Source organism: Eschrichtius robustus, chromosome 2, assembly GCF_028021215.1.
Source record: "Eschrichtius robustus isolate mEscRob2 chromosome 2, mEscRob2.pri, whole genome shotgun sequence".
Taxonomy (NCBI): Eukaryota; Metazoa; Chordata; class Mammalia; order Artiodactyla; family Eschrichtiidae; genus Eschrichtius; species Eschrichtius robustus.
This window is the reverse complement of record NC_090825.1, coordinates 172,795,299-172,867,131: the sequence shown is the minus strand read 5'-3', so window position 1 is coordinate 172,867,131 and position 71,833 is coordinate 172,795,299. Positions and strand designations below refer to the sequence as shown.

General features: G+C 40.0%; 3 protein-coding genes and 1 long non-coding RNA gene across 7 annotated transcripts in view; 2 read left to right on the top strand and 2 right to left on the bottom strand.

The window, feature by feature from the left end:
- The window catches only part of ZNF699 (zinc finger protein 699), a 17,506-nt gene extending 13,994 nt beyond the window's left edge, over positions 1–3,512 (bottom strand). Inside the window, exons 1-2 of one of the 2 annotated variants that reach the window (XM_068537059.1) lie at positions 3,251–3,512; positions 3,108–3,169 (exon numbers count right to left, since the gene is read on the bottom strand). The gene's annotated coding sequence lies outside the window, so the exon portion shown is untranslated. The remainder of the gene's footprint in view (positions 1–3,107; positions 3,170–3,250) is intronic. The other variant, XM_068537060.1, reaches the window with a different exon arrangement.
- A 9,476-nt stretch (positions 3,513–12,988) lies between these two features.
- On the top strand, positions 12,989–45,546 carry ZNF177 (zinc finger protein 177). Of its 2 annotated transcripts, none has more exons than XM_068537055.1 (7): positions 12,989–13,445; positions 23,929–24,011; positions 41,714–41,799; positions 42,408–42,534; positions 42,971–43,063; positions 43,578–43,660; positions 44,194–45,546. In XM_068537055.1, exons 2-7 carry the CDS (start codon positions 23,954–23,956, stop codon positions 45,301–45,303), a joined length of 1,557 nt encoding a protein of 518 aa, XP_068393156.1. In that variant the 5' UTR covers positions 12,989–13,445; positions 23,929–23,953; the 3' UTR covers positions 45,304–45,546. The 2 variants fall into 2 exon arrangements, with proteins under 2 accessions (XP_068393156.1, XP_068393155.1); XM_068537054.1 differs by having other exon boundaries at positions 43,578–43,769; positions 44,198–45,546.
- Positions 44,274–65,748, top strand: LOC137760097 (zinc finger protein 426-like). 2 transcript variants are annotated; one of them, XM_068537056.1, is made up of 6 exons: positions 44,274–44,358; positions 60,594–60,677; positions 61,270–61,396; positions 62,000–62,083; positions 63,175–63,239; positions 63,718–65,748. In XM_068537056.1, exons 2-6 carry the CDS (start codon positions 60,648–60,650, stop codon positions 65,065–65,067), a joined length of 1,656 nt encoding a protein of 551 aa, XP_068393157.1. In that variant the 5' UTR covers positions 44,274–44,358; positions 60,594–60,647; the 3' UTR covers positions 65,068–65,748. The 2 variants fall into 2 exon arrangements, with proteins under 2 accessions (XP_068393157.1, XP_068393158.1); XM_068537057.1 differs by lacking the exon at positions 44,274–44,358 and adding an exon at positions 48,393–48,446.
- On the bottom strand, positions 45,764–47,994 carry LOC137760099 (uncharacterized). Its single transcript, XR_011073239.1, has 4 exons — positions 47,931–47,994; positions 47,174–47,284; positions 46,748–46,815; positions 45,764–46,109 (listed from the first exon to the last, which is right to left on the bottom strand). It is a non-coding gene; the product is annotated as an uncharacterized lncRNA (long non-coding RNA).
- Positions 65,749–71,833: the final 6,085 nt, after the last annotated feature.

Sequence of the window (71,833 nt, the reverse complement as noted above, 5' to 3'; positions counted from 1 at the left end):
ATCAACAGAGGAGTGGATAAAGAAAATGTGGTACCTACATACAGTGGAAGATTAGTCAGCCATAAAAAAGAATGAAATAATGCCATTTGCAGCAACATGGATGGACCTAGAGACTGTCATACTGAGTGAAGTAAGTCAGACAGAGAAAGACAAATATCATATGATATTGCTTATATGTGGAATCTAAAAAAAGGTACAAATGAACTTATTTACAAAACAGAAATAGAGTCACAGATGTATAAAACAAACTTATGGTTACCAAGGGGGCAAGGAGGGAGAGGGATAAAGTGGGAGATTGGGACTGACATATACACACTACTATATATAAAATAGATAACTAATAAGGGCCTACTGTATAGCACAGGAACTCTACTCAGTACCCTGCAATGACCTATATGGGAAAAGACTCTAAAAAAGAGTAGATATATGTATATGTATAACTGACTCACTTTGCTGTACACCTGAAACTAACACAAAATTATAAATCAGCTATACTCCCATTAAAATTTAAAAAAAAAAACACACCCTCTCACCATACACAAAAACAAACTGAAAATGCCTTAAAGACTTAAACATAAGATGTGACACCATAAAACTCCTAGAAGAGATCATAGGCAAAGCATTTTCCAACATAAATTGTACCAATGTTTCCTTAGGTCAGTCTCCCAAGGCAACAGAAATAAAAACAAAAATAAATGGGACCTAATCAAACTTATAAGCTTTTGCACAGCAAAGGAAACCATAAACAAAACGAAAAGACAACCTATGGAATGGAAGAAAATATTTACAAATAATGCAACCAGCAAGGCTTAATTTCAAAAATACACAAACAGCTCATACAACTCAACAACAAAAAAACAAACAACCCAATCAAAAAATGGGCAGAAGGACTTCCCTGGCAGTCCGGTGGTTAAGACTCCACGCTTCCAATGCAGGAGGCACGGGTTTGATCCCTGGTCGGAGAACTAAGATCCCACATGCCACACAGCCAAAAAAAAAAAAAAAAAAAAAACGGCAGAAGACCTAAATAGACATTTCTCCAAAGACATACAGATGGCAAATAGGCACGTGAAAAGATGCTCAACAATGCTAATTGTTAGAGAAATGCAAATCAAAACTATAATGAGGTACCCCACCTCACACTGGTCAGAATGGCCATCATTAAAAAGTCTACAGATAACAAGCACTGGAAAGGGTGTGGAGAAAAGGGAACCCTCCTACACTGTTAGTGGGAATGTAAGTTGGTGCAGTCACTATGGAAAACAGTATGGAGGTTCCTCAAAAAACTAAAAATAAAATTAACATATGACCCAGCAATCCCACTCCTGGGCATATACCCAGAGAAAACTATAACTCAAAAAGATACATGCACCCCTATGTTCAAAGCAGCACTATTCACAATAGCCAAGGCATGGATACAATCTAAATGTCCATGAACAGATGAATGGATAAAGAAGATGTGGTACATATATACAATGGAATACTACTCAGCCATAAAAAAGAGAAGGGAATAATGCTATCTGCAGCAACATGGATGCAACTAGAAATTATCATACTAAGCAAAGTAAGTCAGAAAGAGAAAGACAAATACCATATGATATCACTTATATGTGGATCTAAAATATGGCACAAATGAAACTATCTACAAAACAGAAACAGACTCACAGATATAGAGAACAGATTTGTGGTTACCAAGGGGGAGAGAGGGTGGGAGAGGGATAGACAAGGCGTTTGGGGTTAGCAGATGCAAACTATTACACACAGAATGGATAAACAACAAGATCCTATTGTATAGCACAGGGAACTATATTCAATATCCTGGGATAAACCATAATGGAAAAGAATATTAAAAAAGAATGTATATATGTGTATAACTGAGTCACTTTGCTGTACAGCAGAAATTAACACAACATTGTAAATCAACTATACTTCAATTAAAAAAATAATAAAGTGAAAAAAAATGTTTAAAAAATTAAAAAATGTAGGGACTTCCCTGGCGGTCCAGTGGTTAAGACTCTGCGCTTCCAACGCAGGGGGCGCGGGTTCGATCCCTGGTCAGGGAGCTAAGATCCCGCATGCTGCAGGACCAAAAAATAAAATAAAATAAAATAAATAAATGAATATAAACACAAAACCTGTTTACATCCAGTCATTAAAGAAAAAAATTAGCAGTTTAGAACATACCTACAAAGGAAACAGAAGTTGCAGATTGTTTTACAGACAGGTTCACCAAGTAAGTAAAGGATTCATAATTCCATTTTGGGGGGGGTGCTGTTTTCCTGTGTATTTCCAAGACCAGAAAAGTACTCAAAACTCAAATATATGCGTATACACACATACACACATATATATATGAAAGATCTCATTCATATACACAAGAGCAAAATATTAAAATATTAGTACAGTCCAGAAATGAATAATGAAGATAATAATCACAAACTAAGTTCATTTCCTCCTAGGAATGAAGTGTGGTTAAAATGATTAACATAATTAAAATGATTAATATAATTCACATTAATAGAAAAAGATCATATGACTCATCCCCTTCGATACAAAAGTGACTGATCTCTATCAATATGCATTGATGATAATAATTTAACCCACTAGGACTAGAGGGAAATAGGCTTTAATTAGAAAAAATATATATTATTTACAAACACCTACAGCAAACATCCTATTTAATGGTGAAATGGCAAAATAATTCCCTCTGGGATCAGGAACAAGACGAGGATGCACTTAAATGCTATTCTACATTGAACTGAATGTCCTGGCAAACGCACTAAATAAATAAAAAGAATATAAGGTACAAAGAATAAGAAAACGCTGAAACTGACATATGATCACACTTTCGGTGTGAAATTCAAAAAAAATCTACAGATAAATGACTAACATTTAGAGCTGCAACTGGCAAGGGGGGTTAAAAAGATACTAAGTAATCACTTCACTTTTATGCAGCTGAATATAATGTAGCAAACTGATGCCCACAGGAAGAGAAAAAAAAAAATCACAGGTTAAGAATAATATCTCTCGCACCAGGAAGGGAGAGGTGGGGACGGAGTGAGGCAAATGTCACCCCATTCTCACAGAACAAGCTGAAATCCACAGACCTGCGCAGAGACGAGGTTGAGACTCGTCCCCGTGACCCGAATGGCAGGGATGCTTTTCCTTTCTGGAAAGAGAGCAGAGGATGATTTTGGAGGCCGATTAAATACGAGGATGGCTCTCCAACTCTCGCCTGCAGCAGACTCACCCCGACTGCTGGACCCTCACAGAGTTCCTGATTCAGTGAGTTTGGTACCAGCCGCGGCTTCTGGAGGCCCCGGGCGCAGGTGTCCCAGCGTGGAGCGGTGGGCACAGCCCAAGCGGCCGCCTTTTGGCCTCAGACCCCAAGGCCAAGCTCTCCACCTCCCGCGCACCGGACTTGGGGCGGGCTGGGCTGAACCAGGTAGGACGCGGACCGAGGCAAAATTTACTTCAGATTTAGATGGTGCTGTAAGGGGACATGGCCGCCAGCTTGCGCACGAGCAGAAGTGCACGGCTGCTTCCGGTTTCTGCGCCACGCACAGCGTCAGGGGCGGGGCCTCAGGAGCTGGGAAATTTGGGTTGGGAGGGGCGGTGGCACCTTCCAGCCGCAAGTGGAGAAGTGCTAATTTCCTTCCGCGGAGAGACGCGACTGGGTCTTGGGGTCGGGTCAACCTAGGACTTGGGGTTGGAGAGGGCCTGGAGCGGGACCAGGCTATGGGCGGGGCTTGACTAGGCCTGTGGGGCGGAGATGGGGCGCGACCAGGCCTAGGGGCGTGGCTTAGTTGAATATTCCAAAGAGCTGAGTTTAGGGTGGGATCAGGTCGAGGGGTGGGACTGTAGCAAGAGGAGGTCCCACAGTCAGGCTGGTGATATGGGGCACTTTGAGACAAGACGATGTCCTCATCCCTGGGGACCACTGTAGCAGGTTAACTAGCCAATAAGGCAGAAATGGCAAGCCAAGGCCGGTCCCCGAAGCACAGTTAGGGGAGGCGTCTTTGTCCACAGCCAGCACGCCTCTGCTGTGACCCAGTCAGATCTGCTATGAAGGACAGCATCATCATTCTAGCTGCTCCCCAGAGGGATATTGAGACACCCCCCCCCCCCACCCAACCCTTGGGCTGGCCCAACTAAAACACTGCTTAAAGTAACTGAAGTCAAGGAAGTTTATATCCCTGCCTCCCTAGGAGCCCAAAGGAGGTGGCTTACCCTACTAAAAGAATGCTCCAAACCACGAGATGGGCGTTGGGCCCTGCTTAAGGGAGCTTCTCACCAGGAGGACACCTAGAGAGGAGGTAGGAGCCCAAACTCTTGGGGAGATGAGAAGTGATGGAGTGGAGGATCCTGGAAAAAAATGTCTGGTGCCCTCTACTGGAGAAAAAAAATTCAGCACGGTGTCCCACAATAGGAATACTGTGTAGAAAATGAGATACTTTATCCTCTGCTTTGCCAGTGACCATCCAAAAAGTAACAAAAGACAAAAAGAGCAAAAGGAGAAGGCCAGAAAAAGAGGGGCTGATTCTCTCTTGAAGGAGGAAATACACATCATATCTCTCCTTAAGGACCTCCCCCCAAGAAGCACTCCCCCTTCACCCCAGGAAGTGAATGAATTGGGAGGAGGATGAGTTAAAAGGGCAATTACCTGCTTAACTATTAAAATTGGCCCACTTTTGCTAAGAGATGCTTCTGTCCTGGTTGTTCCTCCCAGACTCTCCCTTTTCCCATTATTGGAATGGACCTCCTTGGTCAACCTCATGAAACAAGTCTAAAGCTTTTGCTATGGTGGGTGTCACCTGGTGGGAACCAGTTAACTTTCTCCTACCCATGTGGGTGACCAATATGCCACAGTACTGCTAAGGACAGGCGCTGAAGGATTACGGCCTGTCATAGCTGACTTACTGAAAGAAGGGGTACTGATTCCTACCATGTCACCTTTCAATTCCCTGGTGTGGCCTGAGCCAGTATGAATATATGGAGGCTGCCTACAGACTATAGAGGGTTAAACAAGACTACTCCCTTCATTATAACATCCCTACCAAATATCATCACCTTAATGGATGACATTCAAAATAACATGGGTAAATGGTTTGAAGTTATAGATTTAGCTAAATGCATTCTATTCAGTAAAAGTTTCACAGGAGAGAGAGACAGCCTCACCTACTGCCCATGTACTTTATCCTTTGCTCCACTAAAGGCAAAGTGGAACAAACTCGAACCTGCTCTGGAGACCCAGGAAGTGGAACTAAGAACCTTGGACTTGGGAATTTCCTGGCGGTCCAGTGGTTAGGACTCCACGCTCTCACTGCTGAGGGCCAGGATTCAATCCCTGGTCCGGGAACTAAAATCTCACAGGCCGTGTGGCACAACCAAAACAAACAAACAAAAAAACCAAAACCTTGTATTTTTTTTGCTGTTCAGTATCTGTATTTATTTATTTATTTTTTATATAAACTGATCTTTTTTTAACTTTTTATTTTATATTGGAGTATAGCCGATAACAATATTGTGGTAGTTTCAGGTGCACAGCAAAGCGACTCAACCATACATATACATGTATCCATTCTCCCCCAGACTCCCCTCCCATCCAGGCTGCCACATAACATTGAGCAGAGTTCCCTGTGCTATACAGTAGGTCCTTGTTGGTTAACCTTTTTAAATAGCAATGTGTACATGTCAATCCCAAACTCCCTAATTATCCCTTCCCTCCACCCTTCCCCCCCCCCGGAAAAAACCTTGTATTAGACCACACCATTTGAGCGATACCCTGGGGACAATCAGATCCTCTACTGCTGGCTCCAAATGACCGCCAACTTTAACCCCTAATCTGTGACTGGGCCTCTTCCCTGTAGTCGAAGAGCCAAATCTAGACACAGCTAAGCAGTTTTATATTCTGAAGGTGGCAGAGCAGAAAGCCTCTTACAGCATCAGAACCCAGGAGGCAATGAGAAACTCTCACGACAGGCCTCCCATCCTCTCATGTTCTGGGAGGATCACAGGGCCAACACCCAGTTTCACCACAGGTCAAGTCTTTGCCTGCATAGTCTATGTGGATAGAGGCAAAGTCTCAAGGGCACCATTTCTCCACACCTCTAGCCCCCAATCTTTCATGTATCTAGCTAAGAATTCTTTTTCGGTACTTTTTGTGGTAGGCAGAATAGTGCCCCTTGCCAAAATTACCCATGTCCTAATCCGCAGAACCTATGAATGTTACTTTATATGGCAAAAGGGACTTTGCAGGTATGCCTTAATTAAGGCTTTTGAGATGGGGAGATTATCATGGGTTACCCAGGTGGACCCAATATAATCACAGGGATCCTTGTAAGTGAAAGAGGGAGACAGGAGTCAGAGAAGGAGATGTGAGGATGGGAGCAGAAGTCAGAGTGATGTGGAGCCATGACCCAAGGAATGGAGACAATCTCTAGAAGCTGGAAAGACAAGGAAATGAATTCTTCCCTCCAGCCTCTGGAAGAAATACAGCCCTGTGGACCCCCTGATTTTAGCCCAGTGAGACCCAATTCAGATGCCTGACCTCTACAGCTGTAAGATAAAATATATGAGTTGTTTTAAGATACTAAGTTTCTGGTAACCTTTGATAAAAAGAAATGTTCACATATTGAGGTATGGGGAAGTCATTCTGGCCTATACCTGAGTTAACTTGCATTTTATGGTAACTAAAATAGCCTGTTTGTGGCCTATCAAACATACATTGTACATCTGCTTTAATTATTAAAGAAAAGTGTGCATTGACTAGAAGTAAAGAATGTCCATGCTAAAAATAAAGATTAAATGCCTCCCTTCCTGGGACACCAATGCTGGTACTCCTTCCATACTAAGACTCCCTTCCCAGGTGCCAAGGCCATACTGACTAGCTGTGCACGTGCTGATCTGTTTTTTTAAAACCTTAAAGGAATGTATCCCTGGCTTGCTTGATGTTCTTTGTTCTCACAAGACATAAAGCTGTCCTGAAAACCAGGCTTCTCTAGAGCAGTTTCTCAAAGTAACCTGGGAAGCTGGCTTCCAAGCTATAGTCCTCAGTTTGGCTCAAATAAAACTCTTTTCTATTCCTACTGTAGATTGCTTATTGATAACTTTTGTCGACACCTATCATAGCAGCAATAGGGGACTAACACACAGATACCCTAACAAACTGTATTGATAGAGCTTGGACCAAAATGGTTCTGTTCCTTTTAGGGAACATCTGACAAGAGTGGCTGGGACCATGACTCCCAGTAGGGTGACTGGAGGTAAATGGAGGATATACCACAGCCAGGCTCCCCATCCAGAGCCAAGCCAGTTAAATATTAAGCCAGGTACCGCAAGAGATGCTGGCAGCCAAACACACCCTGCTTTGACTGGCCAGCAAGAAGTCCAGGGTAATATGATTGTTCATTACCACTCACAGGGCATGCGGGATCCTAGTTCCCCGACCAGGGATCGAACCCGTACCCCCTGCAGTGGAAGCTCAGAGTCTGAACCACTGGACCACCAGGAAAGTCCCATATACCAGAGTGTTTAGAACAATGTCATCATCTGTGGAAAATGTACAAAATAGGCACCAAAAATAATAGGATAAGGCTAAAGGGAATAATAGTGTCCAGAAAGTGAATTTTGTCCTGTCATTTCAAGTTCAATCTCAAGGGAGGCTGCTCCTTCCGGGAGGCTCTTTGAAGTGTCTACATGTGGGCATCCACTTCAGAGGTCACTGTGGGGCGTAGAGAGAAAGTCTGTGGAATGAGACCTTGTTAGAGTTTTACTGTGTTGATTACAAATTCAACATCCTCATTTTACTGCAATTACTTTCTCATCTCCAGAGACCCTGGAGACCAAAATGTTGAACCAATCTCATAAAAATGTTTGTTACCCTACAGAGCTTCTGTTTGGGATGATGGAAAAGTTTTGGAGATGGATAGTGGGGGTAGCTGCACAATATTGCGAATGTACTTAATGCCACTGAGTCGTACACTTAAAAATGGTTAAAATGATTAAATTTTATGTTATGTATATTTTACCGCAATTTTTAAAAAAGTTTGTTGTCCTTTGCTGTCCTACGTCATTGTTTGCTTTTGTGCCTGAGCAGCATGTCAGCGATACACACTCTTTCTGATCTCCCAGGAGGAGCAAGGGAAGAAGCTGGAGAGAGTGGACGAAGGACTTACCCTGGGCCACTGTGCAGGGAAGCCCCAGATATTGGAAAACAGAGGCCCTATCCTTCCTGATGATTACATTTCAAAGGAAAGGCTCTCAAATCCTTAGAAACACTTCAGAGTTATAAGAGATATGTATTCACAATGGTAAACGTTTTCAGGAAATGCTCTAGGAACAAGAGGTCAGCGGCCTATCATCAGGTATTGGCTAAAACAGTAACTTTTCCTGGCAGTGTCGACCTTTTTCAGGCAGGCATTTTAATAGGGGTGGGGAGTGCTGGGGCCATTCTAGAGACACAACCTTATGCTGCTAGAAGCCATGCTAGACTTTGGTCAAGTTGCTTATTGCAGGAGTTTGGGTGGAATTGTTATGTGCCAAGGTAGTCCTCACTGCCTTCTACCTTCTTCCACTACCAATTCCATATTTCCTTTGACCTCAGTTGATCATGTTCTTTGCTTAAGAAGGTGACTGAAACCTTCATTCCTAAAGAGTCTGAGCCATTAGTAGTCCCACCTGCATTGGATTGTGGAGATTTCCATTGACTTTATTCATAGGACAAGGGAATACTAAGAGATGCCCTTGGATACCTCCTACATCCCAGACATATTCCCTCCTACTCCCACTGTGTAGTAGCTACCCAATTTCCCCTTGGTAATCAGGATCAGACACCTCAACTGGTGCAGTAACCACCCCTCCCATCTTCGTTGATTCTTTGATGATCCCAAAGTTGCCAGGTGGCAGTCTTAACCTCCAGTTCAATAGAATTATTTTTATGCCTCCTGGTGGAAGAATTCTTCCCTTTGGAGCTAAGACCTCTAGATCAGCACAACCTATCATGGAGATGGAAGCAAAATTTTGCTAGTGGATCATTAGGGGTAATAGTAAGTGGAACCATTCCCATTTCCAGCCCTTGATTCCTAGACCCATGAATCCTGGCTATGGGAAACACAGCACCATATACTGGAAGCTGATTTAAATTATACACCACATCCTGGAGGTCATTGCCGCAGCCCTGCAAGCCTTTGCTATCTAGCTGCCACAACTGAATCTTCAAAAGGCTGTTCTAGAACAGTAAAATGATTCTCTAAATGTGTTAAAATTTGAGCATGAGCATGCTATGAAATGAGTTTCTTGGTTAGAAGTGATACTGTGTGGGGTAACATGAGGGTGCATAGGTATTCCTCAGTTGGTGGGTTTTGTCAGAAACACTGAAGACACAGAAGGCAAATTCATATGCAGAGTTAAGTGTCTACTCCACTAAGAAACAATCACTTCCCTTTACATTACAGATGTGGTCCAATCAACCTGCCACCTGGTAAATGGCTGATTCTTCCAAGGAATGGTGCCATATCAGTGGCTCAGTATTGGTCTTGCTGTTGGCATACTGGGCACCCAGCCTGGGCTTTAGCAGATCAGACTTGGTGAGTAGTAGTGTTAGTGAACCAAACTTGGGTCCACTTGCCCTCGTGTAGTAAAGCCAATCTACTGACACCGGTTTATGGTGAAGGAAAGTGCAGCATTTATTGCAGCGTGCAAAGCAAGGAGTCCAGGGCAGCTAGTGCTTAAAAGACCTAAACTCCTGAAGGCTTTCAAGGAAAGGATTTTAAAGACAGGGTTAGGGAGGGGGATTGTTGGGTGTGTGATCAGCTGGTGGACATTCTTCTGATTGGTTGGTGGTGAGGTAATCGGGAGTCAACATCATCAACCTTCTGGCTCCAACCAGTCTGGGGTCTACATGCTTGTGGGCAGCATACAGCCTTCTTCCACCTGGTGGGGCCTTCAGTATCTGCAAAACAGCTCAAAGGACGTAGCTCAGAATATTATCTAGAGCCCTTGAGGAGGAACTAAATGTCCTTGAATCTGTTTAATGGCTAAACTATTATTATTTTGTCTTGCTTGACTGTTTTCCTTTCTTTCTGCATTTTCTCACTTCTCTCATTAAATTTATTGACTAAAGGTTTTCTACAGACAAAAGGGAGGCAGAGGACATTGGGGGGAGCGGTTCCTATTCTGGGAAGGTCCCATAGGGTCCTGCTCAGTTACGGTAGTCCATATTGCTAAGCCCACACATAACTTCCTTCCCTGCCATCATGGCTACTTTGTTCAGGAGCCCACTGAGGAGACAAGAACAGCTGGAGAAGGAGGCTAATAGCCACAGAACCAGTTGTCCTATTGTCATGGTCACTCTGCTGATACAGAACAGATTCCCCACCCAAATTTTGTTTGGATGTCAAGACTGACTCTGCCACACACAAACACACACAGAGGGTATGAAAATGTTCATAACTTACATTACAAATGACCCTTGGTATATAAAATAGATAACTATTAAGGACCTACTTATAGCACAGGGAACTCTACTCAATACTCTGTAATGACCTATATGGGAAAGAATCTAAAAAAGAGTCGATATATGTATATGTAAATGATTCACTTTGCTGTACACCTGAAAATAACACAACACTGTAAATCAACTATACTCCAATAAAATTTTTTTTAAATGACCCTTGGGTCAGCAAGGTGAAATAACTCCATTTGTAAATAATGGCCATCAAATGTCAGTTTTTGAAGACACTGGAGACATACTCTCCACCATTAATTTCTCTCAGTCTTCCATGAACGTTCCTTGGAGCAATAAAAAGGTCTCGATGGTGGGACTTACTAACCAAACATATTCACATTCTCTCCTTCTCCCTCTCTTTCTCCCAACATTGCCTGTCTCTTTGGGACCCTTAATTCTCAACACGTCTTTCTCAGTTCTTCACCCCCACTAACCTTTAGATGGGAACTTTTGGCTCAATGAAGAGCCAATACTAGGTGCACACCTGAAAGATGTTGTTGTTGTTTTTGTTGTTGTTTAATCTCTCAGGCTCTGATGTCCTAATATACTAAGTTATGGTGGCTTTCCTTGAGGACTCTCCACTCTTGTGTCTCCAACTCACTTCCCCCTTATAATTACTTCAGTTTTCTGATTTACTTTCCTCAGTACCTGATGTCTCATCTACAGAGGCAACCTCATCTACAGATGTGGGAAAAAGAAAGATTATAGAACCCTTATGAATCAAAATAACAATGCCTCTGCAAATTGTGCCAGTCTCAAATCTCAAAGCACTAGAGGCAGTATGACCTATTGTTGCAGATTTCATAGTCAAGAGCTTACTCATTTCTTGTACTAGTATAATAATAATAATATCCTATCCCCTTAAAAAAATAAATAATAATGAGAGTTGATATTGTTTTGTAAAAAACTTAAGGGCTATAAATTTTACTGTGTGCCCACATTTCCTGTGGCCCCCAAACCAAATGCCATTCTGGCTTCTTTACCTCTGAAATCAACATACTTCACAGTAGCAGGTCTCTCTTCAGCTTTCTCCAGTATTCCTTTACATCCTGACTCCTAATACTATTTCAGTTTCATGAGACAATACAATACACCTGGACTGTTATGCCACAAGTCTTCACTAAAAGCCCCTAATACTTCTTCCAGTTTCTCAGCCATAATCTCCAAGACTTTCGACCTCCCTATTCTTCTACTTTGATTCTAGGTGTAGTCACCTGATCTAACCTCCTCTCAAGAGGAATCTCTTCATCTCTGGAAAACGTTGCTATCTAAAGCCATAAAGTTTCTGGGAATTCCCTGGCGGTCCAATGGTTAGGGTTCCACGCTTTCACTGCCAGGGCCAGGGTTCTATCCCTGGTCGGGGAACTAAGATTCCCAAGCTGCAGCGGCCAAAAATAAATAATAAAGATGTAAACTTTCTAAGGATAAATTACAATTCAATCAGATTTAGTAGGTTCATTATATAGTTCATGACCATAACTCTGGGAAACAAGTCCCTCACACCAGAGTGAATAACAGCCAGTAAAAATTCCCTTTCCTTTTACTGAAAGACGACTTATAAGATTCCTAAAACTTACTGTAGACTGTGCATTGACACCTTAACTATTTGCCTCCTTCTATGACATGGTTATTAACACCCGTGAATCTCTACCGTGAGAGGTCACTGCACCGTTAGCCTTTGACTGACTCCAGGCTAATACTGAGAACTCCACATTTCTTGGTCTCCCAAATTACAATAAACTGTTTTCGTTATCTGTCGGTAGCTAAAATGGATCGTCAAGCTCAAAAGCATAATGGAAACCAGAGTCCAACTGGGTATTACAGTCACTCTCGCAACTCAGTGGCTAAAGAATCTCCCCATTGCTTCAGGACAACAGCCTCAGCCACATAGTTAGCAGAAGCCATCTTAGATTTAAACTTAGGGTCACCTCTTCACCTCCAGTGTCAGAGGCCCCAGACTGAGATGCAGAAGCGTTTGCTCCCTCTCGCCCTAACTGCGGTTTGCAGCTCCCTTCCCAGGTAAGGGGAATCACAGAGAGGAAGCTAAACTATACTGAAAAAATGAATGGTGCACAGTGAATTTATGTTGCCATGTGAAAAGGTCAAGTACAGCTAGGCGGTAACTGTATACATACCTCCGTGGGGAAAGTGCAGCAAGAGTTGTGCAATGACAGGTATGATGCATTCAACTATGCACCAAAATTTAAAAGCAATTGTTATTCATGTAAGACATGTAAGACGCATGGGCTATGGAGGAAAACAAACCACTACGCAGTTCCTGGGCCACAGCCCCGCCTTCCGGGGCCTAACCCAGCACACCAGCACCAAACCACGAGAGTAAAAGGGTAGCTCTCCTCTACTCCGAGACGAAAGAAAAGCGGCCTCCGGCGTCTGCCCAACCTCCGAGGCCCCGCCCCTTACGCTGTGCGAGGAGCCTTGAAGTGCGCGTGCGCGTTTGGATCTGCGCGTGCGCAAGGCGGCGGCTGTCTTTGCTTCGCGCTCCGGCGCGGTTTTGAGGTGAAATTTTCGCCTCTTGGTGTATCCCTCCTCTGTGCGGTCAAGCAGGAGGGGAAGACACCAAAGAAGAGACTTGAGGTCAGAGGACGCTGGCCTCGCGCGCTGACCTGGCCGCCCCGGCCTCCGGCCGGCGCTCCCGGGCGGCGGCCCTTCCCCCGAGAGCCCGGGCCCGCTCAGCCAGCCGAGGTCCGGGCGGCAGCTCTGGGAGGAGGCGGGTTGGCCAGGCCTTGTCTCCATCCGCGATGGTCCCGATTTCAAAAGGCTCCAGAGCAACCTTTGGGTTCTTTCTCCACAAGGAAAAGGAATAGCGTCTCCGTCGTTCTCGTCACGGTGACTCCGGCCCCAATGGCCCCCTGTTCCCGGGTCCCGGTGAGCACTCGGTGGCTTTGTTTCGGCCGTGGGTGTCGGTTATTGAAGTTTGGTAAGTTATATTACGTTGGAAAGAGAAACCTTTGCAGGTTATTAGGCAGCACGTGTGTGTGATCTAAATAAATGCAGGAGTGAAGGAATTCGTATAAATACTAAATTTACCGCATCAGAGCCCTGTAAAGCCCCAAAGCTTCAAAAATATAGGAGTCTCTGGGAAGGAAGACGACGCAGGCTGGTTTCTGTTAGTAGCAGAAGTTGGAATTGAATTTACCGTAAGTAAGATGAGTTTTGACGGGTGGATTTTTCTTTCAGGTATTCATCTTGAAATTATTATTATTATTTTTTGTCCGCGCTGCGCAGCTCAGTGGATCTTAGTTCCCCAACCAGGAATTGAACCCCAGGCTCCTGCAGTGAGAGCGTGGAGTGCTAACCACTGGACCACCAGGGAAGTCCCTCATCTTGAAATTCTTATCTAAAGAAAATCTGTGGCGTCAATAAAACGAACATCCATGAACCCTTCATCTAGATTCACTAATTAAGGTTTTGTCTCTCGTTATATATATTATGGTGAACCATTTAATGGGAAATTGCAGACATTCACTTCCGCCTTTAATCTTCAGCGTTCATCTCTTAAGAATGAGGACAGTCTCCTACTAAGAACAAAACTGCATTGTCCACCAAGAAAACCAAAATTGGGGCTTCCCTGGTGGCGCAGTGGTTGAGAGTCTGCCTGCCAATGCAGGGGACACGGGTTCGAGCCCTGGTCTGGGAAGATCCCACATGCCACGGAGCAACTGGGCCCGTGAGCCACAATTACTGAGCCTGCGCGTCTGGAGCCTGTGCTCCGCAACAAGAGAGGCCGCGATGGTGAGAGGCCCGCGCACCGCGATGAAGAGTGGTCCCCACTTGCCGCAACTAGAGAAAGCCCTTGCACAGAAACGAAAGACTCAACACAGTCATAAATAAAAGAACGTGAATTTCTTTAAAAAATAAAAAAAAAAATAAAAAAAAGAAAACCAAAATTTTTCCAGTTTTCCAAGAGTATCTTTTATAGTTGTCCGGTTTTTTGGAGAGCTAGGATCCAAATAAGATTTGCACGTTGCATTTTGGTTTTAGATTGCTTTTACCTAAAGCATTTGCCTGTATTTTTGGTTCCTGCCAATTCCAGGATTTTTGTATTGTAAAATGTTGGCATTCTGATATGATGTTTTCCTGTGATTTCATTTAATTAACTTGTCTATCTCATACAGTGGACATTGGGTCTAGAGCAGTAGTGTCTAATACAAGTATAATGTGAAGTACAGATGTAATTTTAAAAATTTTAGTAGCCAAGTTAGGAAAAAATGAAGTTATTTTTAATAATATATCTTATCTAACCCAATTTATCTAGTTATTAATATATAATTATTGGTGAAATTAATGACTAATGTAGTTAATATAAAATTATTAATGAAAATTTTACATTTCTTTTGTACTGACTGTTGGAATCTGGTATGTATTTTACATTAAGCACATCTCAGTGTGGATGCTAAATTTTTGTTGGAAATTCTTGATCTGTATTTAGTTTTCATGAAATTTACTGTTGAAAAAGTCGATTTGGAAACCCAGATTGCTCCAAACATGCTGAAAAGTTTTTTAGTAACTGAGCAGTTTTATTTCTAAGCTTAATTAAAAGTAAGTAAAATTAAGAATTCAGTTCCTCAGTCACACTAGCCACATTTCATGTTCACAGTAGCCACATAGAGCGAGCCAATGGCTACTAAGTTAGACTGCAGGTTTAGAGACGTGAAAATTTCCTAGGTGATGTTGTGTACTTCATATTGTATCCCATCAGGAGGCACATAAATGCAAGTTGTCCCACTGCGTATTAGGAATGGAAAGCATTTAGTCAAGGTGCCCATCTCTCTCTTGTGTAGTCACATTTTTCTTTTTGGTAATCTGTGGGTGATACTTGGCAATATGGGAATAATCTCTTCCCCAATCCTTTCAATCAGTGGTTTTAACATCACTTGTTGATCTTCGCTTCAACCTGTTTTTACGTTGGGGGCTTACGAAATGGTATTTTTTTTTTCTAATTCTGTCATTCCTTCTCCATTCTTTAGCTGTCAGTCTTCTATAAACAAGAGCTTTCCCTCCCCACTTCCCCTGCCCTCTATATTTTATTCCCTTTCGGAGTGTCACAACATATCCCTGGATTTTTCTTTCATTCATCATATTATAAACAGTTGCTGTCATTTGATGCTCAAGCTGTCCCAAACTTGGCCAGGAGTAGTCCTTTTTTTTTTTTTTTAAAGATTGTTTTTGTTTTTTTTTTAAATTTATTTATTTATTTTTGGCTGCGTTGGGTCTTCGTTTCTGTGCGAGGGCTTTCTCTAGTTGCGGCGAGCAGGTGCCACTCTTCATCGCGGTGCGCGGGCCTCTCACTGTCGCGGCCTCTCTTGTTGCGGAGCACAGGCTCCAGATGCGCAGGCTCAGCAGTTGTGGCTCACGGGCCCAGTTGCTCCGCGGCATGTGGGATCCTCCCAGACCAGGGCTCGAACCTGTGTCCCCTGCATTAGCAGGCGGATTCTCAACCACTGTGCCACCAGGGAAGCCCCAGGAGTAGTCCTTTTAATTTGATTCATGTGTCCGTTCAACACATACCTATTAGTCTTTGAGTGTAAATCCCCAGTTCACTTTGTACTTTCCAGTTACAGACCTGTAATCAATGATTTCTCCAAGAAGCCTCTTTCCTTATAGACACCAAGGTCTCTGTGATAGGCTCAGTGCTACTGGGGTATAACTGTATCTAGGCCTTTCAGTGGTTATCTAAAATATATATATATATTTTTGAGACAAAATTGAAATCAGATTGTATTTATAATTTTATATCCTCCTTTTCATATAAATTATTATCATGAGCATACTCTCATATTGTTATTCTTCAAAAACCCAATTAAAATGTATATTTTCTTACATTGTAAGTTCATACTCATATTCCTAGTAAAAATTTAATATGTGCTTTTTTCTTTATTTTATACTTGTATCTCTTTTCTCTTATTATAAAAACCTTGGTTTGTAATACCATTAATATATTGTTTTATCCAACAGTATGGGTACAGTAGTTTCAAAAATTATAATACCAGTATTACTACCAACGGTAGACTTGCTCAAGAAAGTACTAAGTTTCTTTGCATTTTTTTGTCCTTAATGGTTTATATTAAGTATATGCAGTTCATAGTACTGTGCTCAAATATTTGTATGAACTCTAAGTCTTTTCTCTCATGGTTTTGTTATCAGTTTGATACACTATTATGTGCATTTCTGTTTACATTTAGTTTTAAGGTTTGCTTCCTTTCTGAATTAACTTATTTTTTTAATTTATAAAACTTTTTCATGGTTCAAAGGTAAAACTGTATAAAAAGGTATATTCAGAAGTCTCACATCACATTACCACCAGTAGCTAACCATTTCCATTTTATTAGTTTCTGATGTAAACTTTCTCAAAATTCATATATATATATATATATATATATATATATATTCCTTCCTTCCTTCCTTTCTTTTTACCTTCACATGAATGTACTTCTTTCCCCAATTAAACTATATACTGGAAATCCATCTATATCAGTTCATAGTGATTTTCCTTTTTTTGTGGCTGCTGAGCCCTTTATTAGTGCATGTATGGTAGTTTAGTCAACTAGTGTTCTATGGATAGAATTTGTGTTGCTTCCAATTATCCTAACCAAAGCAGCCTAATAACAGTAGGAGCAAACCTGTAGTGCAAAACAACCCAGATTTTTTGACTCATTGCAGTGAGGGAGACTGCATAGCAGAGGAACCGTGGATGTCTCAACCAAACAAAGCAAAATGTATACTTACTGGATTCTGAGAATTGTGACATTTAGGTGAAATCTAAAGGAAGCAGTAATTTGATAGTCTCAAAGCAAAGCAGGACTGTGTTAAGGGGTTAACATCAGGTCCGTACTACAAACAACCCAGGCTCTTGTTTCCTTGGAAACAATAAAATTAAGATAGATGTGGAATATTGTGTCCAGAAACCCTTTATTTGAAGCTCAGTTCCAGGTTTTTAAATCAAGACTCCTTCTTGATGTCAGATATCAAAATAATGATATATACCTTCCAGGCAAAATTGGGATGTTTAAGTCTTACTGATACAATTTCAGACAGTGAATCTCTGATAGTCTCCGATTTTACAGAACAAAGTTTCTCAGTGAATAAGAAAGCAATAGTAGCTCTGTTACATATTCTTTCATGAGATGGTCAGTCAGGTGCTGCCACAAGGGGAGACTGGAGGCCCAGGAAATAACAAAGTTTATTATACTCTTAGGTCCTAGAGGCGAGGCAAGATGTAACCATGCAGGGTGATGTGGGAAAACACCAGGATGGTCAAGAGGCAGAAGGCACAGGAGAGAGGGGAAGGTTTAGGCCACTGCCTTTATTGGGGTTTCCATGGGAAAGGCAGGGCAGAGGAAACAGCCAGGATTGACTGCTTTGAATAATTTTGGCAGGCTTTGGGTATAAGAGTGGTCTCTAGTTGCCGGCTACCTGGCCCTGGGATGTTTAAGGCAGAGAAATATTGCCTCCTACAGTGGATGGGTCTGCTGGAGATAGTATGGTTCTCTATTGGTTAGTTTGCATATCAAAGTCATGCTCCAGGTTGAGTCCTTTGTTATTTCTCAGAGTTGGCTAGCCCCAAGAAGCAGTCTCTCCCCAGCCAGAAAGGATTTTTTCAGATGTCAAAAGTCATAATATACAGAAAAGTGTGTGTGTGTGTGTGTGCGCGCGCGCGAGTGTCCAATACAGTCGGTACTCGTGTTTTGATGAGAGTAAGGAAACCGGGGCAATGATAGTAGAGACTTTTAGACAGTGTGGCGTAAGTTCCCCTAACCAACACAGAAAACATTTTACTGTGATAATGGAAAGGAGAAACACAGGTAAAGTACGAGGAGTCCTTGTAGGCCAGCCCATAATTTAAGTTTCCCATTTATATTGCATTAGTCAAGAAAATAAATCTGAAATTTTTTGCAGTCTCTACCAATATCTTAGTGGAGTTGTAGAGTAGATTAGAAGTACTCTCATATCAGGGTGACACATCTGGCAGTGGTGGTGTTGGAGGGGATGAGCTGATAAGTTAGTAAAGTATATGTAAAGGGTGGTGGTGTGTGGAACCAAGGGGAAGGAGTGCTGGTGGCTGCAACGCAGAAGGTCTTGGTGGAAAGTTGGAGGCGGTTAGTGGAAGAAAGCATCATGGAGTGGGTGGCCCTCTTCCCAGAGGGTCCAGGGGTTGGCCAATATGAGGCACGTGCCTCCTGGGAAAAGCAGTAATCTCCACTAATTCCTTTTCCTTTTTAAAATGAAAACTTTGTTTTTAGAGCAGTTTCAGGTTCACAGCAAAATGGAGGGGAAGGTACAGAGAGTTCCCATCTGTCCCCTGCTCTCCCCCCAGCCTCCCCCATTATCAGCATCCCCCACCAGAGCAGTACATTTGTTACAGTTGATGAACCAACATGGACACCTCATAATCACCCGAAATCCGCAGATCACATTACAGTCCACTCTTGGTGTTGTACGTTCTGTGGCCTTGGACAAACACGTAATGACATGTTTCCCTTGTTACAGTATCATACAGAGTATTTTCACTGCCCTAAAAACCCTGTGTCCTGCCTATTCTCCCTGACCCCCACAGCCGTTGGCAACCTCTGGTCTTCTTACTACTCCATACTTTTGCCTTTTCTAAAATGTCATGTAGTTGGAATCACACAGTCCATTAATTTTTGGAATGATATCGGTACTAGTAACCTCTACCAGATTTCCCTGTAGGCATGGAGTGTAGGGGTGTATGTTTTGGCAGAGAGCAAGGAGTATACCTGGATCGTGGGCTAAGCAGACAAGGAACTCAGGATCATAATAGAATTCCTAATATCAAAGGAAGAAAAGCACAAAGTGTCCTATGTCCAATCTGTGCGTTGGAAGAAACAGTCCCTGGGGTTTAGTGTCAGGGTCAGGTTAGCCCAGGGGGCAAAGTCATCTCCAACGGCGAGATCTCAGACTGGGGTGATGTCTCCTGGGGTGACATCATCTCTGGTGGTGAGCTCCTGGGCCAGGGTGATGTTGCTGAGTGTGAGACTGGAGTATCCTTTTCAAGTGGGTACCTACTCCAGTTGATGTGGATCTCAGCATTTGCCATGTTGGTTGAAACACTGTCTTATTTGGAGGGTTTGGGCCTCTGGATTGTAAACCAATGAAAGCACCCAGACCAATAATAAGTCCACAGTTACCTAAACTGTGGTGTGTAGCTAAACTCGACAGGGTTTTTATTTTTTTTATGAAGTTTAGGCTCAAAGTTTAGGCTCCCATATCAGTAGAACAGCTGCCTGGTCTTTGGGACAATCTATGGTTAATAGATCCCAGTGGAGTACACCCCCTCAACCTGGCCTCCAGCCCTTATGGGATAGGGCAAGATAAAAAAAAATTATAAATACAGGTTAAGGTTTGGGGCAAAATAGAGACCTTTTCAGGTTTATTTGTTGGACTGGAATTTAATGAATAGGAATTGTTCAGGAGACTATTAAGCATCTCAGTTAAACCAGTTATTGGGGTCATGAAAGTTCTATTAATGCCTTTTCCGAGAGCCCAGCCTTGTGTATTCTAAGCAGTGAAATGCGTGTCTTTGTTACTAGCAGTAATGGCTGTAACTCCAAAGGGAATAAGGAGCATCCTGGCAAGGCCTTGTATTGTAGTCTTAGTTATATGTAAAGACATGTGATTTTGATTTATATTTTCGGTGCCTGTGAGGCAAGAGATTGCCAGAGTTCTGTACCATGAAATAGGACAATTTTTAGATAATAGCCCAACAGTTTATAATAAATGTGATGATGGGACCATTTGTTGGCTAGGGCATCCAGTGCTGAGGTGACTGCCTGAAGTTTGACCAAGTGTGTTGCTTCTTGGGTCCCATCCTTTATTTAGGGACATCATGGCTAAGGGATGGAAAGCAGCAACATTCCATCAGGCTCCATCACATATGATGGTTAACAGTGCCATTTGTATAGTCCTCCAATTCTCATTGCTATTTACTCAGTTAATCCCAGGGGGCTTCCTAGGTAGTCAAGGGTCTGGGGGAGGGGTGACATCCTCCAGCACCATGGCATCTGGCAAGAGACAGGGGAGGCCACCCCTCCTGAAGGTGGAATATATCAAAGGGCCCAGATTTGGTTCCCTCCTCTCGTAAGGAGGCCTCAGCAGTCATGCTGAGTTTATGGGGTATTGTTTCCATGACCCAAAGTTTAATGGACAAGTGGTTATGGAGGGTCGCAGGCTCAAGGTCTGTGAGAATGTCTGTTTCCAAGAAAGTATGTTGACAGCAATTACAGTTTATAATGTACAGGCATACCTTGTTTTATTGTGCTTTCCTTTATTGTGCTTAACAGATAATTGCATTTTTTTTTAATTGAAGGTAAATTCTCATATTGGAGTATAACAGTAACCTCAGGAGTTCAGGCTTTTGAGACAGAGTAACCTGCATTCAGACTCTGGCTCACCACCTCTTAATTGGTGATCTTGGGCCAATTACTACTCCTGTTTGAACATAAGTTGCCTCAACTATTGAATGACAGTAATAATAACTATGTTGATAATCATATGAGCTTCCACTGTTTCTGGCACATAATGAGTACTCAGTAAACGGCAATTGTTATTTATATTCATGTGGTCTACAGTTTCTAATGACTTTCACATAATATAACTTCCATCTTCTACAGAGAGATGGCTAATGAATGATGCTTGATGACAGATGAGTAATGCCTCCTGCATAAAGATTGATGGTATGAGGCAAGATTCCTACTTAATCAAGAGGAATTGAGATTAACTTATCCATTAAATTCAGAAACTGTCTTGAAGAGACTTTGGGAATAAGACATGTTAAGGCAGATTTCATTAACAGATTCACAGGATGCCAGCCATTGACCTTTTCCCTTGTGGTAAGTCCTTGTTGATGCTCCTTTCAGAGACCGTGCTTTAACTGGCCTGTGAGCAGCCTATTTTGTGGTCTGGGTCTATGCAGTCCTGCTTCTGGGCTGTCTAGAAGGGGGTTTAAGTATATAACAATATCCTTTTGTCTAAATCCTGGGACTTGGGAAAGAGGGGTAAGTATGCCTATTTTTGTAGGAGAGGTTCTGCTTAATCACATGGTGAGTTGTTATTGTTAGCCAAAAAAAACCCCAACAGTTTTACTTCTCTGGACTTTAATTTCTTTATCTGTAAAATGAGATTAGATTATTAAACTCTTCTTCTTGTTTATCAAAGCCCCAAATCCCATTTCTGACTTCAGATGAGGCGGGCTATAGGGCATTTTATGGCAGCAGTGTGTGTGTGTGTGTGTGTGTGTGTGTGTGTGTGTGTGTGTTCATTTAGAATTAGTGTGGAGTGGCTGCCAGGCTTGTGAGTATGGAAACTGTGGGCAGCCTGGATTCTCAGGTTTTGTTTCTTCTCCTCAAGGTTGTCTTTCTCAAGACTTTTTCTCTTTTCATGAGGAGAAGTCAGAAGGGGAAAGGATTGTGACTGGGTGTCTGACAAATTATTTTCAGGTCAGTAGGAAATCTATTCTTTTATAAAAGCGCATGCTTCTTCCTACCAGGTGGATATGTTTCCTACTAGTGAAACAGAGCTTCTGTTTCAAATAGGGCCTGCTTAGGGACTGAGTCCCCAGTTAAATTTCCTCAGGTCTTAGGGCCTTTCATTTACACAGGAGAATGATACTATCACTCCAGTATTTACTAATTCATTCCAGTATTTACTAATTCAGTCCAATTCATCCATGCTGATTGTGTGCTCTCATTTTGCTCTGATAGACAGGGAGCCAACATGTGCTTCTGAGAATTTGTACTGTCACTGGAGGAATAATTCATTTACCAGCATTTACTGTGTCTGTAATGTGCTCAGGACTATGGCTAACCTGTCAACAGAGAAAAATAAGACCAGAAGAGGTCCCAATCTAGTTGTGGTGAGATACGTTCAGTTAGGTGAGAGAGGTGCTCTTAAAGCTGCGTAATTGGATGAGGTCACCATGAATACGTCCAGGTAGAGAGGAGAAGGGGCTTGAGGACCATCAAGCCCTGGGGTTGATTATGGAAGAACATAAAACCTGTCTAGGCTTTGAGTCTCCCTTCCTCTTTCTCCAGGGAACATTGATGGAGATGGCAATTGCCTGATGCCAGGTTGTTCCTCTTAAAAATGAAGATCTGTTCATTGTATTGGCTTTAATTTTTCTAGGATAAAAGGCTTAGGCCTTCAAAATTATGTATATAAGCTTGAGCTTGGGTTTTAGGCAAAAGACTGACAACCCTTTTGGTGCACAATGAGAGAGAGAGAGAGTATGTGTGTGTTTGCATTTTAGTTTTATTTGAAAATTTACTGGTTTGATAAAGTTGACATGAACAATTTTGTTGCTTCTCAAGTTATACCTGACAGTATTTGGTATCTCTGAAGAGCAGAGTCTTGGCCCCTTATTTATGGAAGTATTTGTCATCCCTTGCATGTTCTTCTTACATCAGGCATCTTTCTCTGAGAGCAGGGCACCAGCTATGCAGACCTGGTCTGATCTTTCAGGTGGAACAAAGAGGAAAGCTGAAGAAAATGGAAGAGTTTTCCAAGTGAGGGAGAAGGCAGATGTGATTCTTTATGAGAAACAGCTGTAATCCATGAGAGCTGCAGTCCATTTGGAAATGTTAAACAGGAGGCTTTTGAAGAATTTTTTTTCTAAGGATGCTGAGGTCATTTGGTTTCTGAGGTTCCTTGGGTACCTCACACTTCCCTTTCTTTTCAACTTTTCATTCGTCTTCTTAAACTTCCTTTTGGCTTGACAGTAGGATCTGTCCCATTTTTTTCCTTTAAATTTTGCATTTGCATTAAGCTCTTTATCCATTTCCTTTCAATGTTGTTTTCCTGGTTATGCTGCTTTCTGTTCATTGTCAGTCTCAACATTTATAGAATCATTTCTTAGTAAATCACCTACCAATTTGACCACAGCACCTTATCATGCCAAACTCTTAGTCCAGCCAAACTTCTTATCTCTTTTTTTTTTTTTAATAAATTTATTTATTTATTTTTGGCTCCGTTGGGTCTTCGTTGCTGTGTGCGGGCTTTCTCTAGTCGCGGCGAGTGGGGGCTACTCTTTGCTGTGGTGCACGGGCTTCTCATTGCGGTGGCTTCTCTTGTTGCAGAGCACGGGCTCTAGGTGCGCAGGCTTCAGTAGCTGTGGCTCGAAGGCTCTAGAGCGGAGGTTCAGTGGTTGTGGCGCACGGGCTTAGTTGCTTTGTGGCATGTGGGATCTTCCCGGACCAGGGCTCAAACCCGTGTCTCCTGCATTGGCAGGCGGATTCTTAACAACCGCACCACCAGGGAAGCCCCTTTCTTTTTGTTTTAAAATATATCTTAAGTCAATGTTTGAAAGTAAATACACATTGGCCTTCATTTTTAACATCTTCCTTCCATTTATTTCTCCAAGAACATAATTTTTTTAAATCTCATTTCAGATTGGGAGATTTGTCTTAATGCCAGATGGTCATCACCTCAGTGGAATATTTTGGATGGGAAAAAATCCAGTGTGGTGGAAATGGTAAGATTCACAGGATATAATTCCTTGCTTTCCACACTAGTGGAAGATTAGTAGTTCCATAAGATAGGAAAGCAGCACGATAACTATGACAGATACTTGAGACTAGTGTCATTCACCTGTTTTTCATAGTCTCTGGGCATTGTGAATTTGGCAAAAACTTTAAACACCCCTCACGATATATTTCTTCACACAGATTCACTCAGCTGAATATTCCCATGTATGTCATTCAGATGAAGTTTTGATAAATAATTTCATCTTGATCAATTATCAGCTAAACTCTATAAAAATCCCTGTGAAAGTAAAGAATACAACAAAACTTTCTAGTAGAACTATCACTTCATTCTGCTTGAAAGCACTAAGGGTCTGGAACCATGCGTTGCAGTGAAAATGGAAGAAATCAAAAACAAATAAAAAACTTCAACCATACTAATTTGTTTCTTGTATAGAAAAACAGAATTCAAGGCAGAGGGGAAAATCTCTGAATATAACAAGGTTGGAAAACTTTTTAAGTCATCATTAATCTCTTCATCGACAGGAGAGAAACTACATTGGACAGAAATCAATTTTAACCATTGTGAAGAAGCCTTGAGTGAACACTCATGCCTTAAGGCTCAAAGGAAAACTTATATTAGAAAGAAAACTTGTGAGTGTTCTCAGTGTGAAAATGCCTTCATAAAAAACTGTGCCCTTGATCTACACAAGAAAACCCATTCTGGAGAGAATGCTTCTGAGTATAATCGGTGTGAAACAGCCTTCAACCAAAATTTACACCTGGTTCACAAGAAAACTTACACTCAAGAGAACCCTGTAAAAAAAAAAAAAAAGAGAACCCTGTAAATGCGCTGACTGTAAGAAAGGCTTACCTTCTTCCTCATACCTTAGGGAATGTATAAGAATTCATGGTGGAGAGAGGACGTATGCTTTTAAAGAACGTAGGAAAGCTCTTTCTCATTCTACAAACCTTTTTGTACATATGCGAACTCACTAGAGAAATACCCTATGAGTGTAAAGGATGTGGGAAGACTTTCACTCAATCTTCATGTTATTCAACATTTAAGAATGTAAGAAACTTGAAAAAGCCTTTTCTTATTCCCCAGATCTTGCTAAGCATATAAGATTTTATACTAGAAACACTGTGTTTGTAAGGAGTGCAGCCCAGAGTTTACTTTTCTCAAAACAGTATTCACATGTGAATTCAAACTGGAGAAAAACCTTATAAATGTAAGGAATGTGGAAAAGCCTTTGCTAGTTCCTCATACCTTACTGTACATATGAAGAATTCACACTGGTGAGATGCCTAATCATTTTAAGGAATGTGGGAAAATATTTAGTATTTCATCTTGCTTTAAAAGGCACCTGGAAACTCACCCTGGGGTAAAACCTTATAAGCACTGTGGGAAAGCCTTTATTTGATTCTCATTTCTTATTTGACATTTAAGAATGCATGGTGTAGGGACTTCCCTGGTGGTCCAGTGGTTAAGACTACGCTTCCAGTGCAGGGGGCACGGGTTCTATTCCAGGTTGGGGAACTAAGATCCCACATATGCTGGCATAGCCAAAAATAAATAATTAAATTTTAAAAAATTTAAGAAATGAAGAGTGCACAGAAAGACCTTTTGAATGTAAGAAACGTGGTAAAGCATTTAGATAATCCTCATACTTTAGTCAACATAAAAGAAACACATACTGGAGAGAAGTGTATAAATGTAAAAAATGTGGGAAAGCCTTCACTATTTCATCAGGCCTTACAGTACACATGAGAACTCACACTGGTGAACAACCTTTTGAATGTAAGGAATGTGGGAAATCCTTTACTCGATCCACATGTCTTATTCAACATTTAAGAACTCACAGTGGGGAGAAGCCATATATATGAGGAATATGGGAAAACCTTTAGTAATACTTCATGCCTTTCTGAATGTATACACATTCACACTTGAGAGAGAACTTACGCTTGTAAAGAGTGTGGGAAAGCCTTTGATACTTTCACACTTACTGAACATGTACTAATTCATAGTGGAGATAACCTGATTGTAAGGAATGTGGGAAGCCTTTTGCTCTGCCTTATACTTTAATATTCAGCTGTGAGTTCACAGGTGTGAAAATCTTACTAATGTAAAAAGTATAGGATTTTTTAAAGTTTTTTTCCTCTGCTTTGGGAAAGTATGAAATCACACATAATGAGAAATCCCCTGAGTGAAAGGGATATAGGAAAGACTTTGATTGTTCTTTGTCATTAGGAAACATGATTCACACTGGAGAAGAACCATAAATTATAAATATAGGGAGTGTGGAAAAGGCTGTGTTAATTTATTGTAAAATTCACACTGGAGAGATTATGTATGAATGTAAAAACAATTAGAATGCTTTCAATGAATATCTTTTATATATTTTTATAAATAAAAATCCTAAAAAGTTTTTTTTTTTTTTTTTTTAAATGAAAAACCTTTGTTACAAAGAGGTTTTTAAATAAGACCTTGGGAAAGTTTTGGAGTACATGTTTTCACTTACTGCATACAAGAAAATTGATACTGGAAAAGAAAACCAAGTAAATTTTTATTTAAATGAGTTGCCTTTCTGTGTGCGTTTTTTTTTCAAGGTAGACCCATACTTTTAAAGACTAATGATGTTGAGCATAAATATGGTCAACTGATCTTTGACAGAGGAGAAGAGGAAATGGAATGTAGTAAATATAACTCTTTTCAACAGATGGTGCTGGAACAACCAGACACCCACATGCAAAAGAATAAATCTAGACACAGACCTTGCACTCATCACAAAAATTAACTCAAAATGCATTGCAGCCCTAAGTGTTAAACACACAACTATAAAACTCCTTGAAGATAACATAGAAGAAAACCTAGAAGACCTTGGGTGTGGCAATACTTTTTAAAATATGACATGGAAGACATGATCCATAAAAGAAATAATTGATAAACTGGACATTATTAAAATTAAAAACTTCTCTAAAAAAGGCACTGTCGAGAGAGTGAGAAGACAAGCACAAATTGAAAGAAAATATTTGCAAAAGACACAACTGATAAAGGACTCCTAAGACTCAGCAATAAGAAAATAAACAGCTGATTAAAAATGGATTAAGACCTTAATAGACACCTTACCAAGGAAGATACGCAGATAGCAAATAAGCATTTGAAAAATGGTCCACATGATATATCATCAGAAGAAAAGAGACCACTACAAATCTATGAATCTATGAGAATGGCCAAAATCTGGAACACTGATAATGATAAATGTTGGTGAAGATATAGAGCAACAGGAAATTTCATTTCATTGCTGGTGGGAATACAAAATTGTACAGCCACTTTGGGATACAATTTGGTGGTCTCTTACAAAATTAAACATAGTCCTACCGAGTGGTACAGTATTCACACTCCTTGACATTTACCCAAGTAAGTTGAAAACTTATGTCCACACAAAAACCAGTACATGCATGCTTTGGGGGTTTTTTGTTTCTTTGCACATGAATGTTTATAGTAGTTTTATTCATAATTGCCCAAACTTGGAAGTAGTCAAGATGTCCTTCAGAAGGTGAATGGATAAACTGGCACATCCAAACACAATATTATCCAGTGCTTAAAATGAATGAACTATCAGGCCATGAAAAGACATGGAAGAACCTTAATGCATATACTAAGTAATGCATATTACTAAGTGAAAGAAGCCAATCTGGAAAGATTACATACTGTATGATTCCAACTATATGACATTCTGGAAAAGGCAAAACTGTGGAGATCAGTGGTTGCCAGGGATTGGTGAGAGTGATGGGTGGAACGTATAAGCAAAGCACAGAGGATTTTTAGGGCAGTGAAAAATACCCTGTATGATACTCTAATGGATATATGTCATTACAGTTGACCCTTGAACAAGATTTTGAACTGCATGGGTCCATTCATATGTAGATTTTTTTCAATGGATGTAGTACAGCATTACACCATTCATAGCTGGTTGTATTTGCAGGTACAGAACCCAGAGGGCCAACTGTTAAGTTGTACTGGTGTTTTCGACTTTGAAGAGGGTTGGGGACGCTAACCCCCATGTGTTTACAGTGGAGCTGAGAAGGGCTAGTGGGCACTTCACTTCTGCCTCAAAACACCATGCTTTTGTTGCTTGAGCAAAGCCTGGAGTCCACAGTTCACATGATACTGCCTTGTCAGGCTGTGCTCATTATGTGGTGAAAGAACCTAGCCTCCTTAAAATATTTTTGGAATGGAATATAGATTAATATTTTTCCAGTTTAAACACATGCTCCTAGTCTTTAATATTAGTAATTTAGTGCCTAAGATTTCTGGGCCCTTATGTACATGGGCAGATATTTTATGGAGCCGATCTGCCTGAGAGGCATGGTCAGCCATGAGGGGTTGAGCTTTTAAATACAGATCTCCAGATATGGGTGATTCCATTAAATAATAAGGACCCTCCTAATGATTAAGTTTATGTCTAGGCAGATGTTTTATTCATGGGGGTGTCTAGAAAAGGCACAGAGAGGAAGTTATTGAAATTTTTAAAATCCTTATTTTGCGCTGTCTAACTGTAGTAACAACAACCCCAAAGCACCGTAAAATCCGTCTTTTCTCTACTACCAGATTTCCGTTTTAAATCATGGGTTCCGGTTATGCATATTTAAGAATCAGCCCTCTTTTGGCCCTGATAAAATCCATTTCTTGGCAGGTAGCTTAAAGTGCTGATCGAGACTGTTTTTTGTTTTTAATACCAGGATAATCATTGTTTAAATTGGAGTCCGGACAAAAAAGTTCTCTGACTTCTGGGGGGCTTGCTTTGGTTAGGAAGAGGGGAGGGGCAGTGACCCCGCAAGAGAATCCATAATGGCTGAGTAGTGAAGTTTGGACTCCTTTTCCCTTCTGACTGCTCAGTCTCCTTTTCAAAACCTTGGGGACCTCTACTTTTTCCATCGAGGAGACCATATGGAGTCAAAGACCCGGGCTCAAGTGCCTGCGCACCATTTTACTTAAATGTGCAATCAAGAGTAAGTTACTCTACTTGATAAGCCTCCTTCGCTTAAAATAAACTTGCCTGCACTTCGCCTCAACTCTGTGCCCAGGCTCCCTGGCCAGGCCTCAGACACTCTCTCCGGGCCCGCCTCCCAGCCCCGCTCCCCCGTCGGAGTTCCGGGGGGTACTGAACTACTGGAGGCGGGAGCCTCAGGCCCGGGACCCAAAGCGGAGGTGCGCGTCCGCTGGCGGCTTGGTCCTCAATAGCTGCTTCGCGCATCTTGCCCGTTTCCATAAACGTTGGTGTCCGATCCGGCTGGGCCCAAATCCAGGTTCCGACCACGAGTCTGGAAGGGCCGTTTGATAGTGGGGAGGGGTCAAGGGTAAGGTTTACGGCGCCAGCTGCTCCCGGACCGCGGCGCCTCCTGCCGGGCTTCACGCGCGACTTCCCGCCCGGGGCCTCAGGACGCCCCGCTTGTGGGCCTCAGGACGCCCCGCTTGTCCTCCGAGCACCAACCCGCTCCATTCGCGCCTGCTGGGGCCGCGGCTTCTTCCCGTCTCCCGAACGACTGCTCAGGCGGTCTGTCCCTGGGAGGAGGAGGGTCTGGAAATAAAGGCAGGGCGCGTCAGCAGGGTCTTTTCTCCATCGCCTGTCCTCCCCTCTTTAAAAGGCCTCCCCCAAGTCAGACTTTACTTTTCCTTAAGAAGATGCCCTTTCTTGTACCTCATTTTCTTCCGTTATGACATTTTTTGAAGTACTCATCAGTTCACTGAGATCTGCCCTTTTTTTCTTTGAACTGGCTTAAAGTTCTCTAGTGTGTGGAAGCAGCCTAGTCCCCTATTGGTGGACGATTGAGTTGTTCCCATCTGAATAGGCTTGTGCATGTTTCTTCATATTTCTGTACTTAGGACTTTAAGGTCGATTTTTAGAACTAAAGTTGTCGGGTCATGTGTAATATTCCTAGGTATTGCCAACTGCCCCCGTTCTATTTTGAGCGCTCAGAACGTGTATTTTGCATCCAGCAAGCTGCACACCTCTCTTAGTTTTCAAATAATCTTAACCTATAGATGCTTTTGGATGTTTACATTATCATCCATGAATGACAGGTTTATTCTTCCTTTACAGTCCTCCAACCTATCATGTCTCCCCATCCTTTTCCGCTCTCCCCAACTTACTGCACTGTCTATATCATGATTAGTAGAAGGAGCCACTTCTTTTTCTGTGTCTCAAAGGCCTTCAGCTTGTATCTAGTAAATAGAAATGTTTGCTCTATGTTTTCGATACATTTTCAGGTTTAAAGACATTTCCTTCTATTCCTCTTTTCCTCGTTTACTATAATTAACATGTAACTAAAATGTACAATTCAGTGAATTTTAGTATATTCCCAGAGTTGTGCAACCATCACCACAATCTAATTTTAGAAAATTTTCATCATCCCAGAAATAAATCCCATACTCATTAGCACTCACTCCCCATTCTTCCCTACCCTCCAGGCCCAGGCTACCACTCACTAATCTATTTCTTGTCTGTCTAGACTTGTCCATTCTGGACATTTCATATAAATGGAATCATACAATATTTTGTCTTTTGTGAATGGCTTCTTTCACTATGTTTTCAAAGTTCATCCACATTGTAGCAAGTGTCAGTACTGATTGCTATTAATGGCCAAATAATATTCTTTTGTATAGATACATCACATTTTATTTATCCACTCATAATTTGATGGGCATTTGGGTTATTTCCACATTTGGGCTATTGTAAATAATGCTGTTATGAACATTCTTGTTAAAGTTTTTGCGTGGACTTACGTTTTCATTTCTCTTGGGTTTATACCTAGGAGTGGAATGCTGATTCATATGATAATCGTATATTTAACATTTTGATGGACTACCAAACTGTTTTCTAAAGTGGCTGCACCATTATTCTTTACCACCAGCAAATAAGAGTTCTGATTTCTCCACATACTCACCAATTGTTATTTGTCTTTCTGATTATAACTATCAAAATGAGTGTCAAGTGGTATCTTGTAGTTTTGATTTGCATGTTCCTGGTGGCTAATAATAAGCATATTTTCATATGCTTAATGGCCATTGTATTTTCTTTAGAAAAATCGATATTTTGCCCATTTTAAAAATTGAGGTTTTTTTAATAGAGTTGGCTAAAATTATTTTTAAATCATTATGCAATGTTGGGTATTATCAAACACTTTTACTGTATTATTGAGATGATCATACTGTTTTCTACTTTGATCTATTCATGAAACAAATTATATTAATTGATTTTCCAGTAAGCCTCTCTTACATTCCTGGGATAAACTCAACTTGGTTCTGATGTATTATCTTTCTCATTTTTTGATGTATTTGATTTGGACTTATTTTCTATAGACTCTTTGTATCTATGTTTATTAATGAGACCTGCATATCATTTTGTTTTCTTATAATGGCTGTCATGTTTGATATCAGTATTATACCAATCTCAAGGAACATTCCTCTTCCTTTATCTACTTAGTCAAGGTAATCCCTTTGATAAGGCAAACTGTTTTGTGACGTCATCTTAAAAGTGGCATGTCCATCCCCTCCCCTTCTTTCCCCCCATGGTAATTATGTAAGGTACTGTCATAGGTTAATCAAAATGCACACATGACGTTTTGGATCGTGCACATTTCTGGAGTTTTGCATAAGTGTGTCTAATCCCTGAAAGATTTGAGTCAGATTGGAATTCTCTCTTCTTTGAATGGCAGAACTGATCTATAAAACCTCTGAGCCTGGTGTTTTCTTCATGGGAAAAATTTATATGCCTAGTTCTTTATTTTGTTTTTGCTTTTTTGGTTGTTGTTTTGTTTTTTAAAGAATCTATCTGGGCAGTGAATTATTTGGGCTGGAGAGACCTGGAGTCTCTCTGAGGGGGTCAGCAACAACCCAGATTATTCCACTTTTATACATTTTTTAAATTGTGGTAAAATATATACAATATAAAATTTGCCATTATAACCATTTTTAAGCATACAATTCAGTGGCATTAATCACAGTCACAGGTTGTGCAGCTCTCACTGTCCAGGTCATTTTTGATAATTATTTTAGGACTATTCAGTTTGTTATTTCTAGTCTTATTTCTCTAGGAATTGAGCTATTTCCTGTGACTTCTGAGCTTGATTAGCATACAGTCATTCACAATATCTTACATGTTTAATCTCTGCAGCATCTATAATTGTGTTCTTTTTTGCTTTTCAATTTTCTTTGCACCTTCTCCCTCTTTCTTTTCTTGAATAATCTTGCATGATTTTTCCTATTAATTTTCAAAGAATCAATATTTTTTGTTTGATCTTTTCTGGATTTTTGTTTTCTAGTTCATTATATTAGTCTTTCTTTCCTTCAATTTTTTAAAATTTATTTTGAGATTTTTTTCCTCTAAATCCTTTTTTTTTTTTTTTTTTGGCCATGCTGCGTGGCATGCAGGATCTTAGTTCCCTGACCAGGGATCGAACCCAGGCCCTTCATAGTGAGAGTGCTGAGTCCTAACCACTGGACTGCCAGGGAATTCCCTAAATTCTTAAATTGGAAACGTAGACTAATTTTTAACTTTTTTCTAATATAAGTACATAAAGCCTAATTTTTTTCCCTAAGGCCCACTTTAGCTGCAACCTACAAGTTTTGGTACTTAGCACTGATCAATAACCATAGTATTAATGTACTTTTTAATTTCTAATTTAATTAATTATATCTTTTACCCATGAGTTATTCGTAAGTGTAACAATGTCCTCTAAACTCCAGATGTCAATGGCTTTTTTCTATTAGATTGAACTATGGTGAAACTGCTAACGTTCAACCTTTTTTTTAACCTATAAATATGGCAGTTTCATATGGTTCAACATAATTTTCTTTTGTAATTAATATATAACTTAATTTCATTTTGGTCAGAGAACGTATCTGTATACATCTTCTTTGAAAGACTTAAGACTAGCTTTATAGTATAGCAGTGGGGTCAGTTTTGTAAACATTCCACTTATGCTTGAAAAAGATATGTATTCTCTATTTATTGAGAGTAGTGTCTATAAGTGTTTTAGATGAAGGATGTTCATTTTACTATTCAGACCTTCAAATCCTCTTTTTTTCCTCTGATCTATCCATTACTCAGAATAGTGTGTTAAAGTCTCTTACACTGATGGAGGTTTGTCAATTTCTACTTTAATTCTGTTAGCTTCTGTTTATAAATTTTATGAAACTATGTTACTTGTGTATACAACTTCAGAATCTTTATACTTTCTCATTAATTGAATCTTATATCCTAATGTAGTTACCTGTTGTAGTGCCTTTTGTCTTAAAAATGTGTGAAATTAAGTTAGCCAAACAAACTTTATTTTGGTTAATATTTGCCTGGTATATCATTTCCATTTTTGAGATTTAGTCTTTCTGTGTTGTTTTGTTTTTAGGGCATCTCGTGAAACAGCATAGAGCTGAAATTTATCTTAATCTAACATGGCAGTCTTTGTTTTTAAACTATAGAGTTCAGTCCATTTATTTGTACATTTATTGTGATTATTGATAAAGACATTTTCTGCCATCTTACAACATGCTGTTTATTTTACTTGCTTTTGTTGTTTTTTTCCCCTGCTTATTTTTCTTGCCTTTGTAATAATTGAAGTTTTTTCCTCATTCCATTTTTTCTTCTAGCCTGTGAGTTAAACCCACTGTGTTCTTCAGTAGTTGCCCTAGCTATTTTATCATGCACACTTAAAGTCTAAAGCTAATCAATACCTTTATTCTCTAACGGAAGAATACCAGGAGCATAAGACTACAGTCACATCCCTCCCAATTTATATATTTTTATTATTCGGTAGCATTCCAGCTTTCTTTTCCATCTCACAAATTAGATATTGCTATTATTATTTTATATAATCAAAGTTCACTTAACATTTCAGACATACAAATTCCTATTTCCTGGAATACTGAGAATTTACTTTAGTGATGATCTTTAGATGGGTAAGCTGTCTTGGGTCTTTACTTAAAAATGTCTTTATTTTACTCCCCTTTTAAAACTTTAAGCTTTTCATATGGAAATTTTCAAGCACACACAAAAGTAGAGAAAATAATATAGCGAATCATATCTTCAACACTCAGTTTTCACAATTATCAATATTTTACCATTCTTGGATCCCGTAGGCCTGAGCTGTCTAATACACTAGCCATATGTGGCTATTCAAATTTAAGTTAAAATGTAAATTACTTAAATAACCCTAGCCTCATTTCAGGTGCTCAATAGCCATATGTAAATGGTGGCTATTGTATTAGATAGTGTACATAAGAGTTGGACAGTGCTGGTAGCCTAGTCACCTGCTTTTTCTTTTTTCTGGAGTGTTTTTACAGCAGATTCTGGACATTGTGGCCTTTCATCGGTGCTTAAGCATGAGTCTCTGGCTGGTACATAACCATCACCGCATTTTCCCACCTGGCAAACTCCAAAGTTCCCCAGTTGTCTCCAGAATATCTTTTTACAGTTTGTTCAAATCAGGATCTTAACAGGGTACCCACCTTGTTTTTTTGAATATGTATCTCTTAAGTTTGTTTTATCCCCTCCTCCTCCTTTTTCCTTTTTTTTTTTTAATCCACTGACTTATTGGAGATATCAAGGCGTTTGTCCTACATTATGGATTTAGCTGATTGCTGCTGCTTTGTGTTATTTAACTTGTTTATCTCTGTATTTCCTATTAAAAGTAGTTAGTCCAGAAGCTTGATTAGATTCAGGGTTTGATTTCATAAATTCACCCTTGAACCTAAAAAAGATATTTTAACTGGATTTAGAATTCTAAGTTGATAAGTTATTTTTCTGTCAGCACACTGAGGGTGTCGTCCTTTCTTCTGACATACCTTGTTGCTCTTGAGACGTGAGACATCAGTTTGTCTTTCCTTTTTAGGTGACCTGGGTTTTTTCCCTGGCTACTTTTAAGATTGTGTGTGTGGGGGGGAAATCAAACACCAAAGAAGAAAATAAATGTAGGTGTGGATTTCTTTTTATTCTTTCAGCCTGGGATTTATTGTGCTTCCTGGATCCAAAGGTTAGTGTCTTTTACTAATTCTAGGAAATTCCTAGCTAGTTTCTCATCAAATGGTGTAAAAAAGTTCTAATCTGGTGGTTAATCCTTGCATTGAATTTCTAACTTCAACGAGTCTGTTTCATTTCTAAAAATTACGTTTGTTTCTTAAAACTATTTCATCATTTCTAGCGTATCTTATTCCATATTCATCCAAATTTCTCTTAATTTCTTTAAGCCTGTTAAATATAGGGTTTTTTTACATAATGTCTAAAAAGTCTAATACCTGCAGTATTGTGCTTTCTTTTTCCTGCTGCCTGTGTTTTGACTGCTTCTCACTCATGGTACACTATATATTTTATATATTTGTGTTTCATAATTTTTTTAACTGACTTCCTCAGTTTACTTAGAATTTTATCTGTGGGAATCCTTTGAGGCCTGGCTTGAAGTTGAGTTTTCCAGAGATAGGTCCATTTGCTCACACTAATTGCCTAGGGGACCCTCTTTAATGAAACCCAGAACCTTCTTTAAATAAAATTATTCTCTTGAGGGAATAATTTTGGATTACACAAGTAATGTGAATTTGGACTAAAACGTAAGATTTTCTTTTTCTACTATATCTGATGCCAAGGTCTAGACCAGTACATTTTCTGTCTGTCTCCTTCTGTATGGAAAGTTATCTTTCTTTTCTTTAGAACTTTTAATTATGGATTTTCAAACATACTCAGGAGTGAAGAGTACTATGATGAAACCTCCCTGTACCCATTATCCAGCTTCAGTGATTACCACGATTTTGCATTCTTAATTCTTCCCCTTGCTTACTATAATAACTGAGTTTTGTTTTCCTGGAGCATGTTAAAACAAATATCAAACATCATGTCATTTCACCCAGAATTTGAGTTGTATCTCTAAAAGAAAAGGACATCATAAGGATACAACCAGCCTAACCCAGTCTGGGGGCAAAAGAGGAAGGAGAACTGTTACAGAGCAAGAGACTTACGAGACAATTCTTTTTTTTTTAAAACATCTTTATTGGAGAATAATTGCTTTAAAATGGTGTGTTAGTTTCTGCTTTATAACAAAGTGAATCAGCTATACATATACATATATCCCCATATCCCCTCCCTCTTGTGTCTCCCTCCCACCCTCCATATCCCATCCCTCTAGGTGGTCACAAAGCACCGAGCTGATCTCCCTGTGCTATGCAGCTGCTTCTCACTAGCTATCTATTTTACACTTGGTAGTATATATAAGTCCATGCCACTATCTCACTTCGTCCCAACTTACCCTTCCCCTTCCCCGTGTCTTCACGTCCATTCTCTATGTCTGCGTCTTTATTCCTGTCCTGCCCCTAGGTTCTTCAGAACCTTTTTTTTTTTTTTTTTAGATTCCATATATATGTGTTAGCATACGGTATTTGTTTTTCTCTTTCTGACTTACTTCACTCTGTATGACAGTCTCTAGGTCCATCCACCTCACTACAAATAACTCCATTTTGTTTCTTTTTATGGCTGAGTAATATTCCATTGTATATATGTGCCACATCTTCTTTATCCATTCATCTGTCGATGGACAATTAGCTTGCTTCCGTGTCCTGGCTATTGTAAATAGAGCTGCAGTGAACATTGTGGTACATGACTCTATTTGAATTATGGTTTTCTCAGGATATATGCCCAGTAGTGGGATTGCTTGGTCATATGGTAGTTCTATTTTTAGTTTTTTAAGGAACCTCCATACTGTTCTCCATAGTGGCTGTATCAATTTACATTCCCACCAACAGTGCAAGAGGGTTCCCTTTTCTCCACACCCTCTCCAGCATTTATTGTTTGTAGATTTTTTGATGATGGCTATTCTGACTGGTGTGAGGTGATACCTCATTGTAGTTTTGATTTGCATTTCTCTAATGATTAGTGATGTTGAGCATTCTTTCATGCGTTTGTTGGCAACCTGTATATCTTCTTTGGAGAAATGTCTATTTAGGTCTTCTGCCCATTTTTGGATTAAGTTGTTTGTTTTTTTGATATTGAGCTGCATGAGCTGCTTGTAAATTTTGGAGATTAATCCTTTGTCAGTTGCTTCATTTGCAAATGTTTTCTCCCATTCTGAGGGTTGACAAGACAATTCTTTAATAAAAATAAACTTTTAATTTAATTCCTAATTTAAATAAATTAGGAGTTTGGGATTAACAGATACACACAACTATATATAAAACAGGTAAAAATTAAGGACCTACTGTATAGCACAGGGAACTATATTCAATATCTTGTAATAACCTATTATGGAAAAGAATCTGAAAAAGAATATATATATGTGTGTGTGTATATATATATTTATATACACACACATATATAGCTGAATGACTTTGCTGTACACCTTGAAACTAACACAACATTGTAAATCAACTATACTTCAATCAAAAAATTTTTTAAATAAACTTTTAACAGAAGTTTTTAGCATTATCACAACACCATTATCACACACCCCCAAATTAACAGTATTTCTTGATGTTATCAGTGGTCTTTAGCTAAAGACCACCAGGGGCACACAGAGTTAAACAAGTTGGATTTATTACTTACTGCAGCAAGGCAGAATGCACACCATGGTGAACTGTGGGATATCTCAGTAAGAGAGTGTTAGAAAAGACTTATTAAGGAATTTGGTTTTGAACACGTGAAACTTATATTTTATAAATCATTGTTATCTCAATTAAAATAAATTTTAAAATTACTTCTAAAAAAGAAAGGGGAGGGACTTCCCTGGTGGTCCATTGGCTAAGACTCCCAATGCAGGGGGCCTGGGTTTGATCCCTAGTCAGGAAACTAGATCTCACATGCTGCAACGAAGATTGAAGATCCCACGTGCCACAACTAAGACCCGGTGCAGCCAAATAAATAAATAAATATTAAAAAAAAAAAAGGGAACATTGCTCTTGATATAAATACTAGCAAATTGACTAGTAAGTTTAATAAAAAGTCATACATCATTTTAACATTCAAAAGGTTGCTTTAAAGGGCATCCAGGATAAAACTACTGACTCAGAAGCATACTGCATATTGGAATTATAAAATGTAATTTCAAGGATCAAGAGTGTGAGTTGTGGGCTTCCCTGGTGGCGCAGTGGTTAGGAATCTGCCTGCCAATGCAGGGGACACGGGTTCGTGCCCTGGTCTGGGAAGATCCCACATGCCGCGGAGCGGCTATGCCCGTGAGCCACAACTACTGAGCCTGTGCGTCTGGAGCCTGTGCTCCGCAATGGGAGAGGCCGCGACTGTGAGAGGCCCGCGCACTGCGATGAAGAGTGGCCCCCGCTCGCGCAACTGGAGAAAGCCCTTGCACAGAAACGAAGACCCAACACAGCCGAAAAATAAATAAATAAATAAATAAATAAATAAATAAATAAATTTATTTAAAAAAAAGTGTGAGTTGTAAGTGAATGTGATTTTTCAAGCTATAGTGATATTTCCCTAGAGATGGTGATATTTAAAATAAAATTGTAGTTTAATCCAACAACAATACCTTTTTTCCACTTTGGTAGAAATAGCTATTTTTGAAGGCAGATTCTCTAGTTTTCAAACTAATTTCTTTGTCAATGTTGGGCATTTTTTAGACTTTGTCAATGTCTAGTTGACCTTTGTCAATTGAGAACCTAACATCATATAACTTAAAGGGATATATTTTTAAGATGCCAGCTGAAACCAGTAACTTAGTAAATGCAACTACAAAGCCTTAATATAAAAAAACAAACGAACCCACACATTTTTCTAACCTATAAAAAAAAGAATTGGGGCTTGTATTAGGTGCTTTTGGGGTGAGTTCTGGATTGGATGTTGTAGGGTGCAAGGGTATTCTGTGTTGGGCGTCTTAGTAAATGTTACCTACAAAGGGGGAAAACTATACTGAGACTAAAATTATAATTGATAAACAAGCAGCAGTCACTCATATTAGCCAGAAAAGGGGGATGTTTGGTCATTTTTGAGGTGTAAATAATGTTTATATTTTGTCCATGTTCAGACACAATTACAGAGTGTTCTTGCTTTTGTCTCAATATATCATGGTCACAGAGTGACCTTGTCTTGTTGCTGTTTTGGGTGTTGAACAGGAGAACACCCAGACGTTGCTGTGAGTTTCAGGCCAGCTCATCACAACAGCAAGGCCTAGCTGAGAGTACCAGGTCAGCTCCTGCATATCAGGGGCTGCTTTCTCTCTCTCTTTTTTTTTTTTGGTGCTGAAACCGAGGATGCTTTTCTCTTTACCAATATCGTCTAATACCCTGTCTGTGTTCTGTTAACCCCAAGTATCTCAAATGTGTTTTTATAGTCGTTCGAATCAAGATCTAAGGGCCACACTTTACAATGGATTGTTACGCCTCTTAAGTCTCTTAATCAGGAAGAGTTCTCCCTTCCTCTTTCTCCTCCAAACTGGATTTGTCTGATTATGTCCTGTATATAATATCATTTAACATGTCCTCTGTCTCCTCCTCTTACCCTTCTATAAACTGCTAATTAAAGGATTTGTTAGGATTTTTTTTTTGGCAAAAATATTTTATAATTGGTGTTGTTTCTTGTTACATCATATCAGAACTAATGATGTCCAGATGTCTCTTTTGAGATGTTAAGATTTATCAGTTGGTCCCAGTGTGAGCTTGACCTTACTTTATAAAGTTCCCCAGCACATGTACTTAGTCTTAAATTATCTCCTTCAGATTTCTTGTTAATTACAAAAGAAAAAAAGGGTAACTTAATGGGGAAACATGCTGCACACCGCCTTAACCAAATGATCAAAGTTAATATCAATAATGAGACAAGACTGGCATCATAAGCCTCCTGAAGTGATGCAGAGAAGGACAAACATCAATCACATAATACGTCATCCAAAAATGAACTTTGTGAATCTAATCATGAGAAAACAACAGACGAACCAAAACTGAGGCTGTCTGTAAAACATCTGGCCTGGACTTTTCAAACCTGGGAAGATGAAGAAAGGCTGAGGGACTGGTCCAGATTAAAGAAGATTAAAGAAACATACTTTGAGGGCGTGATCCTGGATGGGAATTTTAAAAAGTGACTGCTATAAAGGATATTACTGGGCCAGTTGGTAAAATTCTGCATATGGATTGTATGTTAGATAATATTAAATCCTGCTTTCAATCATTGTGTTTGTGTTAGAGAATGTTCTAAGTTCCTATGACACTCTGAAGAATGTAGGAGAAAAGGGTCATGACATCCGCAATTTCCTCTCAAGTAGATTCCCCTCAATATCATTCTTGATGAAACACCCACACCCCCACACACGCACACAACACACACACACACACACACACACACACCCCTACAGAGAGAGGAGAAAGAAAGCAAATGTGATAGAATTTTAACAACTGATAAAGAGTATAGGGAAGTTCATCATATTTACACTATTCTCACAACTTTTGAGTTTGAAATTTTTTCAAAATTAAAAGTTGAAAATAAACATCCCCATTCACTTTTCACCTAATATTTTAATAGCCATTTATTGTCATTGCCTAGGTCCATTAATTTACTAGTGGTTGCAGAATGGTGACTTTCTGATTCTAGCATTTTCTTCATAATAAATGAAGCTCCTAAAAAAGTTTCTATGATTGTTCTATAAAGAGCTTTCCCTTATCGCAACTATTTGGTAATCATAAAATATTGTTCATAAAGGAGGGAGCGGGGTGATACATGCTTGATTCTCTTTTTTAATTACATTTCTTTAAATAAATAAATTTATTTATTTATTTATTTTTGGCTGTGTTGGGTATTCATTGCTGTGTGCGGGCTTTCTCTAGTTGTGGCAAGCAGGGGCTACTCTACTTTGCGGTGCGCGGGCTTCTCATTGCAGTGGCTTCTCTTGTTGTGGATCATGGGCTCTAGGCATGCAGGCTTCAGCAGTTGTGGCACGTGGGCTCAGTAGTTGTGGCTCGTGGGCTCTAGAGTGCAGGCTCAGTAGTTGTGGCACACGGGCTTAGTTGCTCTGCGGCATGTGGGATCTTCCCGGACCAGGACTCGAACCCACGTCCCCTGCATTGGCAGGTGGATTCTTAACCACTGAGCCACCAGCGAAGCCCTACACGCTTGACTCTTTTCACGAATTTTCAGAGTAACAAAATTATATCCTGGCCACCTCCAGTAGTGACCATTGAGGGGTTTTTTTAGTAACACTATAGACTCATGGCTTTGTTTTACATTTGGTATATTTCAACTGATTGTAGTCATTATTCTTTATTAAATTGTTCCATCTTAAGCCAGTGGGAACCTTTTTAAGTTTTCTCCTGTGTGGTAGGTTCCTTGCTTTCTGGTATAAGCTGTTCCAGGCTCATCTTGAACATTTCTTGTTCCACATTGGACTCAGCTATTTACCAAAGGAGTCCTGGTTTCTTATACAGACAGATGGCATTTTGAGGAATTTTAACACTAGAGCGCTCATTGCTCCTGAGTTGTGAGTGACTCTAGGCATTTTTGGTGGTTCAGTCTAGGGAAAAGTTTAAAAAATAAGTACATACAGTATTCCCATTCCTAACTGTTCTTGGATAGGGAGATAAAATCTGTACTGTATTGTTTGTATGTATATGTGCATATATGTGCATTTGTGTGTGCATGGTTAAAGCTAGTGTGAGGAAGCTTCCAGGCCTGTAAGTGTTGAATATCTGTCAGGCCTTGACTCTCATGGCTTCTTTCTTCTTCTCTAGGTCTGCATGCTCCAGGCCAGGAGCCTGACCAGGAGGGAGACACAAGAGGAAGAATGGCTGCAGGATCGCTGACAACCTGGTCACAGGTATGTGGGAAGTTACTGTTTCCAAAAAAGCATTGCTGTTCCTAAAGGATACATCTCTTGCCCATGACCCACAGCTTCACAGCCCAAGCAGGCTGGCCTCAGGCTTCCCCAGTTCTCTGGGCTTCTCAGAATGGGAGATAGAGGATGTCTTAGGAAAGGCTTCAACATTTGTTAATTTTTTTTTTCCAGATAATTCTCCAGGGTGAGTATTAGTTGCATATTCTGCTGGGTGCCATGAAGGAAAATAAAGACTTTTTTCACTAGGAAAGACATTCATTCATTTTCTAAGTATTTTTCTCATTCTGCAGTATGCTCAGTCTTGATCTTCAATAAGACTGGCAGATTCCTCACAACCTAGTTGTGGAAATATCAGTTCCACTGTGTTAGAAAAGCTGCTAAGCTGCTGGATGATATAGTCCAGGGAGTGAGGACAAAAGTGGAAATTTCCAAGAACTGAGTCTTGGGTCAAATAATGAGACCTCTGAAGCATGTCTGAGCTTCCTACACATTGGGTCTCCTTCCCAAATCCTGTCAGCCTCACTCGCCATCTTTCTGGTTCAGAGTTAGAGATGGTCCTTGGCTGAACCTGTGTACGTGTGATGTTTTAGGACTCGGTGACCTTCGAGGAAGTGGCAGTGGACTTTTCACAGGAGGAGTGGGCACTGCTGGACCCTGCTCAGAAAATCCTGTACAGAGACGTGATGCTGGAGAACTTTAGGAACCTGGCCTCAGTGGGTAAAGTTGACCTCATTCCTTCATATTCATTTGTTCATACACGTAATAGTTCTTCATCACATATCTGTTCCAGAAACTGTGAAAAGAATGGCAGTACATGGTAAACACAGAATGGATGGTTCCTGCCCTTGTGGGGCAGTCTTGTGGCTTCCCATGAAAATGCACTGATTGTATTTTCTCGATCCTTAGAAAATTTAGGTAATTTGCAGATCTTGGGCTTGGAATTCAAGGGTCAGGTCGTGTGGGACAAGGAGTGTGCGTGTCTGTTTTGGGGCCCTGTGAAATAGTTATATAATCTGATTGTTTTGCTGCTCCTAAAGCTATACTTGCCTATCTTCAGAATCCTTTAAAACCAAAGTATTGGAATCAATTTTGTGGAAAGATTTCTTGTTTCTTTCACAGTCTCCCCACATCATGTGTCTTTCCCCATGAGCAGGGTATCATCTCTGCAAACACAGTCTGATCACTGAGGTGGAGCAGGAAGAGCTGAGGCCAGAGCAGAGAGGAATTCTCCAAGGTGCATATAGAGGTGAGCCCCAGGCAGAAAGGGGTCATTGTATGGAATAGCCACAGCCTGTGAGGGGTGATACAGTTGGGAATGTCAGTCATTGTGGGAAAGAAGGCAGAGGCCATTACATGAGCTTTTCTTCTTTCACCATCTCTCCATTCATTCATACTTCCATTTGGTCTCAAAGAAAAAACTATTTTAATTACTCTTTCAATTTCACATTTCCTTGAATACTTTTTGTTCAGTTCTCCCCACTTGCTTCCAGATAATACCTTCTCTTATTGTCTCAAGCCTCCAGAATCCTTAGTAAAATACCTCTCATTTCCATTGCTTGTCCCTATCATTGGCATCTTTTTCCAGAGCCAAGTTCCTAAATTAATTTCTCTGGTCACTGGTTGCATCTTCTCTTTCACATTTTCCTCCTATATTTAGTGTTATTACTTGAAAACAAATCCATAGGGTGCCTGCCTCCTTTTTTCTTTCATCCCTACTTTTTCTCCCAATAATTATAAAAAATTTCCCCATTCACTTTCAGACCGGGATACTCAACTTAAATCAAAAGACGCAATTCTTACACAGAATGCTCCTGGGGAGAAAACTTCCAGTGGCATAAAAATGGTGAGATTCACTAGAAATGATTCCTGCTTTTTTAGAATGGGAGAACTCTGTGAATTTCAAGGAATTAAAACAGCAGCAGCACCCAAACAAGGGGAGACACTTGAGGCAAGTGGAATTCACTCATCAGAAAGCTGCTTCAGGAAAGCCTTTATGAATCCCATAAAATTGGAGAAATCTCCAAACCTACCTCAACACTTGCTGCCTTGCAGAGAATATCAAAAAGTAAACATTTACTTAAATGTGATTCAGTTATTAAGTATTTAATAAATAATTCATTCATTCTTCACACATGACTAGAAAAACTATATTTAGGATGCCCTTTGATGGGAATGAATACCATGGGGCCTTGGGAAGAGTATTCAGCTATTTCAACTTGAAAGAATAGCGCAAAATGTATACACACACCCTGAAAATGGTAAAAATGTTAGTCATAATAATATGCTTCATATATATGGCAGAATCCACATGGGAGTGAGTTCCTCTGTGATGAAAGTGAGAAAGCCTTTAGTCACCACTTATTCCTTATTCTGTAGGCAGCAACTCACCCTGATGAGAAACCAATGGAATTTAATCATTGTGGAAAATTCTTCAGAAAGACCTGTCACCTTATTTGTCCAAGATATTGCAAGAGAGAGAAATTCTACAAATATAAAGAATATGGGCAAGACTTTGGCCATCCCTCAACTCTTAGGAGTCATGTGAGTACTCACACTGGAGAGAAAATTATTGAATTTAATGGTTGTGGAAAAATTTTCAATCAAGAGTCATCCCTTAGGAAACACTTAACTCTCACAGGAGAGAAATCTTCTGAGTGTAATCAACATCTTATGTCCTTCAACTTACACTCTTCCTTTTCAGTACATGAACAAATGCCTACTGGAGAGAAACTCTGTGAATGCAGTGACTGTGGAAAAAGATCTTCCCTTAGTTTCCACAAAAAAATGTGTATTGTGGAGGAAAGCTCAAAATGTAATGAACATGGGAAAGTTTTCACTGGCCCCTTGTCCCTTCAGATATGTGTGAGACCTCACACTGGAGAGAAACGTTATGAATGTAGCAATTGTGGGAAAGCCTTTGTTTTTCAGTCTTCCCTTAAGAAACATGTGAGATCACACACTGGAGAGAAACCTTACGAGTGTAATCATTGTGGAAAATCCTTCAGCCAGAGCTCTCATCTTAATGTGCACAAAAGAACTCACACTGGAGAGAAACCCTACGACTGTAAGGAATGTGGCAAGGCTTTCACTGTTCCTTCATCCCTTCAGAAACATATGAGAACCCACACTGGAGAGAAACCCTATGAATGCAGTGACTGTGGGAAAGCCTTTATTGATCAGTCATCCCTTAAAAAACATACACGATCTCACACTGGAGAGAAACCTTATGAGTGTAGTCAATGTGGAAAATCCTTCAGCACAGGCTCTTATCTTATTGTGCACAAGAGAACTCACACTGGAGAGAAAACCTATGAGTGTAAAGAATGTGGGAAGGCCTTTAGGAATTCCTCTTGCCTAAGGGTACATATGAGAACTCACACAGGAGAGAAGCCCTATAAATGTATTCAGTGTGGAAAAGCATTCAGCACCAGCACTAACCTTATAATGCACAAACGAATACATACTGGGCAGAAACTATATGAATGAAATGACTACAGGCTAGCCTTAAGGGGTCCTTCACATCTCACTCATTTTAGAACTCACTCTGGAGAGAAACCCTATCGTGACCAATTTAGAAAGCCTTCAGGCACAACTCTCAAGTCACGTTGTACTGGGACCAACCTTATAAATGTTATGGTTCTGTGACTGTATTTATCAGTGAGTGTTTAATCTTTAAAGTGTGACAACTCATTAACTGATGAGTATTAAAGATTATACAGCACTCTAAATTCCCCTTGATCTACATCACAAAAGTTTTGATATATAATGTTTTTATTGTAATTAAGTACTAAATATTGTCCATTTCTCATCAAGATGTCTTGGACCAAACTATAGGTTATTTAGAAATATATATTTTAATGTGCAGACTCTGTGCAAATTTTAGTTATCTTTTAGTTATAGATTTCTAAATTAATTGCATTATGCACAGAATGCATGGTCTTCGTGATACAGATCCTATAAGACATAGATTCAAACAGAAAATTATTAGAGACTTGCTACATGGCCTAATGTGTGAGACACAAGAAGTTGCTGTCCCAATATCCATTCCTCCCCTCCTTCTTTCAAGTAACAAAACTGCAACTGTGTTCAAATTAGCAGTGTGGACAGTTCGTAAGGATTCATCTCCCAGCTTTCCTTGCAGCTGTGAGTGCCCATGAGCCCACAGTCCTGGCCAATGAGAAAGGAGGCAGAGGTCACTGCTTGTGGGTTCTAAAGAATTCCATGGAGATGGGAGCATCGCATCTGGCGTTTTCACTTTACCATTTGCCCTTTGTCTTATCTCTTCTTTTTTCCTAGAGAATAGACCAATAGGATGACAGTCATACACTACTGATTATATAATAAGGACATAAGATATTATTTAGCTATGTATAAGCAACTATGGGTTGCTTATTTCTGGACTTCTTGTAACATGAAAAAAATAAACTAACTGGTTTAAACCATTCTTGTGGGAAGAGTCTGTTTCAGTGGATTTCAGTCTCAACTGATACATCTCATATGGTCAAGTTTTAAGAATCCTTCAAGTATAGTTGAAAACAATGTGTATTCTATAATTTGTTGGGTATAACAGATTTTCAGTATATCTGATGGATAAATCTTATTGTGTTTTTAAAATCTGTATCATTACAAACCTTATCTCATGATCTCCCCTTTATTGAGAGAGGTATGTTAAAATGCCCCAGTATGACTGTGGGTAGTCAGATTGTTTTTTAAATTCTATCTTTTATTTTGAGGCAGTATAACTGGATGCATAAAAATGTAGTCATTTTGTATGTTTCTGGTAAATTGGTCCTTTCATTCTTATATAGTGTTTATCCTTTTCCCCCTAATAATGATGTTCATTAATTCACTTGATATAAATGTGAGCTATTGACCTAGTGGATAACATTTAATGCCTACCAATTTTTAAGGACAACCAGAAACAACTTACCTTTCTTCATCACCATGTTAATTATGATGTTCCTTGCAACACCAAGAGAGATATCCTCCATGACATCCCTTGTGGGAGACAAAGAGATCAGGAGTTCCCCAGTGGCTGTCCCCACCAAAGACACCAGCAGCCCTCACCTATCTCTCTGTTGCTCCTTGCTTTGCTTCTGTAGTGATTTATTCCCCAGCCTAGTGGGATATGAGGGATCTCATCCATAGAGACTGATGGCTCAATGTTTAATGAAAAAGGAAAAGGGGAAGGAACATTTTGTTCTTGCTCCCAAGAAACCTCAGAAGGTTTCTCAACTCAAATCAGTTTGTAAATCTCCTGGTCAGTGTGCTTGGGCTCTCTTGAGTGCCACTGCCTATCAACATGTAAGAGCATCCTCCTGAAAACCAAATTGTTACAAAATAAGGATTCCCCCACCTTGGATATAGACTCTAGTCCCTCTCAGGTTGATCGGGACAGTCTAGAAAGGGAGGCCACTGCTCACAGCAGGGGTCACTCGGGACCACCAGGAGCTTAGCAGGTAAATATCTAAAGAAAAAAGAAATAAAGAAATAAAGAAAAAACAGGGAAACACAAGAGACCAAAAGAAAAAAATTAAGTATAAAGGCTGGGGCTTTACGAGGCTACAAGCAATCCCCCCACCCCCTACCAAAAGAAAGGGGAAACTTTAAATCTTACGTGCCAAGTAGTTTTGAGGTCTAGCAAACGTAATGCTGTCTTCGATTGCTTACTGATTTAACAACAACAATGAAAAACCCCCAGATGCAGGGGACAGCAGTAGAGTTTAGCACTGTGTCCTGCCTTGTGGAATTGACCGGAGGAGACAGACTACTTCATGGATTGGCAGGATTATCGATATGGGAAAATCACTGTTAGGGCTCTAGTAACGAGGGGAGAGGCATGTAGAAGACCTTTTGATGTGCTTGCTTGGGGTGGGTCCCTGCCCGCAGCCACGCCCTTCAGGCGCCAGTATTCAGCGATCTAAATACGCACAAGACGTATCCCACCTCCAACCCAGCCTCAGAAACAGGCCGCGCCCCCCACCAGCAGCCCCGCCTAAGGACTGGTTCCAGCCTCGACCTTGTCTTTGGGGCTCATTCGGTCCCCAGCCCCCGCACCTAGCCCACCCGGAACCCATCTGTACCCACGCCAGAGAAAACTAGAATTTCTCCACCTGAAGGGATTGAACGTGGCCGACGGCGCCATCGCGGAAACCCCGCCTCTTCCGACCCCTCCCGAGCCGGAAGCGGAAGTGGCGAACTTCGTTCGCCGCAGTCTCTTCCGCTGCTGGCCGGGTGCTTCTTGAGCCGTTTCCGGTTGATCGTGGTCCGGCTCAAGCCGGCGTCCGGTAGGCCGGCGCGTAGGAGAGGGAAACAGGTGGAAGGAGGAATTAGAACGAGTTTGTCCCGGGCCACCCTGGGGTCTGCTTAGAGAGGCCTACGCTGCTCACTTCCGCCGCGGCCTCGGGGCCTCCCGGAACGGCCAGGTCCAGAGGCCGCTCCGGCGAAATATCGTAAGGGCGCTTCCGTGGGGTCGTTTAGGTTTCATCCTGTGCTCCCCTCTTCAAAAGCCTCCAAAGCAGCCTTCGTGATTTTTCTTCGAGAGGTAAAGAATTTTCGCCTTTAGGGTCCGTTGACTCCAGCCCCGTGTCCTCGAGTCCTCACGCACGCGGCGATTCCGGCACATGCTGGTGAGCACTGGGGGAAAGGGCCTCCGTTTCCTTTTCTATGCAAAAAAAGAAGTTTCGTCTGAGAATTTGGCGTTATCTTTGCGCGTTCTTTATTCTTGGCGCATTACATTCAGGTAGAAATGTACTTTCATGGATGTCTATGGGGTGCGTTTTTTGTATAGAAACGTAAGTTTATATAGGCCACAGCTCTTTCTACAAAAGAGAAGCAAGGATGCTCCCTTATCTCTTCATCTGAACTTCCTAAACCTGTACCTCCCCACAAAACTTCAAAACATGGGATTCCAAGAAAAACGGATGGAGGCTTTTTTGCCCTATATCTAGGATAATTGAACTTCTGATTAACACGATGTTTGGTGTAAGTACTGTTTCCCCACATTTTTCGTTTGAAAAGTCGTAAACCTAAATGAAATGTGAAGCTTCGGTACAATTAATGTCCGTTGAAGTAGAGTCACCCATTTTGGACATTTTGCATGTTTGCTGTCTCTCTCTAGATAAATACATTTTTTTGGTGAGCTATTCGAGGGAGTAAGCTGAAAATAAATTGCAGCCATGTATTAATACTTGACCTTTAAATACTTGGTAATGCATCTCCTAAAGATAAGGACATTGTGCTAATTAAACCACAGTACTATTATTTACCCCAAGAAAATTTAAAGTAATAGTGTCACCTTCTATCTACTCTGTGAAAACTAAAATCCTCCACATTGTTCTGAAATACACTTCTGAGTGTCTTTGGATCTGAGATGCAATCAGGGTTTATATACGGCAATTTTTTTGTGTCTTTTAGTCTCCTTTAACCTAGAGCGTTGGCTGTTATTTCTCCATTATATTGATTTTTTGAAAAGTAACACGTTTTAAAAAGTCACACGTTTTGAAGTTTTTTAAAGTTGAGATATAATTGACATGTATTAGTTGCAAGTGTACAACATAATGATTCAATGTTTGTATATCTATTCCGAATTAAGTCTAGTTAACATCCATCGCCATCCATAGTTACAGATTTGTGTGTGTGTGTGATGAGAACTTTGAAGATCTACTCTCTAAGCAACTTTCAAATATACAATACAATATCATTACCCATAGTCACCATATTGTATATTGCATGTACTCAGGGCTTATTTATTTTATAACTAGAAGTTAGTACCTTTTGACCACCTTTACCCATTTATCCCATCCCACTCTCACCTCCTCTGGCAACCGTAGATCTGTCTATCCATGCATTCTAGTTTGTTTTTTTAAGGTTCTACATATAAGTGAGGTCATATGATCATATGGTATTTGTCTTTCTCTGTCTGACTTCATTTAGCATAGCGACCTCAAGGTCCATCCATGTTGTTGCAAACAGCAAGATTTCCTTCTTTTTTTATCCCATTGTGTGTGTGTGTGTGTGTTGGGTATGTATATGTGTGTGTGTGCATGCAAACACACTATGTTTTCTTTCTTTATTCATAGATTGACACTTAGGTTGCTTCCATGTCTTGGCTATTGTAAATAACATTGCATTGAACATGGAGGTACATATATCTTTTGAGTTAGTGTCTTTGTTTTCTTCACATAAATACCCAGAAGTGAAATTGCTGTATCATATCATAGTTCTATTTTTAATTTTTTGAGGAACCTCCATACTGTTTTCCCTAGTGGCAGCCCCAATTTACATTCCCACCAGCAGTGCACAAGGGTTCCCTTTTCTCCACATCCTCACGAACACTTGTTATTTGTTGTCTTTTTGATAATAACCATTCTGAGAGATGTGCTGTCTCGTTGCATTGATTTGCATTTCCCTTAATAGTAACGTTGAGCACCTTTTCACATACCTTTTGGCCATCTATGTCTCGTCTTTGAAAAAACATCTATTCAGATCCTCTGCCATTTTTAAATTGCATTATTTGTTTTATCCTGTTGAGTTGTATGAGTTCATATATTTTGGATATTAACCCCTTAGCAGATACATGATTTGCAAAAATTTTCTCCCATTCTGTAGATTGTCTTTTCATTTTGTTGATGGTTTCCTTTGCCGTGCAGTAAGTTTTTTACTTTCACATAGTCCCACTTGTTTATTTTTGCTTTTGGTGCCTTTGTTTTTGCTTTTGCTATTTTTGCTTTTGTTATCAAATACAAAAAACCATCTCCAAGACCAATGCCAACGGGCTTACTGCTTATGTTCTGTTCTAGGAGTTTTATGGTTTTAGGTCTTACATTCAAGTTTTTAATCCATTTTGAGTTAATTTTTGTGTATGGTGTAAGAGAGTAGTCCAGTTTCATTCTTTTGCATGTGGCTGTCCAGTTTTCCCAACATTACATGTTGAAGAGACCGTCCCTTTTCCATCATATATTCTTGGCTTTTTTGTCATAAATTAATTGTATTTGTGTGGTTTTGAATTTCTGGACTCTGTGTTCTGTTCCATTGATCTCTGTGTCTGTTTCTGTGCCAGTGCCATACTGTTTTGATTACTATAGCTTTGTAATACAGTTTAAATTGGGCAGCATGGTGCCTTAGCTTTGTTCTTTTTTCTCAAGATCACTTTGGCTATTCAGAGCCTTTTGTGGTTCCATACACATTTTAGGATTGTGTGTTCTATTTCTGTGAAAAACGCCATTGGAATTTTGGTAAGAATTGCATTGAATCTTTATATTGCTTTGGTACAGGGGACATTTGAACAATAATTCTTCCAATCCATGAGCCACAGAATATCTTTGCTTTCATTTCTGTCTTCTCCATTTCTTTCATCCACGTCTCATACCTTTCAGTGTAGAGGTCTTTCACGTCCTTGGTTAAATTTATTCCTAGGTATTTTACTCTTTCTGATGCAATTGTAAATGGGATTGTTTTCTTAATTTCTCTTTCTAGTAGTTTGTTACTAGTGTATAGAAACCCAATTGATATTTTTTATAAGTTCTTGCTTCGTTTATTAGCATAATTTCTTGTTTTTTCAATTTAATTTAGTTTTTAATTTATATTGGAGTCTAGTTGATTTACAATGTTGTGTTAGTTTCAGGTGTACAGCAAAGTGAATCAGTTATACATATACATATATCCCCTCTTCTTTTAGATTCTTTTCTCATATAAGTTATTACATATTGAGTAGAGTTCCCTGTGCTCTACAGTAGGTCCTTGTTGATTATCTATTTTATATATAGTACTGTGTATATGTTGATCCCAAACTCCTAATTTATCCCCCTGCCACGCAGTTGATTTTTGTATATTGATTTCGCATACTACAACTTTACTGAATTCATTTATTCTAACAGATTTTGGTGGAGCCTTTTGGGTTTTCTATATATAATATCATGTCATCTGCAAAGAGTGACACTTTTGCTTCTTCCTTTCTAATTTAGATGCCTTTTCTTTCTTTTTCTTGCCTAATCGCTCTGGCTGGACTTCCAATGCTATGTTGAATAAAAGTGGTGAGAATGGGTATCCCTGTCTTTCTCCTGACTTTAGAGGAGAAGCTTTCAGCTTTTCACTGTTGAATATGATGTTAGCTGTGGACTTGTGATATATGTCCTTATTATGGAGCAGCATTCCCTCCGTACCTGCTTTGTTGAGTTTTTAATCATGAATGGATATTAAATTTTGTCAAATGCTTTTTTCTGCCTCTGTTGAGATTATGATATGTTTTTTGTCCCTTTTTTAACTTTTCTTTTTAACTTTTTAATTTTTTTTTTTTTGGTTGTACCAGGTCTTTGTTGCAGCAGGCAGGCTCCTTAGTTGCAGCACATGTGCTCCTTAGTTGCTGCACGTGTGCTTCTTAGTTGCGGCTCACTGGCTCCTTAGTTGTGGCATGTGTGCTCCTTAGTTGCAGCCGGCGGGCTCCTTAGTTGTGGCATGTGAACTCTTAGTTGCGGCATGCATGTGAGATCTAGTTCCCCGACCAGGGATCAAACCCATGTCCCCTGCATTGGAAGGCGGATTCTTAACCACTGCGCCACCAGGGAAGTCCCCAATTTTTGTCCTTCATTCTGTTAATGTGTATCATATTGATTGATTTGCAGATATGGAACCATCCCACATCTCTGGATATATCCCACTTCATCATGGTGTATGATGCTCTTAATGTATTATTGATTTGGGTTTGCTAATATTTTGTTGAGGATTTTTGAATCTGTGTTCTTCAGGGATAGTGGCCTGTAATTTTCTTTTCTTGTAATGTTCTTGTCTGGTTATAGTATAAGGATAACACTGGTCTTATATTTGGAAGTACTCCCTCCTTCCTGTTTTTTTGGAAGATTTTGAGAAGGATTGATATTCATTCCTCTTTAAATGTTTGATGGAATTCACCAGTGAAGCCTTATGATCCTGGACTTTGGTTTGTTGGGAGGTTTTTTACTACTGATTAATCTCCTTACATGTAATCAGTCTGTTCAGATTTTCTGTCTCTTCCTGATTCACTTTTGGTAGGTTGTATGTTTCTAGGAATTTATCCATTTCTTAGGTTGTCCAGTTTTTTGGTATACAGTTGTTCATAGCAATCTCTTATGATCCTTTGTATTTCTGTGGTATCAGTTGTAGTATCTTTTTCATATTTAATTTTGAGTCCTCTTTCTTTTTCTTGGTGAGTTAGCTAAAGGTTTGTCTTATTTTGTTTATCTTTTCAAACCTCTCAGTTTTATTGGTGTTTTCTATTTTATTTTTATTCTCTATTTCTTTGAGTTCCATTCTGATCTTTATTATTTCCTTCCTTCTACTACCTTTGGGCTTTGTTTTTCCTTCCTTTTCTAGTTTCTTGACGTGTAAAGTTAGCTTGTTTATTTGAGCATACTGATATTTCTGATTTTATTTTCATGGTGTGTTTAAATGTTTATTCTGTTTCTTGTATTTCTATCAACTGGTAATTGGATCCAGAACAACAGCTAGCACACATTTTGTCTGAAAAGGGACAGGGGACTTTCCCGGTGGTCCAGTGGTTAAGACTTGCACATCCAATGCAAGGGGCACAGGTTCGATCCCTGGTGGGGCAACTAAGATCCCACATGCTGCAGGGCGTGACCAAAAAACAAAAAAAGAAAAGAAAAGGGACAGATAGGAAGTACTTTATGCTTTCCAGGCCACAAGGTCTCGAATTAGTCCATTCTACTTTTGTTGTGGGGAAGTAGCCATAGATCTCAGTAAACAAGTGTATATGGCTGTTTCTCCATAAAACTTTATTCACAAAAAAAGGCCTGTGAGTCATAGTTTGTCACTTACTTTTTGGTCTGCAGGCTTCAAAAGATCATTTACAAAATATATCATAGATGATGTTGTATATCTTAAGTTGTATTTCATCAGGAAGACCTAGATTTATATCATTCTTCTTTTAGTGATGCTACATTTGATTACTTAAGGTAATGATCACCAGAGACCTGTATTTTAAAGGTAAACTACTTTTCTTCTTGAATAAGAAAGTAATATGTAGGGTAATATTTTGACACTCAGAATATCTTGTTTTCTAAGAACCTTTACCAATTATTCTGGCATCTGTGATTTAGCACTACTAACAGTGATCCTCTGTGTATGTTGTTTCACGTTTGTAGAGGTGTATCTTCAGGACTAGATTTTAAGGTTGGGTTTCTAGGTCAAAGGGCCAAAACACGGTTAATTTTTCTGGGTATATAAGTCCCTTCCATAAATCTTGTGCCATTTGGTAGTTTCCAAATCAACATTAAAATAGGATTAAAATTATTCTGGAGAAACATAAGGAACACATTTTAGTTTTGACTTTAAGGCACTTGTTTTCAAAAATGATATCCAGGGAATTCCCTGGTGGTCCAGCGGTTAGGACTCCATGCTTCCACTGCTGGGGGCCTGGGTTCAATCCCTGGTCAAGGAAACCAAGATCCCACAAGCTGCAAGATGAGGGGGAAAAAAAAAAAAGTCGATATCCAGTCCACTTTCTTCCTAAGAGTACTCAAATACGTTTTCAGAAGTACAGTGTTTTGATTTGTATTGTGCACAGACATTTTATATGATTCCTATTTCATTTTGTGTTGTAGTTTTTTGTTTGTTTTACTTCAATTTGTGCATATCTATGCTGTAACATTTGTGTGGGGATTGGCAATTCTGACAGTCCACCTAATGAGCTAGGCTGTCTTCGAGAAATAAGGAAACAATAGAGATCAAAATAAGGATAGTATTGCTTCTATGGGGTTTACAGTTTATTTAGGAAGACATTTTAAGTGATTGTTGGCAAGTTTGTTATCTGGACATAATAATGGCTTAATATGAGGGGAGAAGATATATTGGGAGGTGTTGATATTTAAGTTGAGAATGAAAACATGGATATGACTTAGCTAATCAGGTTGTTTAGCTAAGGTGAGGAGGTGTAGAATGAATGAGAACATTTCAGATGAAGGAACTTCATGAGCAAAATTCCAGAGAAGTTGCGAATTCAGTGTATTTCCTAAGGTGAAGAAAGTGGGTTGTCTGAAGCAGAGCAGAACCAGAGAGTGTTGGGAGGTATATTGGAGAGTGGGGGACAGGGCCAAGGGAATTGCTTACTCTGAATTATATTCTAAGGCCATGGGAAACTTAGGAAATATTTTAATCAAAGGAGTAATTTGAATCTACTTACAACTCCTAGTTTGAGAATGGTCTTCAGAAAGTGTGAGAGTGAATGCATGGAGTCAACCTAGAAGCTTATGATAAATAAGCTTTAAAACACGATGGTGGTAAATTACAATTGGATTATTATTATGGAAAAGGAAATAAATGAAATGATTTGAGAGTTTTATAGAAGGTAAAATTGAGAGAATTTTACTTGATGAAGTTATTCCTTCATCTGTTGATTTACTAGAGGATATATTATAGTCAGTGCTTGAATGATTAAGACATAGTGAAGAAAACTGAATTCCTCACATTTGTTCACAGACTTCCAGATACAGTTTCCTAAAGACTAAATGGTAATGTTAACCTCTAACACCTTATGTATAAAATTAAAATGGGGAAGAGATAGAAATGAATCGTTAGTTTATATAAATAAACATATGCATTAAATAAATGCATGCATATAATAAGCAAAGAGAAAATGTGCAAAACTACTACGGTTCTTGTTTCTCTAATTGGTCTTGAGGTTGTGGTTGACATCCATGGGTTACTTCTTCAACAATCAGTTTCACATTTCCCTTGCCCTCAATGAGACCCTCACCTGGTCTGGGTTATGTACCTGGTGGAGTGACCCAAATGTTCATTCCCAGGCACACAACTGTAGTGTTAGCTGGGTCATCCATGGAAAAGGGAAGTCCATATTGTTGAGCCCACAGATAGGCTTCATCCCCATTAGCATGGCCATTTGGTTCATGGACCCATTGAGGAAACACTGTTTTGGCTGGGAAAAGTAATTACATCTATGGACTGCATCATTTTGTCCACCTGATTATTAATAGTCTTATTTATAGTGGATTGCTCTTGGTGGACATTCATATAGGGCACAAATAACTTTACAGTCTATGTGCATTCAGAGACATCCTTTCATATACCTTTTCCCAGACTACTTTTCTTGTCATCAACCTTCCAATCTTGTTCCATTCACATCTTTGACTCTACAGTCAAATGATTGACAACTGTTTGTGAATCAATGTGTATCCATACATATGGCTGTTTTTCACTCCAGACCTAGCGACAGCCAAATATACTGCTTGAATTTCTGCCACTGGGAAGATTTTTAATTACTACTGCCTTTCAGGGTCATCCCTTCAGTAAGGATATAGAGCTTCAGCTCTAAACTTCCAGGTGTAACTAGCTTACTATGCAGACCCATCTATAAACCAGGTTTTGTCTCAGCCAGCTGGGTGTAAGGAATACAACAGGAAGCCATAGACATGGACTGAGGAAGAGGAGGTAGTGCAACTGTACTCAGGTGTTGAAAGAGCCTTGGCAGCCTATCATACAATTTACTTGCACTCACTGGAACTGCCTGAGCTTAATCCCTTAGGAACTCCTAGGAGTTTACATGTTCACCAAACTCTTTTGATACACATTTGCAGAGTTGGGCTTATTTTGTATGTAAGCTGTTTTCTCCTACCTTATGTGGCATACTGTCTTGTCCCCTTGGATTTTGCACTAGTTGTGTGTCCAGAGGCAACGGCAGGTAATTGTGGTGGGTCTCAAGAATGAGCATTCCTTCCAAGGCATCTGCTGTAAGTGAGATTATCACACATTTGTCAAGCAGAGGAAGGCTAGTATCTTCAGAAACCTAAGAGCAAGCTACTTCCCTGATAAGGGAGGCTCAGAATGTCTTGGGGGTTCAATATTGTGTCATCAGGGTCCCCATAGATGTCCCCATTTCAAGTTTCCTGTCTCATTCTTCCCTGATCAGTGCCTCATTTTCACATGAAAAAGTACGTGAGACTGACTTTTAAGTATGGTTGAATACTTGAACTCTGCATTTGATTTTTAGCAATATCTTTCCCATGTGACCACATGAAATGAGTTTTTAACCTGTCATGGAATCTCTGGTTTCAGACTTTGACTTGAGATAGCAGATCTGAGCTTGTCATTGTCTGGGCAACTACACTCAAAAGAATCCATCTCTTACCATAACCATTATAATCACCGTTATTGTTGTACCGTTAAGTGTAGCATTCACCTGGTCTCCCAAGGCAAGAGCTGTACCATAATCATCATAGGTGATAGCTTGACAGTTGTAATTCTGTGAATGTCTTTCCCATTGGCAAGGCTTTTAGCTCTACGCTTGAGTCCAAAGGTTTGACCAAACATATCCCAAAATGTCATCTTTACTACTTTGTCTCCAGGGATCACCTATCTTCACTATTGTGTATAAGTCTGCATGAAATGAAGAGACAGAAATCATACTTTGATTTAAACAGGAAAAGTATAGTATAAAGTTGTAAAGAGAATTCTGTCATATATCCTAGAGTTCATGGAGAGTACCTAAGGAAGGCCAAACTTATAGTGGGGCCCTCTCCCCAAGATTGATTTCAGACCTTGTTAGAGAAGGTATCATGGCAACCCATTGAATGTGAGGAAATTTGCTAGGTTGCCAGGGCCAGAACTAGTTAACAGTCACTGGGCAAGGAGGAAGCTCCCCTCTGGAATGCAGGCAAGCCATGACTGGTATGTAGATGTGGAGAGGGAATTGGGGTGCCACTGCCAGTGCAGGACCTAGAGTACTAAGTGTCCATATAAGGAGGCTGTGGGAAACAAGTGACAGGTGTGCAGATAAGCCGACGCTGGTGTGAGTGCTTGAAAGAAGATGGTGTTCCTCCCACCCTTACATTCTTAGAGTAATCAAATATATTTCTGAAAACAGATATATGTTGTGTTATGAACAGTTATTTAGGTATAATCTAGGTGTACTTGAAGAGTGATGTGAAGGAGCTCCACTCTGTCAGTCACCAGTCAGTGGGTGCTTTTGGTGTGCCAGACACCGTGCCACCCTTTGTACTGGCAGACACTGGCATCCAAAACAGATACAGTGCTACCAATGATATGCCAGAAAAAGAAACTCTCCCCAAAAAAGCTGATCCTAATGTCAGACAACGTCGTCAGGAAGCATTACTACAGATACAGAGATCATGATAAACAAATCTGTTTCTCCAAAAATATAAAAAATCAAATGTGTATCCACTCAATAATATTGTTGCAAATATATAAAGCATTACTTGAAAGAAGTGGAAGAAGAAATAAACAATTTCAAAATTCTAGTGGGAGATTTTAATGTATTTTGCCCATAGTTTCACTAAACAGTACACAAAAAATCAGTTAGGACCTACATTTGAAAATGCTGTATTAACTGCCTAATATACATATATAGCATAATGTATCTAGTAACAATGAAATCAGAAAGTGCTTGTCTGAGCGCAAGAAGTAAGGAATGGATGGAAAGGGACAAGAAGGCTTTCCAGGGAAATAAATATGTTCTGTTTCTTGTTTAGGCTGGTGATTATACAAGTATATGCAATTATCAAAATTCATCCATTAAATACTTAAGATCTGTGTATTTGATTAGACATTAATTATATCCAACTACAAAATAAACAGAAAAATAAAACATTTTAGCAGGTACCGCCTCACTAAACTTACTCAGCCTAAGGACTCCTGGTTTGAGACCCCTAGTAGTAAGTACAGTTACAAGGGAGTCTAGACACATGATTTTTTTTGACCTCATGTATGTATGGGTTTTAGTCTTCTCTACTGAAGAATAAGGACTGTGGGGACAGTGAGGATGAATATGGTTCATAGGTTCATAGGTAATAAACTGTGGAACTTTCATTGTCATCATTCGTATACCGTTTTGTAGACCAGCATTTGGCCTGGTGGTCTGTGTTTGATATAATTAAAGGTTATTGATATTTAACAAAAAGAAGTTAACTTTTAAATACAGAATGTTAAAAGACAAGAAACATGAAGAAAGTCTGTGGAAGAAGTAAATAAACATAAAAGCAAATTTTTCAGTTCCATAAAAAAGGAACTGAAAAATAATATGAAAAGGTGATTGTCTGAAAAGATTCATAAAATAGACAAATGTTGGGCTAAGTATGACAGGGCCTTGCTCCTTGTCCAAGGCAAGGAGAGAGTACAGACCTGTTTGATTTGAGTGTTTCCAAACGGAGACCCATGGAGGCTTCCCAGTACGTTTATGTATTCTGAATTCTTTTGTAAAAAGTTTGATAAATTTTTTTCTAATCTTTTTGGACCAAGTGTGGAAGACCTAATGATTTCCCCTTTCTTTCTTTATCTGGCCCAGGAACTAACAATATATGTGGGGTGTGCGCGCATGTGTGTAGGATACCCTTTATTTTTTTTACCTGCTTGATTGTTTTCCCATGTTACTAATGAATTGATATATCAATTATTAGTTTATTGTCTATCTTCCCTAATAAGAATGGTGGATATTTAATGCCTAGAATATTTTCTGTATATGTTACTGCTCTCAACTGATTGCCTAGCACAAAGTCACTGAAAGAAAGGAATAATCCAGTGATAAGAACTAAAGGAGGCCTAGAGCTTCAAACTTCTCCAACATCCATCAAGAGAAGCTCAAGGATGTTGACCGAATAGAATGTTTTATTTTTTCCCTTCGTAAGCCCAGCAGCAGCCTACACCAGTGCTTTTCCAATATAAATATAATGTATAGATCACGTATATAATGAAAATATTTTCAGTACCCACAATAAACAAAAATGAAGATTATTTATATGAATATATTTTATTTTATCCCATATATATTAAAATATTACTTAAACATTTAGTCAATTTAAAAATTGAGATATTTTACATTTTTTTCATTTGAAGGGTTTTAAATTTACTGGACACTAAATTTTTATCATATATACTTAATTTCTGCTTAGAGCATACATAATTTACAGTTGAAAGAGTAGATTCCAATATTCAAGTTGTTCCAAACATATAGGTAAGCTGTAAGCTCCTAATGAGATCAATGAATAATAATTGATGTTACTGATATTTTTGTTGTAGAGCATACTCTTTTAGTAACTATGTTATCTACATAGAAAGAGCTAATTTATGATGTTGTGTGTGAGATAACTAATATTTGTTGATTAATGATTGATATGAAGCAGGACTCCAGGTAACCCGATCTCCAGGGGGATGGAGATGTCCCTGTCCATTTGTATTCATAAGCTGCTTGACATGATCTTGACATCAAAGAAAGGAATTTTCAGGCAAATTTCACCATCATTGCAACATGACAGCTATATGTCCCATGAGAAGTCCTTGTTAATGTCCTTTTTCAGAGACTCTACTTTAGGATCTGCCAGTCCTTTGGTCTGGGCCTGAGCAGTCATGCTTCTGGTTCATCTAGGAATTGCTGAAGGGAGCCAGATAATGCTGTTCTCTAACTCGGCTTTCTGGTATACGCATTTAGGTAGAGTTGCTGCATAATCTTATTTGTGTATTTTATTGCCTTGACAAATGAAGAGTCACATTACTCAGGTCTTAAAGTTCCTTCCCTGTAAAATGAACCCATTACTCTTTTCCTGATGGGCAGCATGGCTCACCATCCCCTTTTCTGGCTCCAGGTGAGACAGGACTACTCTGGCATTTCACAGCAGTGATGTGTATATATGTGAGATTTCTTGAGTGTGCAAGGATAATTGGGAATTTCAAGCTAGAGTTGAATGACTTCCAGGCAGTGACTGTGGGAATTATGATCATCTCTGGGTACTCATGCCTTCTTTCTTTTCTCCTAGGTGTTCTAAGGACCCTTTCAGCTTCCTGAGGAAAAGATAGAGGCAGAAAGGATAATGGCTGAGTGTTTGAGAAGTTGTTCTCGGGTAAGAAGAAAGTCTCTCCTTCTAAAAAATGAGCTACTGTATCCACCAGATGGACACATTCTGTCTTGGTAGACCTGTGTCCAGAGCTTCTTAAAGAAATAAAGCCACTGCAGGACTCAGTCCCTGATGAATTCCCTCCCTAAGTGGAGGCTCATACTGGTGACACATTACCCTGAATAATCTCAGTATTTCAGTAATGACCTCCTAATCTTGCCTCTCATGATGGTGACTGCATATTTTTTGTTTTGCTTGGCGCTCTTACACAGTAAGGAAGATGACTGTGCATTTCTCAAAGAATGTATTCATTCATCAGCGTTTACAAGTGCTTCCAGTTGGCTTAGGACTATGCTACAGGAGAGAAACAAAACACTTTAAGGCTCATTCTATTGAGATAAGTTCATGTATTACACGTTCCATTAGAGCTGTAGCTGAAGGATATCAATCATGAGTGAGTGTAGATAGAAGAGAACCTAGGACCAGTGTGTCCTGGGGGAGATGATGAGAGACCTTGAATCATGGGTCACCCGTCTCCAGTCCTTACCATTGGTGGAGGGCTTACTTTACTGAAGCTAGTATGTGTGTGATGGTTTAGGACTCAGTGACCTTTGCTGATGTAGCTGTGGACTTCACCCAGGAAGAGTGGACTTTACTGGACCCCTTTCAGAGAAACCTATACAGAGATGTGATGCTGGAGAACTACAAGAACCTGACCACAGCAGGTAAGGCTGCCATCATTCCTGTAGCCTCTTAGGGAACAGATATATGTGATGCACTTACTGTGTTGCAGCATGGGTGATGTTACATATGAATATAATGGAAACTAACAGACACTGTTCTTCATGTGAATGGGTTTTAATTCGGTTGGCATCTGAAAATGTGCTTCTAGGACTAGCATTATCACCATCGCTCTTAGAAATGTGCATTCTCAGACTCCACCTTTCACCTACTGAATGAAACCGCGGCATTGGGACCCAGTCATCTGTGTTGTGACAGACACTGGACTTGGTTCTCATGGACACCAAAGTTTGACACTCATTGGTATATTGGTTTCTCCATGTGAATGAATATCTTTTTTTGCACTTACTTTGTTTCCTGTATCGAAAAAAGTCTTAAGCTTTGTAATTGTTTATATCAATCTGAATGTGGGCTTCAGGGACCAGAGAGAAACAGTCTTTGTGGAGAACAGAAGGAGGTGAATTTCCTGTTTTATCTTTTCTGAAATAGTTTTACCACAGTTTTAGACATATAGGAGCTGATTCAATGGACAGTTTCTTCTATTTTTCTGGAGCTTCTTTCATTAATTTATCTTTCCTCATAAACAGGCTATCAATCATTGAAACCCACTCTGATCTCTTGGTTGGAACAAGATGATTTGAGGACAGTGGAAAGAAGAGGAGTCCTCCAAGGTGAGTGATTCCTGATCAATGAAAATTTCAGTGTCTTTGGAATAATGATGAGGAAACTTGTTAAGATGTGCTTTCTCACAGAAGGCTGAGGTCACTGGTCTCTGATGTTTCAGGATATATTCAAGTTGTCATACGTACATACTTCACATTTACTCACAATTTCTTATGAGCTCATAAAATGGCTTGTTCTTTTATTTTTAATATAATTTTATTGGAGTATAGTTGATTTACAATGTTATGTTAGTTTCAGGTGTACAGCAAACTGATTCAGTTATATATATATATATATATATATATATATATATATATATATATATATATTCTTTTTCAGATTCTTTTCTCATATAGGTTATTACAGAATACTTAGTAGAGTTCCCTGTGCTATACATTAGGTCGTTGTTATCTATCTTATATATAGTAGTGTGTGTATGTTAATCCCAAGCTCCTGATTTATCCCTCCCTCCCACATTTCCCCTTTGGTAACCATAAATTTGATTTTGATATCTTTAAGTCTGTTTCTGTTTTGTAAATGAGTTCATTTGTATCATTTTTTTAAATTAGATTCCACATATGAGTGATATCATATGATATTTGTCTTTCTCTGTCTGACTTACTTCACTTAATATGATAATCTCTGGGTCCATCCATGTAACTGCAAATGACATTATTTCATTCTTTTTTACAGCTGAGTAATATGCTATTGTACATATGTACCACATCTTCTTTATCCGAAATGGCTTGTTCTGTTTCTTTTTTTAACTTTATCATTTTGATGTAGGCTATTTTTCCAAACATTCCTCTTTTCCTTCACTGATAATATTCAGGGTTTTTTCCGCATCATATTTAATTTTCATAGAATTGTTTTTAATCAGGTACTGAATTTTGACTCTGCATTCCTATCATTGTTAAATATTTGGCATAGCCAAACTCCTCAAATCTAGTATGTATGTATTGATATTTTTAACATCTTTAATTTGGAAGCCAATACAAACGAGTATTATTATTTTTAACTCCTTCAGCCTCCTGTTTCTTTCTACAAACTCTTATATTTGTTATTCTTTTTTTATGGGAAATGCAACTTAAAACGAAAGGCTCAGCAATTCAGCAGGATAATCTTGGGGGAGAAACATCTGTTGAGATGGAAACAGTAACATTGGTAAGTTTAAAACATCATATTTCTCTTTTTCCACATTCAGAAAAGAAAGGAAATTTCATTTATAGCATGAGCACAAGTGATAAATGTTTGCAATAGGTGGCAGTCACCCAGGGGAGAGCAATGTCTATGGTGAGATACTCTGAATAGGATGAATTTGGGGATATCCTAAACCTAGCTTGATACTTATTGCTTCAGAGTTCCCGTAAGTCCTCATTTCCACATATGTAACAGGACACTTGAGATTTTACAACAATCCATGAGGCTGTACAGGATTATTTGAAGGTTGGAGTAGATGGAACATCATTCTGGCAGAAGGATTCCATCATTCAACTTGAAATAAATCAACAGGGCAGAGGTGTATGAATGTAGTAGAAGTGGTCATCTTCATTGTTGTAATGATGTTTCAAGTTTGAGATGAGTAGGATCAATTAATGAGTCTGAGCAATCTTTGCATCATCATTCATCTATCCATCCACAGGCAAGAATCCACAATGGATGGAAACTCTGTAATTGTGAGCAATATAGGAAAGACTTCAGTGAACACTTGAGCCTTAGGACAGGCAGGAGAACTCAAAATGGAGGCAACACTTACGAGCATAATGAGTATGGAAAAGGCTTCCTTACTCTGCAGAAGAAAACCTCTACGGTTGTGAAGCATTTTGTGTTTAATCACTGTGGGAAAGCCATCATCCTGACTCCAAATATTGTGAACGGGAAAACCAGTGTGGGAGAGAAAGCCTTGGAATGCAGTGATGGTGAGGAAGCTTGTGTGAATCAGCCTTCTCTTCAGGCACAAGTAGTAACTCAGAATGGGGAAAAACGCTGTGAACAGAAGGAACATGGGAGAGCTTCTTTTCACTCCACAAGGCGTGGTATACCTCTACGAAATCACACCACAAAAAAAAGTTATGAATGTAAGGAGTGTGGGAAAGTCTACAAATATCATATATCCATTAAAATTCACATGGGAACCCACAATGGAGAGAAACCCTATAAATGTAAGGAATGTGGGAAAGCTTTCGTTATAGCTTATGAACTTAAGAGGCATATAAAATCTCATACTGGAGAAAAGCCCTTTATATGTAAGGAATGTGGGAAAGCCTTCATTAGAGCTGATCACCTTAGGAGCCATATAAAATCTCATACTGGAGAGAGGCCCTTTATATGTAAGGAATGTGGGAAAGCCTTCATTAGAGCTTATCACCTTAGGAGCCATATAAAATCTCATACTGGAGAGAGGCCCTTTATATATAAGGAAAGTGGAAAATCCTATTTGTATCCCTTATTCCTTAATGATCACATGCAAAATCATAGTGAAATAAAAGTGCATAAATGTAGGGAGTGTGGGAAAGCCTTCCTTACTTCCTATAGACTTAAAGAACATACAAAATCTCATAGTGAAGAGAGGCCTTTTCCATGTGAAAAATGTGGAAAGTTCTTTAAAAGTTCTTCATATCTTAAGATTCACAATCGAATTCACACTGGAACAAAACCATATAAATGTACGGAATGTGGTAAAGCCTTCATGAGGCCTTTTGTACTTACTGAACATATGAAAACTCATGCTAGAAAGTTTTTATGTGAAGATTGTGGAAAATTTTTTGTCAGATCTCAGTTTAGGGACCATAGAAAATCTCACATTGGAGAGAGGCCCTTTCTATGTGATCAGTGTGGAAAATCCTTTAAACATTCCTTATACCTTCATCGTCACAAGACAATTCACTCTGGAATAAAACCTTACAAATGTGAGAAATGTGGGAGAGCCTTCACTTGGAAATCAGACCTTTCTAAACATGTCCAAACTCATGGTGGAGAGAAAGAAACCTGAGGATGTAAACAATGTGAGAAATCCTTCAGTTATTCCAATTCCTCAGGAAAAACTCACCCTCTAGCAAAATCCTGTAAATGAAGAATATGTGAGAAAGCCTTCAATTCTCTTAGTTCGTTTGTCTTGAAAGAAATCACTTTGTCTAACTGATGTCAGGTATGTGGGAAAGCCCTCAGTGGCCCTGATACACTTGACGTGAAAAGAGCACACTGGAGAGATGGTCTTCAAGCATAAGGAATGTGGGAAAGCCATCCATCTCACAACCCAGCCTGTTAGGACTCACAGTGAAGCCATACTATTAAGAAACATGGAAAGCACTTTACTGTTTGCTAGGGGAAATATATATTCCCTAAATATGGGAGATCTTGCAATGCAGAGGAACTCTACTGATATAAGATTTCTGGAAAACTGTACATCTCTTGAGTACTTTGATGATCACTTGTGATCTCAATGTGGAGAAGAATATTAGGAATGTGAGAAATATTGTTGAGTCATCATTTTTTTCCATTAGATTGTTGCTCATGCTTAATAAACATGGGGTGATTCACAGGCCAGAGAAACGGAGTGTAGTAAATATGGGAAATGCTACCCTGAGTCTGAAATCTTAGGGTTTCTGAGAAAGGATAGTGTTCCAGGTGGTCCCAAAGATCTATTTTGAACATTTGTCATTTGGCCGTGACCTTTCCTGGGCAGTGATACGTCTTCCCCTCATCATCAGGCCAGGCCAGTCTAGTTGCTACATTTTCCAGGTCACAACCTGGCCAAAAGTGGGCCTACAGGATTCACACTTAATCCTCTTTGGACCCCCCGGTTTTTCCTGTTGGATGGACCTGGTCTTATATTGTGAAGACAGGAACTGCTTGACTATGTATGAGGCTCACCAAGTCCATCTACATCAAGTCCCAATGGCCAAAGTGGAGGATATAGTACATCTCTGTAAATCTTGTAAAGATGGCCTTGTCCTCTCTCACACCTGATCCTTTCAGGGTCAGGGTCAAGCATGGGATGAGTGGAGAGGAAGTGAGATTTCATCTACTAATGTGAGACACCCTGATTTCCTGAGCTTTGTGGGAGAACCAACACCCCGACACCTGTGGAGGACATTCAACCTCAGGCCTTGCAGGAAGAGGGTGAGAGCAATGATTGTTCCTTTTCACCCCTATATTCAGCTCCACACCCATGCAAAACAATCATGTCATGTGTCTGGATCAAGCAACATCTGCTGTAGGTGACATGTCCTCCCTCTGGGTTTGTCCTCCAATCCAAGTGCTTGAAGAGTGAAAAACTCATGTGACTGACTGTTCCTGATAATGTGTGCTGCTTGATGCCGTGACTGGCAGTTCCTGAAGGTGGGCTTTAGGTTCAGACACAGACAAATGACTAGTACACCTATTATTCCTCTTAAAGATGGCTTTACGGAGGTTCATCTCTCCTCAGTTACTCCCCCATCTTTGTCACCACTGGGAATTACAGAAATTGAACAGGATCTGTCAGGATTTTTTATTGGCTCAATTCTACTAGCTGTCAGTAATGTCCTCAGTACAGGTGTACCAACCGCACCATTATTGCCACCAGAACTAGCCAGTCCCTCATTTATGTGCCACCAATGAACCCAGCTACTGCATTACCAGGTCTGATGCATTTACCAGCAGGTATGCCTAACCTCTGCACCCTCCTCAGTCTTAAGCTTCCTGCACCCCACATCATGCCAGGTGTCAGTTAGCCAGAACCCAGCTTCTGCCTTCCTAGGACTTTATCTAATAAAAAAAACCTCATTTCAGCCTCTGATGAAAGATTACACAGTTCTCATGCTCGAGCAGCCTTGGGTTACATCATGTATAGCCAATCAGGGTACAGCTTTTTTTTTTTTTTTTTTAAAGTATTTATTTATTTATTTATTTGGTCCTGCTGGGTCTCAGTTGCGGCAGGTGGGCTCCTTAGTTGTGGCATGCAAACTCTTAGTTGTGGCATGCATCTGGGATCTAGTTCCCTGACAAGGGATTGAACCTGGGCTCCCTGCATTGTGGGCGTGGAGCCTTAACCACTGCACCACCAGGGAAGTCACCAGGGTGCAGCTTCTTGATGACACTTTCTTGAGGCTAATCAAACCATTGTAATGATAATCCAAATCAAGCTTAAAACAAAGCCTGGACTGGAATTAACCTCTGAACCTTCATTTATACATATTTATATGTGGAGTAATGTGTCATGTTTGGTTCTTTTTTGTGTATGCATGTTGCTATTTGGCCTATCTGTTGACCTCTTTAATTATTGGCAGTGACACTGAATTATCAGCAGGTTAGTCTTAACTCCCTTGAATGCAGTGTAATGGATTACATACTAGCCCTGGATGACATTCTGATTTTCTGAAATAAGACCTATATTTCCAGCAGAATTTGTTGCAGTTGCCTGAGTCTGAGACCTCATGGGTCATGTTAGAGGTTTAAATGCAGGTTGGCCTTATTCTGCTGCTTGGATTCCTAGTGATAGTGTCATCAACAAGTGCTCACTGAGATCCATGAAGCAGATTTCGTCCCAACTCTTGTTCTTTAGTGGTTGACAAGGTGTCATTTTCATGTGAAAATTCTCCAAAAGCCAAGTTGATGTGTGAACCAGGAGCTTCCTGAAGATCCTCCTCCGTGCATCGCTCTTGCTTCTGCTGATCATGTTGTACATGTGAATACAAGGCTGTGATCCCTTTTTTTCTCAGAATTGAGAAATGCAGTGAGGGAAGTGGAAAGATGAGATCATCTCTCCCATTGAGACAACAAGCAGGCTTGGTTACTACTGCAAAGAAACTGAAATAAATTCCACAACCTCAGCATTCCTCTCCTGTAAGACAACCCAATGTAGTACAGACTCGACATGGGCCCTCTGTGTCACCCCTGAGAGACTCAGGGACAAAGGGACAAAGGGAACCAATACAAACAGGCTAACTTTCCTTGGAGGAAGGGAATAATCAAGTCACTGGTCCAACAGTTTTGGTGATGGAGACGTGGCTTCCTGGAAGAGGCAGAACAATAGTGGCCAGGCTGGGTGGAAAGACAGAAAAGCATCTGGAATCCAGTAATGAAAGCTCTTCCCCAGACATTTGCCCATGTTTGGGGCAAGAAGAGGGAACAAGGATACCTGCTGTCCTACTTCTTAATGAGGCTCAACAGTAAGTGTATCAGTAGTTATATCAGTTTGCTTTTCCTTAATTTCTCAATCTTATACTACGCTTAATTTTTTTTAAAATTTTTAATTTATTTTTTGGCTGCATTGGGTCTTCGTTGCTGTGCTCAGGCTTCATCTAGTTGTAGCAAGCGGGGGCTACTCTTCGTTGCTGTGCGCGGGCTTTTCATTGCAGTGGCTTCTCTTGTTGCAGAGCATGGGTCTAGGCCCACGGGCTTCAGTAGTTGCAGCATGCAGGCCCTAGACTGCGCAGGCTTCAGTAGTTGTGGCACACGGGCTCAGTAGTTGTGGCTCGAGGGCTCTAGGGCACAGGCTCAGTAGTTGTGGCGCACGGGCTTAGTTGCTCCAGGGCATGTGGGATCTTCCCGGACCAGGGATCAAACCCATGTCCCCTGCATTGGCAGGCGGATTCTTAACCACTGTACCACCAGGGAAGTCCTATGCTTAATTTTTTAATGTCACTTTATACACAGACGTTATGTGGACTTTAAAAATACCTACGTTTTTGCTATCCAATCTTAAAATCCTTTTCTTTTACTTGGAGCATTTACTGTATAATATAAATTACTAATAAATTTGGGTTTGTGTGTATCATCTTAGTTTTTCCATATTTATCTCATTTTCCATCTTTCTCTACATTGTTAGTGTATTTTCATGCAGATGATTTAACTGTCGATGATTGAAATTTATATGCTCCACTACTTTTCCTTTAGTTGCTACCCTGAAACCTTTTAAATTAACGTCTTTCATTGAAGTCTTTTTTTTTTTTTTTTTAATTCATTGAAGTCTTAATACCTTTTCCCTTGTACAAAGTGTACTGGGACTTGTGAATACCACAATGCCCATTGTCATCTCCTCAGCAACACACTGACCCAGAGACCCAGAAATCAGTCTGTAGTCAGAAGAGCCACAAAACAGGCCCAGGTGACAAAAAGAACCAAGTCCCCCCAGGGAAGTGGCAGAGCCGCCCCTGTCTCATGAGAGGTTATGTTTGACAGGGAATGGATAACCCCAGTGGGGAAGTGCTAAGTATCATCAGAAACAGTGAAATTAGTGCACTATCATGAGGTAAATTGACCACCACCATAAGGGGACACAGCTGTGGAGACTGACTGCATGATTGCCCCGCTGTGGCCAAACAGTAATGATGATGGGAATGGCTGTGACTGTTCCCCAGCTTTCCTGGGTACTTCATGTTGGCCTTTTCTATCCCAGACGACTTTGGAGCTGGCTGTCTGCCTCAGCCCCCAGTGGTGCCATCCATTGGGTTTCCCATTGGCTTTGTCCCCTGGCCTTTCTGGGACCCTGCATTCAGTGCAGCTCTGGCCCTTTCTTCACTCTTTACCCAGACCTGCCACTCTCACAGGCAGCTGTCTTCCTGTCTCCTTCTCTCCCTCTGACTGCCCTGTCACTTGTCACATAAAGGGTGGCTTGTGGGTCCCTGGTGATGGGCACATTATATAAGACATTATTGCCCCTGAGCAGTGTGTCTTTCCACATAACAGCAGAAAGGCATCTCTTTAGTACAGGAGCTTTGAGGCGAGGAGTGGGGAAGATTATTTATCAGAGTGAAGGGCGGAGCGGGGTCAGCTTGTGTTTGTGCTCCATGAGGGGAGGAGAGAGCTGCACCCTGAGCTTCTGAACCAGTTCACTTGTGACCCGTTGGAACACAGTGCCTTTCACCACTACGAATCACTTTCGTCAGTGGAATCAGTTTCATCATTCTTATCTCAATGTTAATGGAAAAGTTAAGGGACAGGTTGGGGATATCCTTCCGCCTGAATCTATCACGTCTTGTCTCTAGAGCAAAGCCCAGAGTTCTTGGTCACGGAACATGTTTAGACAGGTACACCGTTCAGCCCATGGTGACTCTGGGGGCACCAGGCCCCTGCACTGGCCTGGAAGGCCATGTGGTGCCTCAGCAGCCAGGCAGATTGGAGCCCAAATATCTACAAGGGCAGCTCCAGGAACTACTGAGCTCCCCTCAGCTGGGAATACAGAACACTATTGTGTGGGCTTCTTCCTTGAAGCACTTCTTGGTGGCTGATTTGTGTCAAAGCCCACCTTCCCTCCCCAACCACCGGCTCTCAGTGATGTGTGTCCGATGCTCTCCCTGCATGACCCACTGCATTTGGCCTACCCTCTGGTGCCTGCCTGGGAACAGGGCGTTCCTGTTTCTGAATGGCTGAGGCAGCTGTACTTGTGAGGCTACTGACCTCCCTGTGCCGGCCGCCTACAGGAGTGACACTGCATGTGGGCATTTAAAAATAGTGTTTTGTGTTAGGTGTTTTGTTCAGTGGTTTAGTCTTTGAAATGCCAGCTAAACAGTTTGTTTTTTTATATTCACTTTTTTTACACTCTACATTTCTCCATTTGGGGTCTGAGTTTAGTAGTTTAAAAAAATACTAGCCTTTTTAAAATATCTGACCTTTGATTTGCAAATTGATTTAAAATGTCCATTTTAAATAAACAGCTGATATATATACATTTAATATTACTAAAGGAACCTGTAGCACTTTACTGTCCTTTTATGGGCAGGTTTTTATACAGCTGGGTCTCTAAGAGAGGCACTGCCAACCAAACTGGTTTAAATTTTTTTTTTCCCCAGATCTATTACCTTTGGAGGATCCATTAAATACTACTACTAATCCTCTACTCACAGTTTTCTACTACTGTAAATACACATCAAGTAAAATTTACTGTCTTAACCATTTTAAGCATACAGTTCAGTGGCATTAAGTATACTCTTTTTTTTTTTTTTTTTTTTTTGGCCGCCATGTGGCATACAGGATCTTAGTTCCCCAAGCAGGGATTGAACCCGGGCCTTGGGCAGTGAGAGAGCAGAGTCCTAACTACTGAACCACCAGGGAATTCCCAAATACACTCTTATTGTTATGCAACTATTGCCACCATCCATCTCCAGATGTTTTTCATCATCCCAAATTGATGCTTGGTACTTATTAAATAACAACTTCCTGTTGCCCCTTGCTCTAGTCCTGGTAACCACCACCGTACTTTCCATCTCGGTCTCTATGAAATAGATTCCTCTAGTTACCTTACCTTGTGTATGTGGAACTGTATAGTTGGCCCTTGAACAACATAGGTTTGAAATGCGCCGGTCCACTTATACTTGGAATTTTCCTCAGTAAATAGTACGGTGCTACATGATCCATGGTTGGCTGAATCCATGGTTGCAGAACCTCGGATCCAGATGGCTGACTCTTGGACTTGAACATCCCCAGATTTTGTTGTCCCTGGCAGGTCCTGTAAACAGTCCCCTGCAGATACCGATGGACAGCTGTATTTGGCTTTTTGTGTCTGGCTTATTTCATATAGTAGAATACCTTCAAGTTTCATGCATGGTGTTGCATGTGACAGAATATTTCTTTTTAAGGCTAAATAATACCCCATTGGATATATATACCACATTTTGTTTATCCAGTCATCCATTAATGGACACTAAGGGGACTTCCATCTTTTGGCTACTGTGAATAATGCTGCTGTGAACATGAATGTGGATAGAACTACCAAGTTCTTTCAGTTCTTCTGGGTGAAACTCAAAGGGGAAATTGCTGGATACTGTGCTAAGTCT

Coding starts and splice junctions, on each gene's coding strand:
- ZNF177 (XM_068537054.1), top strand. CDS start 23,954: ATGGTCATCACCTCAGTGGAATATTTTGGATGGGAAAAAATCCAGTGT. Junction 24,012..41,713: donor AATCCAGTGTGGTGGAAATG/GTAAGATTCACA, acceptor CTTCTTCTCTAG/GTCTGCATGCTCCAGGCCAG. Junction 42,535..42,970: donor TAGGAACCTGGCCTCAGTGG/GTAAAGTTGACC, acceptor CCCCATGAGCAG/GGTATCATCTCTGCAAACAC.
- LOC137760097 (XM_068537056.1), top strand. CDS start 60,648: ATGGCTGAGTGTTTGAGAAGTTGTTCTCGG. Junction 61,397..61,999: donor CAAGAACCTGACCACAGCAG/GTAAGGCTGCCA, acceptor CCTCATAAACAG/GCTATCAATCATTGAAACCC. Junction 62,084..63,174: donor AAGAAGAGGAGTCCTCCAAG/GTGAGTGATTCC, acceptor TTAAAACGAAAG/GCTCAGCAATTCAGCAGGAT.